Genomic DNA, 72,089 nt, shown 5'->3' with positions numbered 1-72,089 from the left:
TTGAGGTGAGGTGAACACATAACGCGAATAAAATCTTAAGGACACATCATATTTTCATATGTTCTAAACCAGAAATCTGTCCAAGTTAAAGATGACGCACATTGGTCCGTTCAGGTACTCATCGGACGTTTGTGCGTTTCAACAGGAGAAACAGATCGCTAGAGGTTGGTGATGAAAGTGTTATTAATTTTTCTGATCCACCTATTTAATTCTAACACAACAAAAAATTAGATTAAGCTTGTTTATCATGGTGGGAAAACGTAACTTAAATAGGCAAACCTTTGTTGTTTACAAAGAGCAAAAGCAATACAAATAGAAGGGGCTCTGTAGTACAGGTAATACAGCAGTTATATTGTAAACAGTAACATTTATTTTATGTGATAGTGACTGAATTTCTGTGATGAACTTCCTTTCTGCAGTCTGGAACCGCAAGACCGCTACGGTCGCAGGTTCGAATCCTGCCTCGGGCATGGATGTTTGTGATGTCCTTAGGTTAGTTAGGTTTAACTAGTTCTAAGTTCTAGGGGACTAATGACCTCAGCAGTTGAGTCCCATAGTGCTCAGAGTCAAAGCCTTCCTTTGGAATTAGTTGCTATTAAGATCATTCCATTAAAATTTCGAAACTCATGAAGATGTAATTGTGTTAAGTAGGTATTTACAGACGTAAACTAAGCACGCCAAACATGTAGCGGAATCTGTCTGTGGTCCATTTCTACGGGGATAGCGAAAAACTCCACTGATATCACTCTCGTCGCTATGACGTATTGTTGAAGTGTGTCTATCACTGCCACTGTCACTTTAGCTATTTCATGAAATTATCATCTCCTCTACTGAATTTTCCAAAAGCGTTTCATTCTGCCATGCTCTTTCCATCATGATCTGCGTATTTTTGACTACTTTCTTCCAATCTTCAGAGGTGACATTCCTGGCCGCTTCTCTTGTGAGTGCTTCGACTGCAGAGAGGGTAAATTTATTATTATTCCTGGCAACGTAACCTTTAATTTGGACCCATATTAATTGCATGGGGTTGAAACGGCAGTGGTAAGATGGTAGCCTAATGACTGTATGCACATTTTTTTTTTTTGTCAGTTCGTCGATTCCATATAGGGGGAACTATGGTTTATGGAAACATGTTTCGGCCGGCCAGAGTGGCCGAGTGGTTCTAGGCGCTACAGTCTGGAACTGCGCGACCGCTACGGTCGCAGGCTCGAATCCTGCCTCGGGCATGGAGGTGTGTGATGTCATTAGGTTAGTTAGGTTTAAGTAGTTCTAAGTCCTAGGAGACTGACAACCTCAGAAGTTAAGTCCCATAGTGCTCAAAGACATTTGAGCCATTTGAAACATGTTTTCCATAAGCTCCACTATTTTAAGGTCATCACTTACGTCAACTTCATGACGCTGAAGCCAATCAATCACATCATCCTTTCGGTTTGCCATGATGCCTTGTCAACAACTATTAAATATTAAGGAGCATTATCTAGAAAATTGATGAAGGTTTTTCAAGATCTGGTGTTAGTGAATCTTCGAACCACTTTGTAAATGTAACGTGGTTCATTTCTTCGTGATAATCTCCTGTTTTCTTTGATTTAAAAAGCAGAACTGGTTGGGAGAAACCCTTGCGAGATGCCTGCATGAAGAAGAATTAGTCGTTTCGTCAAGCCACACCACTTCGTCGATATTTTATGCTACGGATGTCCCTTAAAAATCGGTATCGTCTTGCTGTTATGTCAATCATTTCCATCAAAAGCTTACGGCCGCAGAAATGTCCATAGTAAAACCCTAGCTTCTGTTTAACTGTGGACAAGGTTTTGCGATGTCCTTGAAAAAGTTCTGATTCTTCAAGTGTGACCAGTAACTTCCTAAGTGTCGGATGTTCTTTTCTGCTATAGTAATGATAAACATGATGACGAGTTGCATCCTGCGCAAACGAATCGATGTTAGTAATCCCCTTATCCATACGACGTTTTTCCCAGGGGTGTTAAGTTTCGATAGTTCTTCAGCTTCCTTTTGTTTGTCGAACATTTCCTTCCCAATCTTGAAAAAAACTTTGTTAACGGAGAGCAGCGGACCACCATTAAGTTTTTCATTGTCAAAGTAGGCATGCAACACGCATACCATTTCTCTCGACTGCCCTCATACGGTAATTCTTTGGCCAAGTGGACGACGTCGAACTTTCCCACTTATAACTTTCGACGAAATTCCCAGTGACATCGTTGAGTACCACACAGTGAATAACAGTATCAATGCATAATGGTAACGGCGAATAACAGTAACAAGAAAATAAAAGAATAACGCCTACAACCGTAAAAACAAACACAGAGAAAGTCACAGGGCGCAACGATACACAGGACAGCAAGCTGATTGCAACTGCAGCAGACTGCAAGCAGCAAGTGTTGTGGTATGGTGTGAAGGTTTGGCAACTTCGGGAGATTGTTGTGGCTGAAGGTGGCATGGCATTGGCGGAAAGTGGCCTGGGCCTGCCGGATGGGCTTCGCCCCCTACTACTTCTGTCCTCGCTTTCAATCCTAAAGAAATTTTGGACGGGCTGTAATTTGTGGTATCTTGTCGTCGTGGTCCTCACGCGAAATGTATGCTGGCGGCAGCTGAATCGTGTTGCAGTCAGCTTCAGATGCCGGTTCTCTAAATTTTCTCAACAATGTTCCTCGAAAAGAACGTACCCTTCCCTGAAGGGATTCCCATCTAAATTGAAGCATCTCCGTAACACTTGCATGGTGATCGAAACTATCAGTAACGAATTTAGCAGCTCGTCTCTAAATTGCTTCGATGTCTTCCTTTAATGTGACCAGGTATAGATCCTAAACACTCGAGCAGTATTCAAGAATAGGTCGGACTTGCGTTCTATATGCGGTCTCCTCTACAGATGAACCACACTTTCCCAGAATTCTTTCAATAAACCCAAGTCAACCAATCGCCTTCCCTACCGCAGTCCTCACATATTCGTTCCCTTTTATATCGCTTTGCAACGTTACGTCCAGATACTTAAACGACCTAACTGTGTCAAGAAGAACACTACTAATACTCTATTCGAACATTACTGGTTTGTTTTTCCTACTCATCCGCATCAACTTTTTGTACATTTAGATCTAGCTGCCATTCATCTTGTATCCTCCTACAGTCACTCAACTTCGACACCTTACCCTGCAGCACAGCGTCATCAGCAAACAACGGCAGTTTGCTGCTCATCCTGTCAGTCAGATCATTTATGTACTGTATGCAGAAAAAATAGCGGTCCTATCACACTTCCATGGCGCACTCCTAACGATACCTTTTCTCTGATGAACACTCGCCGTCGAGTACGACATAATGGATTCAATTACTTAAGAAGTCTTCGAGCCACTCACATATCTGGGAACGTTTTCCTTGTGCTCGTACCTTTGTTAACAGTCTGCTGTAGGGAACCGTGTCATATGCCTTCCGGAAATATAGAAATATGGAATTTGCCTTTTGCCCTTCGTCCGTTGTTCGCAGTATATCGTGTGAGAAAAGGGCAAGCCGAGTTTCGCAAGAGCGATGCTTTCTAAAACAATGCTGATTCGTGGATGTAAGCTTCTCGGTCTCTAGACAATTTATTGTATTTAACGGAGAATATGTTCATTGGTTCTGCAGCAAATCGATGTTAGGGATATTAGTTTGCAATTTTGCGTGTCCATTCTTTTAGCCTTCTTTTATACAGGAGTCACCTGCGCTTGTTATGGAGGACTAATTGCAACAACTGCGGGCCAAGTTAGCTCAGGAGGGCGAAAAGCAGCTGTACGACGTTGTCACCAGCTGTATCAACGCGTACCTCTATGACCGACGGGGTGCAACTTCCTACTGACGAGGGATCAACAGTGTGTTGTACTGGCAATATCGCTATTCATTTCACTTCATTTCGTGATTAAAAAAATAAAATCACCTCTCATCACGTGAACTTTAGTTTCATTTTCCTCTCTCGTTCTAGTGATTTAAGCTTTTTTGGCAATTTGTGTGAAGTCAAAGACCAAATTTATCTCTTCTTCATTGATAGGCGAAACAGACGGCAGAATGCTATTCAATTACATCCCACTTCGCTAACAGCACATGAGGCAGAATATCAACTCAGATCGTCTTCGTGTAGGTAGTCGCTACGCTCGTAGATATGTGGAGCATGACGGACTAACAATACAGTACCGTTCCACCAGAAGATATGGAGTATAAGGGATGTCGTGGATACGAGTCTAACGGATGGAACCATATCTGGTTCCTGACAGGTCGTGATATGGAACTGAATCTGACACGCGATGTGTTTCGTAGGAACTTCCACGGCATCCAAAATGTTGCTACCTGGGTTGGAGTGCGTAGTGGCAAATTCTTACAACCTTCTATCACGTTCGATGATGATACGATTTTTAAATCTTCCGCTATTGAAGACTATGATATTTATCCCATCAAGTGTTCAGTTGGTGAGTCACATGATTGGCATATGTCACACGAGTGCCACGAACATTGCGTTTCCTGAAACTGCAGTTAGCTCAGCACATCACATAATTGTCTCAAAGGAGGAGATTTGTCTTGTTGTGACATGGAAAAATGACAATTATTTCGTAGGACGTGTGCCACGTATATGCGAATCGTTTTATAACACAACAATTCTGGCTGCTTCGCCTTTTTATTCCATAAGTGTCAAAATTGTGCTCGCCAATCTTGAGTCTCATACGCAACAACGAACCGAAACATTATTATAACAGCTGTTTTCCAGCAAGACTGAATGCCATCTGGTAGCGTGGCGGGCACAACACGTGACATGGAAACTGTATAAGCGCAGCAGAAACAAAATGAGAATCATTTACCAATGTTATGGGCTAGAAATGGGGAAGTCCACTAACATAAGCGACTTTGACAATGGCACATTTTTATTGCCTGGCGCCTGGGAACGAGCGCCTTGGAATTCACGAAGCCGGTCGGCTGTTCGCATGTTGCTGTAGGGAGCATCTGTAAAAGTGGTTGAAAGATGGTGAAACTATGAGTAGGTGACAAGATGTTGGACGTCCATGTCTCACCACAGAACGTGGAGATCGGAGACTTGCACGTTCAGTAAAGCAGAATAGATGAGAGATCTGATACTACAGTACTATGCTGGTGCAGGGGCACCTGTTTTGTTGACCTGGCTTGTTCTGTTCATCTGCACTGACTGTTTTTGCTAGCGCTGTTTTGTTCTTGTTTCGTTTTTTATGATGGCAAGTTTAAGTGAACAATGTGCAGCTATGAAGTTTTGTTTTCTCCTCGGTGAAAATGCTGCTGAAACTGTTTTAACGTTGAAAACAGCTTACCAAGGTGACACTATGGGAAAAACTCAAGTGTATGAATGGTAAGCTCAATTTAAAAATGGCGACATGTCGACTGATTACAAACCTCGTTCTCTAATGTTCAAATGTGCGTGAAATCCTAAGGGACCAAACTGCTGAGGTCACCGGCCCTAGACTTACACATTACTCAAACTAACTTATGTTAAGAACAACAAACACACACCTATGCCCGAGGCTGGAGGCGCCGCGCAATCCGTGACATGGTGCCTTACACCAAGCAGCACCTCGTTCTCGACGACCATCAACAGTTCGAATCGACGAAAACATTGAAGAAATTCGAGAGCATGTGATCACAGACCATCGACAGTCAACTGATCAATCATCACCGGTTAGCTCAGTTCAGCTAATTTTAACGGAAGATTTGGGAATAAAAATAGTTGCTGCCAAGTCAAGTTCTGATTGACAATCAAAAGGAACGCCAAATTGAAACATGTTGTGATTTGAAACAACAGCTTTAAACTGATCCAGATTTTCTGTCAAAGGTCATTACTGGTGACGAGTCATGGTGCAATAGTTACGACCCAGAGGCAAAGCAACAGTCAAGCCAATGGAAGACATCTTCGTTACCCCGTCCAAAGAAAAATGTCGTGAAGTCAAATCAAACATCAAAACAATGCTGATTTGCTTTTTCATGCCAGGGGTGTAGTTCATTCAGAGTTTGTTCCCTCAGGTCAGACCGTCAATCAAACCTTTTGTTTGGAAGTTTTAAGAAGATTGCACAACAGTGTTCGTCAAAAAAGACCCGATTTGCGGCAGACAGGAGACTGGTTCTTCTACCACGACAACGCACCTGCACACACAGCCATCTCTGTTAGACAGATTTTGGCTAAAAATGAGCTGGTTCCGCTGCCTCACGTACAGTCTTAGACATAAAAACTGACCGCCGGCCGGCCGCCACAAAGACTAAGTCCAAGTCGTTCACTTAAGGTGGCCAATAAAACTGACCGCCCCTGACAACTCTTAAGTCCGCCCATCTGCACAATCTGGCAACACTGTAATATGAGGAAGTGTTAGGGGGAAGTGTTGTTTACTTCCGAGATATTCTCGGCGTGTGTGAGCCCGTGGTCCAGTGGTAATCGTCGTGCATTCTGAACTTATAGTCGCGTGTTCGGGGCCAACTATATCTTTTCTTTTTTTTTACCACATTTCGGTCTAAAGTGATGTGTCTGATTGAACGTCGAAGATAATTCGCTTAACATTCTACCCACCAGCAATAACAAGTATTCCAGAAACAATTCCGCAGGGCAGCTCGTAGCTCCGTGGCGATCATAACAGCTCACGCTCGAGCATTTCCTCGCGCTGCAGCGGCTACCGCCCACCGGCCAGACGCCACCCGCCGCCTGAAATCCGGCGCCGCCCATGTGATCGCGGGGCCACGCTGTCAGTGCATGTATCAACTGTCATTTTCGAATTGGAAGTTCTAGTTATCATCCTGCAGTTAAGCATTGGATTTTACATACTTGAGAATCATGAACTACAGTTAAGCATTGTAGAATTGAGTCGCAAGTGGAAAAAGGTGTAACATCTGCAACACAACGTTTACTTTTGGTATTACAGAGGGTTGAATGCAGAGGAGGCAGCTAGAAAGATTTGAACTGTGTGTGGAGCGAATATTTTGGGAAAAATACGCCAGAAAAAGATATTCTTGTTTCAACAAAGATCGTTTTCGCATGAATGATTTTCCACATTAAGGAAGTCTCGACTACTGATATATGTGATAGATTACCATTTTATCATCATGCGACATTTGCTTTCAACAGGCAAAGTTCAGAAGTCTGGTGTAGGAGTACTGCATGCTCTAATTCGAAACAACAAAAATCAACGGAGTGACGATTATTGAACGTCATCAGGTCGCTCATTGAGCATTCCTATGCAGTGCTGTTACTGGTGACGTGTTATGATGCCTTTATCGTTAACTTGCTAAGAAGAAATGAAAGGCTGAGTCCCACCAAAAGACGTAAACTCGAGCAAAGAGTAGTGTGAACATAATATTTTACATCTGATAGCTCCAAAAGTGTGTTTTGTGCTACGATTTCTGCCCCAAGTGGTGTGTGCAACACAGCTGGAATTTGTTGCCAACAACTGAGACACCTTTCGGTCGCAGTGTAAGAAAATCGAGCAACAAAACTGCATCACCTATGCTGTTGCATGATAACGCACTCTGATGATTAGAGAAACAAAACTATCCAGGAGATTGATAGGAAAGTCGTCTCTCAGGCGCAGGTATTGATAGGGAAGTCCTCTCTCAAGCACTTGTCCCTCTCGCCATATATTCGTAAAAATTACCTTTCCCGCTCTTGATCGATCAACCGTCAAGGCAATTCATTTCTAGACGAAAATACTCTTAAAACTACTCTGGTTTAATGACATCATTAGAACCAGTAGGTTTGTACTGGCGTAGAATATGTAAACAACTTTAGCATTGTCAGATCGCTTTAGATATAGTGAAAGAAAATTCTGCTGCTGATTAATTTCTCTTTGATAATTACTGTTGCGTTTAGTAAATTAATGGAAAATGCAATTAAAATATTCACTGTACTAATACAAATTAAATTCAGCTTACTTCAGAACATCATGACGGCAGTCTATCTTAATGAAGCATTAAGAGTCTGAAGACGATTGAGCCTATTTTAACACGAATTAGTGGAATGCTTGTTACCTGGAAACTGGTTTTTTCCTAAAGTTGGAAGACATCCTTTTGTGGTTGAACTGTTGGCAAATGTCAGTCAGACGTGTGCCGTTGGTCTAAGCGTTTCGGTGTGATTTTTCTACAGGTTTTTTCTGTCCCAAATAGAGAGCTGAAGACTCCCATTAGTATTTTCACGTCATCTTGGTGAATTTTGCTCATAGTATTTTCGAGTGTGTTCCAAAATTTTTTGACATTATCGGTGTTTTTCTTATTTTCGACGTTGGTGGGTGTACGCGCATTGATGAGTTTATATTTTTTGCTGGGGCTCTGGATGAGCATAGTCATAAGTCGATTGTTGATGGGCGTGATTTCTTTGACAGAATTGATGATAGATCTGTGTTCGAGAAATGCAGTGCCGAAGATTGGTACGCCTTTCGCTACCTTTTGTTGTATTTTGCTATTAAAGGTGCAATGGTTTCCGTAATGCAAGGTTTAATTGCCAATTAGTCATGGTTCTTGAAGAGCAAGGATGAGAAATTTTTGTCGGCCGATTTCTTTAGTGAGGTTATTTAGTTTTCGTGTTTGGATCAATGTATCGATGTTTAGTTTTCAAATGCATGTTTTCTGCTTGTAGGGAAATTGACCAGAGATCTTCGATATTCTCTGCCGTGCTAACCTGGACTCACAAGAATCCGAAAATCCAACTGCCGCCTGTCGACAGGCGGGTTGTGTACCACCTGGGGTAAAGTTAACTTTGCTTGCACAGTTCATGTTTGTCTGTGTTTCATTGGTTTGGCCAGGGTGATTTCAGGACCGGACAGGACCAGAGGGTGTTGAAGCCTTTGGAAGCAAAGCCGAGCTCATTGAGCCAACAGACGGTGACCAGAGTGGCGATGGTTTTCACTCAGACGTGTCTGGATTTTAGGTTCAGAGGACTGAGTAGGCGTTCAGGATTCTGTTAGTATTTAGTTCACCCCAAGTATTTGATTTCCTCGGTACTACCCACATGGGGGAGGGTTTCCCCTATCGGCCACACGGGATTATTATTATTATTATTATTATTATTATTATTATTATTGTCATTATGTCATCAGCAAATCCGACATGGTGTATCTTCCCACCACTGAAATAGATGTGTATTGTTCGATTCAGTATTTCCATCACATAAATATGGGTTATAATTACGTTACATTGCTGCTAGTAGACATATTTCTCACTTTTTCTTAGACAGTTGCTACCTGTTACTCCATCATAGAAATTTATGTGCGCAGCATTGTTACAATACAGACGTTCAAATTATCCGATTTCTGTAATTTCATTTCGATACCAGATCGTTCTAATCGGATTCATCCAGTCAGTCTTAATGTGGATATCCGACCACGACTCTCATCTTATGATAGACTGGGTAAATCACATTCTTAATCGGACTGTTGAATCTAGGTCACTTATCTATGACAGGGCCTGAATTCTTAAACACTGTGGAAAATAATAATCCAATGTGCTTATTACAAATGCGTTATTCAAATATAAATATATGAACTAACGAGATAAAAGTTTATTTACAAGAGCAGAGCCCCATCCATCAAAGCAGAGCAGTGCGAGATTGGTTTCAGGGCCAAGAGAGGATAAAGCTGTTGCCGTTTGTTCCACGATCACCGAACATCAACCAGATAGAGAATATGTGGGCAGAGGTAACAAGGTCATTGCCATGTGGACCTACAAATGCAAGCGACCTTTGGACGAATATAGAAAACGTATGGTGGGAAGCAAACCATCACGCTCCACTGTCGACGACTTAATGAAATCAATGCCCCTACGCCTTCGAGAAATCTTACGTAATGATCGTGGGTGGGTTGATTATTAAAAGTATACTCGTCCACAAAACCCATGTGGACAATTATCTGATATTGGTCAAGCTTTGCTTTGTCGCAGCTCTTTAGCATACAAGTCCATTTACTTTCAGTCTCCTCCTTACAATTCTTGCAGTGCAAGGTAATTGAAAAATCTCATCCACTCGACGCCAACCGAGGAACTGACTGGTGCATGTGTTGTTCAACATACAGTAGTTGTCACCCTCACTGGAACCAATGAGTGAGTGAGTGAGTGAGTGTGTGTGTGTTTGTGTGTGTGTGTGCGCGTGTGTGTGTGTGTGTGTTTTCGTGTTCACCCACAATCTGAATCAATACTATTAACATTAGAGAGACAACCAACAATAAATATTGCATCAAATATGACTGTAAAGTATTTTAATGCGATGGGAAGTTACAAACTGAATTTTTACCCAACCCACGTCCTACATATTACGTTACGTAAGATGTATTAACTCCATAGTATCGTTAGCAGAGACAGTGCACTCTTGTCGAGGCTCGCGACAAGTGCAGCGCTTAGTAGTGCCCAATGCCGCCGCGATTTGTTTATGTTGGCTGAGCGTGGACACTGCAGCAGTCTTCGCCATAAACAGAAAGAAATAACCTTGGCTCTGACTGCAGTGAGCGGATATCACTGCCTGCGTGTTCTTATAGTAACCAACGTGAGACTCTGTTCACAGGCGCCATGGAGCAATTGCAACGGGTATCATGTCATTTGATGTGTCGACAGAAGTGCCGACACAGTGTGATTTGAGGGGACCGCAATGCACGCTATAAACACACGAAGGATGGCGTGAGGTCTGAAACAGGATACGTAATGAATGCTATAAAGAAAAGTACGTAGCTTTTGGAATACTTAACTTTAATCCATCCTTGTTGTATACATCGTTCTTGATGAGACATGCTTTATACTATAAGTATCAATTGCTATGTAAGGCTAATTGGCGCCTTGCTAGGTCGTAGCCATGGACTTAGCTGAAGGCTATTCTAACCATCTGCTCGGCAAAGGAGCGAGGTTTCGTCAGTGTAGTCGCTAGCAAAGTCGTCCGTACAACTGGGGCGAGTGCTATTCCGTATCTCGAGACCTGCCTTGGGGTGGCGCTCGGTCTGCGATCACACAGTGGCGACACGCGGGTCCGACATGTACTAATGGACCGCGGCCGATTTAAAACTACCACCTAGCAAGTGTGGTGTCTGGCGGTGACACCACATCATTAGTCATCAGAATATTAACCAGTGATGAAATGTGCACTCTATTTGAATCCCAAGAAAATATGAACCTTCTCACAAAGGAATGTGAGGTGATATCAAAATTTATCCAACATACAAAAATAAACTGCAGGGCTTTCATGTACGCAGTAGTAGCACACCAGGAAATATTATGTCTTGGAAGCGTATATTTCATTTCCTCTTCTCATATTAACGCCCTTGTTTTAGTATGAAGTGAGAAAATAAACACGAAAAACTAAAGTTCCTGAGAAGCATATAAGTCGTTTCCTCTTCTCATATCATAACTTTTGTTTTAGTATGAAGTAAATAAATAAACAGTTTAGGGTTGTGAAGCATAATATGACACCATATTTTTATCGTAGGCGCTATCGGAAACGCAAAAAGCAGGGAGCTGTCCATTCTTTTGTCCAACAGTCTGTTTCCTTTCATGCATTACTCCCGCTAGGAGATTCTTATTTAAGGACTTGTGGGCATCAAGTTCTTCAGCAGAACAAGCCTTATGTTATTGTGCTAATTGCGCTGTGGAAAAAATGCAACAAAGACGAGTTCCCCTAGAGCAGTGAGGATATTTGCACATGTCTGTATTCAGCAATACCTGCCAGCTGCCACAGCACTTCACAGAATCCTTGCGGCAGGCAACACAACTGAGCGTGCACTTCAGACTTCATTCAGTAAGACGTCAGGAGATGGATGGAGACGTCAAATTAACGTCGCTTTCCGAGTCATATTCAATCCGGAATGAGATGTTATTAAGGTAGTTGAGCGTTCTAGCAATTACACTTTTATAATTCCCATATGAGTATTCCGATAGCCAAAAGAACCCGTAAGTGTGAAACCATCGGGAACTGCATTAATATCAAACTGCAAGAACTTGAGACAATACGTGGACTCTTCTCTTCGCTGGGTGACCTATTACTGTTATTTAGGATTCTCTCCGTCCTAGTCGTGATGCAAATGGAACTTCAGAGGCGCTTTCCGCAATTCTTGACAAATATCAGCAATTTGCAATCACTGCGAGTCACAACTGCGTCATGATAATGGTTCAGGTTGTCAGTAGTTGTGGTGGTGTGTTATGCTGTCAAACTGTTTACAGTAACGTTAATGGTGGCGCACATAATTTAGCGCTGACTACCTACTTAAGTAAAGATAGTGTTGTGCCGTCGTCGCTTGTCTTTATTTGGCCTCATCTTGACTAATCCGATTTAACGAACTTAGTACTCCATTCGTGGGCTGCTAATGATACAGTATGACTACAGAGATCACCGTGCGGGTATTACATTAATGCTCAAATGAATTGCTTAACAAATATTACCCTCAGCTATGCTGCTGGTATGGCTCATTACAGAGGTACTCTATGTTGCACTTGGTTAAGTGATCAGTTCGCTGCAATCCTGCTTCTACTGTTCTTAAAGACTTGTATACTTCAAAAATGGTTCAAATGGCTCTGAGCACTATGGGACTTAACTTCTGAGGTCATCAGTCCGCTAGAACCTAGAACTACTTAAACCTAACTAACCTAAGGACGTCACACACATCCATGCCCGAGCCAGGATTCGAACCTGCGACCGTAGCGGTCGCGCGGTTCCAGACTGTAGCGCCTAGAACTGCTCGGCCACCCCGGCCGGCCTACTTGTATACTGACCATTCGTTATTTGACTAAATATGAACTACAGTCTAATTCGCATGTATATGACATGGGTTAGCGCCGGCACAAAGCAAGGACTAACGGTTGGATGCCGTTGAAGTCCCGTTACATTGATGGCAAGACAAGTGTTCGCAAATCACCTCTATTGCCTCAAAAACCAATTTCATTTTAAATATCGGAGGACCGACGTCCACACTGTGACAGCGCGTTGGAATACGGCAACGACGGCAGATGAAAATTTGTGACCGACTGGGCTTCGAACTTCGACCTTCTGCTGACTAGACAGACGTGTTGATCACTGCACTATTATTTTTTTTAAAGTCTGAGAAGACTTTCAGCACCAGGTAGGCGGAGGCAAAGAGGTCAGGGATCGAAGAATCCGAGGCCTGGCCACAATGCCTCCCCCATACCTGTCACTGAACAGCTGCATTAGTCCCATGTATTCCATGTTTGCACCCGTATATTCCTTTAAATTGCAGAACAAAATTGAAGTAGTAATTAAGGTAAAATGAATTACAGATTGCCCCCTCCAATGGCGTGCGTTTCTTGTAGAACATAACTTATAACAGTGAAAAGGATGACAGAAAAATACATAACAAACATTCTTTCAGAAATATATTCACAATTTAAGTTATTATGCACTGGATGCATATGAGGTGTGTAATGAAGCCATATATTTTTCAACAAATGAAAGAAATTTCGGAGCCGGAGGGGTTTTGCCAAATTAGAACAGTTCTGATTTTAGAACCAACGTAAAAGAATATTCCAGGAATAAAAAAGTTAAAGAATAGTATTCTGCTTCTAATCAATAAAATTGTCCACCTCTTTGTAGCCCACATAAAGCAATAGACAAAAAATTTTAAACCATTCCTTATATTTGTTATTCTTCTTCAGCTTAAAATGCTCTTCTGCAATATGACTTTCTGCGCTTCTGTTGATAGTGCTAATTTCTTCCTAGTCCAGTTCCAAATTCTGATTCTATTTTCACATAAGAAGATGTGCTCTACAGTTTCTACAAGCCGACATTTGTCGCAGTATGGAGATGGTCTCAATTTGATTTTCCATAATCGTTCCGCTGTGGGTATGGTTTCGTTTACAACATCGCACCATACTCTAGTTGGTATAATTTTATTGTTGATATTTTCCCAGACGTTCCTCCTGGTTTTTGTAGGTTAATTTAGCGGAATTGGTTTGTGAAGACGATGTCTGGTAATATAATCATAGACGGTTCTAGTGTTGATTTGTGCTGGTGGAAGTCTTATACAGCTCCAATGGCCATAGTACTTTCGGACGTAATCTAGGCTGGCGTGCTACATTAACAGGAGCGTTCCTATCCCCAGGATCTAACGAGAGGAACAGAAGTTTCGTGATGGCTGTCTTAGTGGCACGTATTAGTTTAAAAGCACGTCTTTAATTCCAAGTCCTCCGTTTTGCCTCTGCAAAGTCGCCGCGTGGAAGGATACTTTGAAGATATTTTGTTTCCACACGTACCAAGAAGCTACAGCTAATATTTTATGTGCAGTGACCTGCGGTGTCGGTAAGACTGCCGCGACATGATATATTTTGCTAAGTATGTATGTATTTATAAACTGAACTTTCTGCAGTCGGTCTAACGATCGTATGTCATGGTCATTCAACAAGGTTCCAATGACATTAAGTTTCCGCTCCCAATTGTTCGTGGTCTGGCGCTTGGGATTCGCCCTTAACCACAATCCGGGTTGGAGACTCTCTTCAGTTACATCTAACCAGTGCGCACCTATTGCACTATTGTAAGAAACGAGATGCAGTATTTTGGATTTAAAATTTTGTAAATTTGTGGTAAGATCTTATGAGACCAAGCCCCCCAGCCACTATTCCACTCGCTCGCGGCCACACTGTATTCCCGCGAGGGTTCGGACGATGTCGTGCGCCTAGCACTGAAAACTTTCGATGACCCGTCGAGACCCAAATATATATACAGGATTATTCAGGAGGAATAGTAAATATTGTAGGAGATGGTAGTATCGACAAAGTGCAGAAAAAATTACATATAACTTGCGTCCTATTTTTATTGAACATACATATTGCTGGGTTCAATGCATTTTCGTTTCGTATGTTGGCCCTTGCAGGACCCAGTTGTCTACACTTCATTGAAAATGAGCTTCCAGCGTTATTGGAAGAGGTTCAAAAATGGTTCAAATGGCTCTGAGCACTATGGGACTCAACTGCTGTGGTCATCAGTCCCCTGGATCTTAGAACTACTTAAACCTAACTAACCTAAGGACAACACACACAACCATGCCCGAGGCAGGATTCGAACCTGCGACCGCAGCAGCAGCGCGGCTCCGGACTGGGGTGCCTAGAACCGCACGGCCACCGCGGCCGGCGGAAGAGGTTCATTTGGCTACAAGAATGCGTATGTTTCTCCAGCATCACGGGGCTCCTGCACATTCTAGTCGTCAGGTGACGCATTACCCGGAAGTTGGATCATTAGATATGGGCACTTTTCTTGGCCTTCAAGGTCCGCAGACCTTATCTCTTTGGATTTTGGCCTGCGGGGATGGCTAAAGGTGACGTCTACAAAGAAAAAGTAAACCAAAGAGCCGATTTGATCGTTCGGATAATGAATAGTGCAGCCCTCATAAAAGAACGCAAAGACCACCTCAGAAGAGCTACACGTGGTGTTATTAAGAGAAGTCAAATGGGCATTGAAGTTGGTAGGGGAATTTTTGAAAATCAACTTTGAACGTCCTCATTTGCACTTGCTTTGAATTTTTAGGGTTACTTACTAACAGCTGTATCTCTGTACTCAATAAAAAATGGACGCATTTGTATGGAATTTTTTTGTGCAATTCGTCTGTACTACCACTTGCTAAAACATCTACTATTCCTCCTTAAACACCCTCTACAAGAATATATGTGTGGTGTCTGTTCTTTCGGACATGTCCGAAATAAAAGACAATACGAATCTGGGTTCGAACCTGGTCAGGCACAAATTTTCATCTGACGCCGTTGTTCTATTTTAATGCCCATGACAGCCTGGACATCTGTCTTTCAATCTTTAATTGATTAACGAGGCTGTTTATTTCGAGTCGTAGTGTCTTTTCTTTCGGAAATGTCATAAGGAACACATACATACATACACACACACACACACACACACACACACACACACACACACACACACACACACACATTTTTATCTTAAGTGTTATTCTGAAAATGTTTGGCAACGCACTGATAGTGCCGGACCTGAGTTACATCAGCCTATTCATTTCACTTGATATAGTTGTAATTTTCTGAACAATTCCTGTTTAATAAGTGACAGCGACAGTGTCTTCCATCGTTTACTTTGTCGGAAACCTGCTTCTTTCTGCCCTAGGCTGTACTATAGCAATGAATGAATGCTCACATTCTTGATACCTCACTGGACGTGCTACTGCAACTGTAGCAAAAGAATCAAATCCCGCTGGAAAAGTATGTTTCAAGTCAGATGGTTTTGCTCCTGCCCTACAGTCATTGAAAACGATCACAACGAAATTGAGTATAGGTATCTTATGAAACCCTTGAGTTCATACTGCGGTGCTGTGAAGATGAAAAACTTAGTTTTTCACAATTATCAGATTACAGGTGGAATTTGTCAGATTCCACTAATTATGATTTCATAATTAACTGTTGGTTTACAGGCGCTTTTCTGCCGCTTATTGTAACTGTTATTTGAATGTTAGAGCTTGAAGAATAGAAACATCAAATTTTCGCCATATGGAATGTTCGATTTCACCTTAAGTCTTCACCTTTCGAGCAACGGCAGAATATCCGTCAGGAAAGCTGACAACAATAAGCCAGGCCATGCCTGTCTTTTGGCGGATGTGCCAATGTCAGTGATCTCAATAACAATATTCTACAGCAAAGATGCATTGTCAACACAACCACTGGAGAATCTCCAAAATTGTAAATCGCGTCTGGTGAATACGCTTTCAAGGTTTCGGTCCGATTCAGACAGTAAAACACAAATAATTGTCACAGTTATTAATTTATGACATTTAGTTTTCATTCAGTGCATCGATGTATTACAAGTAATTGCACTCTGCCCCTAAACCTAGTTACAGAAATGCGAATAAGACTCATTGACATATAATGTGGATCTTGAGGCCCTTGCCACCCGCAACTTTGAGACGAAGCTATAGTCACTTCTGAGGTCACTCACACAACACATCAGCTGGTATCCCTCCTGGCAGTATAACTGAAACTTGGCAACAGCGCAGAATATGTTTAGTAACTCTGTGACCGACGAGTTACTTCCTTGATGGCACAGAACTATCCTGCTAAATTCACTTGATATTATCGTGTCATTTCAATTGAATACTGTGAGTGATTTTCTCTTGAGATGTGACATAAGGATATCAGTTAATGCTTTTGAGTCAACGAAAGTGGTTCCACACGGGAAATACAACTACTGTAGTCTCTTATGTTGCGATTTATCTGCCATAGCGGCTACTCAGCCAATAAGTACGTCAAAGACCCGCACCTGTTCGCTAGCTCCTAGGTAACGTGCTTGCCTGTCTGGTGCATGCTGCCTTTGTCGCCTTTCGAGACTCGCTGAAAGCCAGATTTTTAATTATTTGTAGCTGAAATACAAGCAGGCAGATACAAATTCAATGAGGGAATCGTAAGACAACGCTCTAGCAAAATTCGTCTTGCTACTTTTAGTAACCCTTAGTGTCAAAGCGAAAACTTTACGGTACTGCGAAATTCATAATGCCACTTTTGTTTTCTATCGACATATTTTTTGTTGTTGTGGATACGTAATTTTATCTATGAACTGCCACATTTTCATAGTACTTGCGAAGCAAATCATGTGAAGTAACACTTCACCAACTTGTTGGGAAGGTGGAAAAAGCACTACCCTTTCTCTTTCTGGATGCTCCCTGTGTCTTCCTGGATGTCGACGGGGTGCTAGTAATACGACCTTCGAGTAAATGGTTAGAGATGAAGAACCTAGTAGTGAATGAACTCATAGATGAGCTCAATGCGAGAGACTAGTCCTGAAAAGAATAAGTAGACGATTTATTCACAGTAAGACTTAGAAAATTTGCTATTACTGTTAAACCTATGTGCACTGAACATCGTGAAAAAGTATTTAAAGACGACCCCCACGAAAATTGGTGTAGTATTATTTATGAGGAAGCATGTCCAGCACACATACTGAAAAATTATGTTTCTCGATGAAACATTAGAGAGGGTTGTAGTGTATCTAGAAGTAGCCCTGGATGGAAAACTATTATGAACACCTCACAAAAAGAATATGTTCCACTGCGAAAGATAATCTTGTAAGCACTAGAAGCTGCTGCAGGGTAAACTGGGGTCTAAACCCAGTACATACTGGATATACACCTCTGCAAAAAGACCAATGATAATTTATTGGCCTATAATATGAACAAAGTCGAACAGAAGGTGGCTGCCACGGAGTCTGGCAAAGTGCAGAGACTGGCATGCTTTCACAAAGAGATGAAATCAGCAGGACATCCACTCTGGGGATGGATGTTATGCTAGACATGCCCGCCTTACACCTGTGGCTTAAAATGGAGGCAGCGGCAGGGACACAAAGGCTAACAATTGGAAATAACTGGATATAGTTAGAATATACGGAATCCCAAATCAGTATGACGATGGCTGGGGAAATGACGACTAACCATAAAATAACTTCCAGCTGTTTCAATAAACCTTGCCATGTAACAGTTGGAAGCAGGAAGCAGTGGAAGAACGAAACACTACACCATGCAGGAGACATAATATAGTCGTTAACTGACAGGTCGGAAACAGATTAAAGTACCGGGTCTCGTGTACTGCCTAGAATTTCTTTAGGGAAGATGGCCACAGTATTACATGGTATCTTCTATCAGCATGTGCATGGAGGAGAATTAGAGTAGACCCAAAAAAAATCATAGCATCTACTTAATAGCACCACGTGTAGCTCTTCTGAGGTGGTCTTTGCGTTCTTTTATGAGGGCTGCACTATTCATTATCCGAACGATCAAATCGGCTCTTTGGTTTACTTTTTCTTTGTAGACGTCACCTTTAGCCATCCCCGCAGGCCAAAATCCAAAGAGATAGGGTCTGGGGACCTTGAAGGCCAAGAAAAGTGCCCATATCTAATGATCCATCTTCCGGGTAATGTGTCACCTGACGACTAGAATGTGCAGGAGCCCCGTGATGCTGGAGAAACATACGCATTCTTGTAGCCAAATGAACCTCTTCCGCCGGCCGCGATGGCCGTGCGGTTCTAGGCACTCCAGTCCGGAGCCGCGCTGCTGCTGCGGTCGCAGGTTCGAATCCTGCCTCGGGCATGGTTGTGTGTGTTGTCCTTAGGTTAGTTAGGTTTAAGTAGTTCTAAGATCCAGGGGACTGATGACCACAGCAGTTGAGTCCCATAGTGCTCAGAGCCATTTGAATCATTTTTGAACCTCTTCCAATAACGCTGGAAGCTCATTTTCAAGGAAGTGTAGACAACTGGGTCCTGCAAGGGCCAACATACGAAACGAAAATGCATTGAACCCAGCAATATGTATGTTCAATAAAAATAGGACGCAAGTTATATGTAATTTTTTCTGCACTTTGTCGATACTACCATCTCCTACAATATTTACTATTCCTCCTGAATAATCCTGTATATATATTTGGGTCTCGACGGGTCATCGAAAGTTTTCAGTGCTAGGCGCACGACATCGTCCGAACCCTCGCGGGAATACAGTGTGGCCGCGAGCGAGTGGAATAGTGGCTGGGGGGCTTGGTCTCATAAGATCTTACCACAAATTTACAAAATTTTAAATCCAAAATACTGCATCTCGTTTCTTACAATAGTGCAATAGGTGCGCACTGGTTAGATGTAACTGAAGAGAGTCTCCAACCCGGATTGTGGTTAAGGGCGAATCCCAAGCGCCAGACCACGAACAATTGGGAGCGGAAACTTAATGTCATTGGAACCTTGTTGAATGACCATGACATACGATCGTTAGACCGACTGCAGAAAGTTCAGTTTATAAATACATACATACTTAGCAAAATATATCATGTCGCGGCAGTCTTACCGACACCGCAGGTCACTGCACATAAAATATTAGCTGTAGCTTCTTGGTACGTGTGGAAACAAAATATCTTGAAAGTATCCTTCCACGCGGCGACTTTGCAGAGGCAAAACGGAGGACTTGGAATTAAAGACGTGCTTTTAAACTAATACGTGCCACTAAGACAGCCATCACGAAACTTCTGTTCCTCTCGTTAGATCCTGGGGATAGGAACGCTCCTGTTAATGTAGCACGCCAGCCTAGATTACGTCCGAAAGTACTATGGCCATTGGAGCTGTATAAGACTTCCACCAGCACAAATCAACACTAGAACCGTCTATGATTATATTACCAGACATCGTCTTCACAAACCAATTCCGCTAAATTAACCTACAAAAACCAGGAGGAACGTCTGGGAAAATATCAACAATAAAATTATACCAACTAGAGTATGGTGCGATGTTGTAAACGAAACCATACCCACAGCGGAACGATTATGGAAAATCAAATTGAGACCATCTCCATACTGCGACAAATGTCGGCTTGTAGAAACTGTAGAGCACATCTTCTTATGTGAAAATAGAATCAGAATTTGGAACTGGACTAGGAAGAAATTAGCACTATCAACAGAAGCGCAGAAAGTCATATTGCAGAAGAGCATTTTAAGCTGAAGAAGAATAACAAATATAAGGAATGGTTTAAAATTTTTTGTCTATTGCTTTATGTGGGCTACAAAGAGGTGGACAATTTTATTGATTAGAAGCAGAATACTATTCTTTAACTTTTTTATTCCTGGAATATTCTTTTACGTTGGTTCTAAAATCAGAACTGTTCTAATTTGGCAAAACCCCTCCGGCTCCGAAATTTCTTTCATTTGTTGAAAAATATATGGCTTCATTACACACCTCATATGCATCCAGTGCATAATAACTTAAATTGTGAATATATTTCTGAAAGAATGTTTGTTATGTATTTTTCTGTCATCCTTTTCACTGTTATAAGTTATGTTCTACAAGGAACGCACGCCATTGGAGGGGGCAATCTGTAATTCATTTTACCTTAATTACTACTTCAATTTTGTTCTGCAATTTAAAGGAATATACGGGTGCAAACATGGAATACATGGGACTAATGCAGCTGTTCAGTGACAGGTATGGGGGAGGCATTGTGGCCAGGCCTCGGATTCTTCGATCCCTGACCTCTTTGCCTCCGCCTACCTGGTGCTGAAAGTCTTCTCAGACTTTAAAAAAAATAATAGTGCAGTGATCAACACGTCTGTCTAGTCAGCAGAAGGTCGAAGTTCGAAGCCCAGTCGGTCACAAATTTTCATCTGCCGTCGTTGCCGTATTCCAACGCGCTGTCACAGTGTGGACGTCGGTCCTCCGATATTTAAAATGAAATTGGTTTTTGAGGCAATAGAGGTGATTTGCGAACACTTGTCTTGCCATCAATGTAACGGGACTTCAACGGCATCCAACCGTTAGTCCTTGCTTTGTGCCGGCGCTAACCCATGTCATATACATGCGAATTAGACTGTAGTTCATATTTAGTCAAATAACGAATGGTCAGTATACAAGTAGGCCGGCCGGGGTGGCCGAGCAGTTCTAGGCGCTACAGTCTGGAACCGCGCGACCGCTACGGTCGCAGGTTCGAATCCTGGCTCGGGCATGGATGTGTGTGACGTCCTTAGGTTAGTTAGGTTTAAGTAGTTCTAGGTTCTAGCGGACTGATGACCTCAGAAGTTAAGTCCCATAGTGCTCAGAGCCATTTGAACCATTTTTGAAGTATACAAGTCTTTAAGAACAGTAGAAGCAGGATTGCAGCGAACTGATCACTTAACCAAGTGCAACATAGAGTACCTCTGTAATGAGCCATACCAGCAGCATAGCTGAGGGTAATATTTGTTAAGCAATTCATTTGAGCATTAATGTAATACCCGCACGGTGATCTCTGTAGTCATACTGTATCATTAGCAGCCCACGAATGGAGTACTAAGTTCGTTAAATCGGATTAGTCAAGATGAGGCCAAATAAAGACAAGCGACGACGGCACAACACTATCTTTACTTAAGTAGGTAGTCAGCGCTAAATTATGTGCGCCACCATTAACGTTACTGTAAACAGTTTGACAGCATAACACACCACCACAACTACTGACAACCTGAACCATTATCATGACGCAGTTGTGACTCGCAGTGATTGCAAATTGCTGATATTTGTCAAGAATTGCGGAAAGCGCCTCTGAAGTTCCATTTGCATCACGACTAGGACGGAGAGAATCCTAAATAACAGTAATAGGTCACCCAGCGAAGAGAAGAGTCCACGTATTGTCTCAAGTTCTTGCAGTTTGATATTAATGCAGTTCCCGATGGTTTCACACTTACGGGTTCTTTTGGCTATCGGAATACTCATATGGGAATTATAAAAGTGTAATTGCTAGAACGCTCAACTACCTTAATAACATCTCATTCCGGATTGAATATGACTCGGAAAGCGACGTTAATTTGACGTCTCCATCCATCTCCTGACGTCTTACTGAATGAAGTCTGAAGTGCACGCTCAGTTGTGTTGCCTGCCGCAAGGATTCTGTGAAGTGCTGTGGCAGCTGGCAGGTATTGCTGAATACAGACATGTGCAAATATCCTCACTGCTCTAGGGGAACTCGTCTTTGTTGCATTTTTTCCACAGCGCAATTAGCACAATAACATAAGGCTTGTTCTGCTGAAGAACTTGATGCCCACAAGTCCTTAAATAAGAATCTCCTAGCGGGAGTAATGCATGAAAGGAAACAGACTGTTGGACAAAAGAATGGACAGCTCCCTGCTTTTTGCGTTTCCGATAGCGCCTACGATAAAAATATGGTGTCATATTATGCTTCACAACCCTAAACTGTTTATTTATTTACTTCATACTAAAACAAAAGTTATGATATGAGAAGAGGAAACGACTTATATGCTTCTCAGGAACTTTAGTTTTTCGTGTTTATTTTCTCACTTCATACTAAAACAAGGGCGTTAATATGAGAAGAGGAAATGAAATATACGCTTCCAAGACATAATATTTCCTGGTGTGCTACTACTGCGTACATGAAAGCCCTGCAGTTTATTTTTGTATGTTGGATAAATTTTGATATCACCTCACATTCCTTTGTGAGAAGGTTCATATTTTCTTGGGATTCAAATAGAGTGCACATTTCATCACTGGTTAATATTCTGATGACTAATGATGTGGTGTCACCGCCAGACACCACACTTGCTAGGTGGTAGTTTTAAATCGGCCGCGGTCCATTAGTACATGTCGGACCCGCGTGTCGCCACTGTGTGATCGCAGACCGAGCGCCACCACAAGGCAGGTCTCGAGATACGGAATAGCACTCGCCCCAGTTGTACGGACGACTTTGCTAGCGACTACACTGACGAAGCCTCGCTCCTTTGCCGAGCAGATGGTTAGAATAGCCTTCAGCTAAGTCCATGGCTACGACCTAGCAAGGCGCCAATTAGCCTTACATAGCAATTGATACTTATAGTATAAAGCATGTCTCATCAAGAACGATGTATACAACAAGGATGGATTAAAGTTAAGTATTCCAAAAGCTACGTACTTTTCTTTATAGCATTCATTACGTATCCTGTTTCAGACCTCACGCCATCCTTCGTGTGTTTATAGCGTGCATTGCGGTCCCCTCAAATCACACTGTGTCGGCACTTCTGTCGACACATCAAATGACATGATACCCGTTGCAATTGCTCCATGGCGCCTGTGAACAGAGTCTCACGTTGGTTACTATAAGAACACGCAGGCAGTGATATCCGCTCACTGCAGTCAGAGCCAAGGTTATTTCTTTCTGTTTATGGCGAAGACTGCTGCAGTGTCCACGCTCAGCCAACATAAACAAATCGCGGCGGCATTGGGCACTACTAAGCGCTGCACTTGTCGCGAGCCTCGACAAGAGTGCACTGTCTCTGCTAACGATACTATGGAGTTAATACATCTTACGTAACGTAATATGTAGGACGTGGGTTGGGTAAAAATTCAGTTTGTAACTTCCCATCGCATTAAAATACTTTACAGTCATATTTGATGCAATATTTATTGTTGGTTGTCTCTCTAATGTTAATAGTATTGATTCAGATTGTGGGTGAACACGAAAACACACACACACACGCGCGCACACACACACACACACACACACACACACACACACACTCACTCACTCACTCACTCATTGGTTCCAGTGAGGGTGACAACTGCTGTATGTTGAACAACACATGCACCAGTCAGTTCCTCGGTTGGCGTCGAGTGGATGAGATTTTTCAATTACCTTGCACTGCAAGAATTGTAAGGAGGAGACTGAAAGTAAATGGACTTGTATGCTAAAGAGCTGCGACAAAGCAAAGCTTGACCAATATCAGATAATTGTCCACATGGGTTTTGTGGACGAGTATACTTTTAATAATCAACCCACCCACGATCATTACGTAAGATTTCTCGAAGGCGTAGGGGCATTGATTTCATTAAGTCGTCGACAGTGGAGCGTGATGGTTTGCTTCCCACCATACGTTTTCTATATTCGTCCAAAGGTCGCTTGCATTTGTAGGTCCACATGGCAATGACCTTGTTACCTCTGCCCACATATTCTCTATCTGGTTGATGTTCGGTGATCGTGGAACAAACGGCAACAGCTTTATCCTCTCTTGGCCCTGAAACCAATCTCGCACTGCTCTGCTATGATGGATGGGGCTCTGCTCTTGTAAATAAACTTTTATCTCGTTAGTTCATATATTTATATTTGAATAACGCATTTGTAATAAGCACATTGGATTATTATTTTCCACAGTGTTTAAGAATTCAGGCCCTGTCATAGATAAGTGACCTAGATTCAACAGTCCGATTAAGAATGTGGTTTACCCAGTCTATCAAAAGATGAGAATCGTGGTCGGATATCCACATTAAGACTGACTGGATGAATCCGATTAGAACGATCTCGTATCGAAATGAAATTACAGGAATCGGATAATTTGAACGTCTGTATTGCAACAATGCTGCGCACATAAATTTCTATGATGGAGTAACAGGTAGCAACTGTCTAAGAAAAAGTGAGAAATATGTCTACTAGCAGCAATGTAACGTAATTATAACCCATATTTATGTGATGGAAATACTGAATCGAACAATACACATCTATTTCAGTGGTGGGAAGATACACCATGTCGGATTTGCTGATGACATAATGACAATAATAATAATAATAATAATAATAATAATCCCGTGTGGCCGATAGGGGAAACCCTCCACCATATGGGTAGTACCGAGGAAATCAAATACTTGGGGTGAACTAAATACTAACAGAATCCTGAACGCCTACTCAGTCCTCTGAACCTAAAATCCAGACACGTCTGAGTGAAAACCATCGCCACTCTGGTCACCGTCTGTTGGCTCAATGAGCTCGGCTTTGCTTCCAAAGGCTTCAACACCCTCTGGTCCTGTCCGGTCCTGAAATCACCCTGGCCAAACCAATGAAACACAGACAAACATGAACTGTGCAAGCAAAGTTAACTTTACCCCAGGTGGTACACAACCCGCCTGTCGACAGGCGGCAGTTGGATTTTCGGATTCTTGTGAGTCCAGGTTAGCACGGCAGAGAATATCGAAGATCTCTGGTCAATTTCCCTACAAGCAGAAAACATGCATTTGAAAACTAAACATCGATACATTGATCCAAACACGAAAACTAAATAACCTCACTAAAGAAATCGGCCGACAAAAATTTCTCATCCTTGCTCTTCAAGAACCATGACTAATTGGCAATTAAACCTTGCATTACGGAAACCATTGCACCTTTAATAGCAAAATACAACAAAAGGTAGCGAAAGGCGTACCAATCTTCGGCACTGCATTTCTCGAACACAGATCTATCATCAATTCTGTCAAAGAAATCACGCCCATCAACAATCGACTTATGACTATGCTCATCCAGAGCCCCAGCAAAAAATATAAACTCATCAATGCGCGTACACCCACCAACGTCGAAAATAAGAAAAACACCGATAATGTCAAAAAATTTTGGAACACACTCGAAAATACTATGAGCAAAATTCACCAAGATGACGTGAAAATACTAATGGGAGTCTTCAGCTCTCTATTTGGGACAGAAAAAACCTGTAGAAAAATCACACCGAAACGCTTAGACCAACGGCACACGTCTGACTGACATTTGCCAACAGTTCAACCACAAAAGGATGTCTTCCAACTTTAGGAAAAAACCAGTTTCCAGGTAACAAGCATTCCACTAATTCGTGTTAAAATAGGCTCAATCGTCTTCAGACTCTTAATGCTTCATTAAGATAGACTGCCGTCATGATGTTCTGAAGTAAGCTGAATTTAATTTGTATTAGTACAGTGAATATTTTAATTGCATTTTCCATTAATTTACTAAACGCAACAGTAATTATCAAAGAGAAATTAATCAGCAGCAGAATTTTCTTTCACTATATCTAAAGCGATCTGACAATGCTAAAGTTGTTTACATATTCTACGCCAGTACAAACCTACTGGTTCTAATGATGTCATTAAACCAGAGTAGTTTTAAGAGTATTTTCGTCTAGAAATGAATTGCCTTGACGGTTGATCGATCAAGAGCGGGAAAGGTAATTTTTACGAATATATGGCGAGAGGGACAAGTGCTTGAGAGAGGACTTCCCTATCAATACCTGCGCCTGAGAGACGACTTTCCTATCAATCTCCTGGATAGTTTTGTTTCTCTAATCATCAGAGTGCGTTATCATGCAACAGCATAGGTGATGCAGTTTTGTTGCTCGATTTTCTTACACTGCGACCGAAAGGTGTCTCAGTTGTTGGCAACAAATTCCAGCTGTGTTGCACACACCACTTGGGGCAGAAATCGTAGCACAAAACACACTTTTGGAGCTATCAGATGTAAAATATTATGTTCACACTACTCTTTGCTCGAGTTTACGTCTTTTGGTGGGACTCAGCCTTTCATTTCTTCTTAGCAAGTTAACGATAAAGGCATCATAACACGTCACCAGTAACAGCACTGCATAGGAATGCTCAATGAGCGACCTGATGACGTTCAATAATCGTCACTCCGTTGATTTTTGTTGTTTCGAATTAGAGCATGCAGTACTCCTACACCAGACTTCTGAACTTTGCCTGTTGAAAGCAAATGTCGCATGATGATAAAATGGTAATCTATCACATATATCAGTAGTCGAGACTTCCTTAATGTGGAAAATCATTCATGCGAAAACGATCTTTGTTGAAACAAGAATATCTTTTTCTGGCGTATTTTTCCCAAAATATTCGCTCTACACACAGTTCAAATCTTTCTAGCTGCCTCCTCTGCATTCAACCCTCTGTAATACCAAAAGTAAACGTTGTGTTGCAGATGTTACACCTTTTTCCACTTGCGACTCAATTCTACAATGCTTAACTGTAGTTCATGATTCTCAAGTATGTAAAATCCAATGCTTAACTGCAGGATGATAACTAGAACTTCCAATTCGAAAATGACAGTTGATACATGCACTGACAGCGTGGCCCCGCGATCACATGGGCGGCGCCGGATTTCAGGCGGCGGGTGGCGTCTGGCCGGTGGCCGGTAGCCGCTGCAGCGCGAGGAAATCCTCGAGCGTGAGCTGTTATGATCGCCACGGAGCTACGAGCTGCCCTGCGGAATTGTTTCTGGAATACTTGTTATTGCTGGTGGGTAGAATGTTAAGCGAATTATCTTCGACGTTCAATCAGACTCATAACTTTAGACCGAAATGTGGTAAAAAAAAAAAAGAAAAAATATTGTTGGCCCTGAGCACGCGACTATAAGTTCAGAATGCACGACGATTACCACTAGCCCACGGGCTCACACACGCCGAGAATATCTCGGAAGTAAACAACACTTCCCCCTAACACTTCCTCATATTACAGTGTTGCCAGATTGTGCAGATGGGCGGACTTAAGAGTTGTCAGGGGCGGTCAGTTTTATTGGCCACCTTAAGTGAACGACTCGGACTTAGTCTTTGTGGCGGCCGGCCGGCAGTCAGTTTTTATGTCTAAGACTGTACGTGAGGCAGCGGAACCAGCTCATTTTTAGCCAAAATCTGTCTAACAGAGATGGCTGTGTGTGCAGGTGCGTTGTTGTGGTAGAAGAACCAGTCTCCTGTCTGCCGCAAATCGGGTCTTTTTTGACGAACACTGTTGTGCAATCTTCTTAAAACTTCCAAACAAAAGGTTTGATTGACGGTCTGACCTGAGGGAACAAACTCTGAATGAACTACACCCCTGGCATGAAAAAGCAAATCAGCATTGTTTTGATGTTTGATTTGACTTCACGACATTTTTCTTTGGACGGGGTAACGAAGATGTCTTCCATTGGCTTGACTATTGCTTTGCCTCTGGGTCGTAACTATTGCACCATGACTCGTCACCAGTAATGACCTTTGACAGAAAATCTGGATCAGTTTAAAGCTGTTGTTTCAAATCACAACATGTTTCAATTTGGCGTTCCTTTTGATTGTCTGTCAGAACTTGACTTGGCAGCAACTATTTTTATTCCCAAATCTTCCGTTAAAATTAGCTGAACTGAGCTAACCTGTGACGATTGATCAGTTGATTGTCGATGGTCTGTGATCACATGCTCTCGAATTTCTTCAATGTTTTCGTCGATTCGAACTGTTGATGGTCGTCGAGAACGAGGTACTGCTTGGTGTAAGGCACCATGTCACGGATTGTGCGGCGCCTCCAGCCTCGGGCATAGGTGTGTGTATGTTGTTCTTAACATAAGTTAGTTTGAGTACTGTGTAAGTCTAGGGCCGGTGACCTCAGCAGTTTGGTCCCTTAGGATTTCACGCACATTTGAACATTAGAGAACGAGGTTTGTAATCAGTCGACATGTCGCCATTTTTAAATTGAGCTTACCATTCATACACTTGAGTTTTTCCCATAGCGTCACCTTGGTAAGCTGTTTTCAACGTTAAAACAGTTTCAGCATCATTTTCACCGAGGAGAAAACAAAACTTCATAGCTGCACATTGTTCACTTAAACTTGCCATCATAAAAAACGAAACAAGAACAAAACAGCGCTAGCAAAAACAGTCAGTGCAGATGAACAGAACAAGCCAGGTCAACAAAACAGGTGGCACTGAACTAGCAATGAGTTACGTTATATACGCCTAGCGGCAGAAGTGCATACTACATAAGCTCCGCCTGCGGAAATGTTATTCCGGTTTTTTTTTTTTTTTTTTGGGTTTCCCCTCGAGCTAGTCTTTCTCCCGGATGACGGCGTATCCGGACGCTGTCACAGACCTGGTGTAACAAGGAACATGAGTCCTCTGACCAGGCGACACGTTTCCATGATGTGCTCACCGCAGTCGTAATTGACCCTGTCATTGGGTCAACATGGGAACATACAGCGGTCATCTACTGCAGAACCCCATGTTGAACAATGTGCGCTGAACGGCATGCAGATACACTTGCCCCTGCACCAGCATAGTACTGTAGTATCAGATCTCTCACCTATTCTGCTTTACTGAACGTGCAAGTCTCCGATCTCCACGTTCTGTGGTGAGACATGGACGTCCAACATCTTGTCACCTACTCATAGTTTCACCATCTTTCAACCACTTTTACAGATGCTCCCTACAGCAACATGCGAACAGCCGACCGGCTTCGTGAATTCCAAGGCGCTCGTTCCCAGGCGCCAGGCAATAAAAATGTGCCCTTGTCAAAGTCGCTTATGTTAGTGGACTTCCCCATTTCTGGCCCATAACATTGGTAAATGATTCTCATTTTGTTTCTGCTGCGCTTATACAGTTTCCATGTCACGTGTTGTGCCCGCCACGCTACCAGATGGCATTCAGTCTTGCTGGAAAACAGCTGTTATAATAATGTTTCGGTTCGTTGTTGCGTATGAGACTCAAGATTGGCGAGCACAATTTTGACACGTATGGAATAAAAAGGCGAAGCAGCCAGAATTGTTGTGTTATAAAACGATTCGCATATACGTGGCACACGTCCTACAAAATAATTGTCATTTTTCCATGTCACAACAAGACAAATCTCCTCCTTTGAGACAATTATGTGATGTGCTGAGCTAACTGCAGTTTCAGGAAACGCAATGTTCGTGGCACTCGTGTGACATATGCCAATCATGTGACACACCAACTGAACACTTGATGGGATAAATATCATAGTCTTCAATAGCGGAAGATTTAAAAATCGTATCATCATCGAACGTGATAGAAGGTTGTAAGAATTTGCCACTACGCATTCCAACCCAGATAGCAACATTTCAGATGCCGTGGAAGTTCCTACGAAACACATCGCGTGTCAGATTCAGTTCCATATCACGACCTGTCAGGAACCAGATATGGTTCCATCCGTTAGACTCGTATCCACGACATCCCTTATACTCCATATCTTCTGGTGGAACGGTACTGAATTGTTAGTCCGTCATGCTCCACATATCTACGAGCGTAGCGACTACCTACACGAAGACGATCTGAGTTGATATTCTGCCTCATGTGCTGTTAGCGAAGCGTGAAGTAATTGAATAGCATTCTGCCGTCTGTTTCGCCTATCAATGAAGAAGAGATAAATTTGGTCTTTGACTTCACACAAATTGCCAAAAAAGCTTAAATCACTAGAACGAGAGAGGAAAATGAAACTAAAGTTCACGTGATGAGAGGTGATTTTATTTTATTAATCACGAAATGAAGTGAAATGAACAGCGATATTGCCAGTACAACACACTGTTGATCCCTCGTCAGCAGGAAGTTGTATCCCGTCGGTCATAGAGGTACACGTTGATACAGCTGGTGACAACGTCGTACAGCTGCTTTTCGCCCTCCTGAGCTAACTTGGCCCGCAGTTGTTGCAATTAGTCCTCCATAACAAGCGCAGGTGACTCCTGTATAAAAGAAGGCTAAAAGAATGGACACGCAAAATTGCAAACTAATATCCCTAACATCGATTTGCTGCAGAACCAATGAACATATTCTCCGTTAAATACAATAAATTTTCTAGAGACCGAGAAGCTTACATCCACGAATCAGCATTGTTTTAGAAAGCATCGCTCTTGCGAAACTCGGCTTGCCCTTTTCTCACACGATATACTGCGAACAACGGATGAAGGGCAAAAGGCAAATTCCATATTTCTATATTTCCGGAAGGCATATGACACGGTTCCCTACAGCAGACTGTTAACAAAGGTACGAGCACAAGGCAAACGTTCCCAGATATGTGAGTGGCTCGAAGACTTCTTAAGTAATTGAATCCATTATGTCGTACTCGACGGCGAGTGTTCATCAGAGAAAAGGTATCGTTAGGAGTGCGCCATGGAAGTGTGATAGGACCGCTATTTTTTCTGCATACAGTACATAAATGATCTGACTGACAGAATGAGCAGCAAACTGCCGTTGTTTGCTGATGACGCTGTGCTGCAGGGTAAGGTGTCGAAGTTGAGTGACTGTAGGAGGTTACAAGATGAATGGCAGCTAGATCTAAATGTACAAAAAGTTGATGCGGATGAGTAGGAAAAACAAACCAGTAATGTTCGAATAGAGCATTAGTAGTGTTCTTCTTGACACTGTTAGGTCGTTTAAGTATCTGGACGTAACGTTGCAAAGCGATGTAAAAGGGAACGAATATGTGAGGATTGCGGTAGGGAAGGCGATTGGTTGACTTGGGTTTATTGAAAGAATTCTGGGAAAGTGTGGTTCATCTGTAGAGGAGACCGCATATAGGACGCAAGTCCGACCTATTCTTGAATACTGCTCGAGTGTTTAGGATCTATACCTGGTCACATTAAAGGAAGACATCGAAGCAATTCAGAGACGAGCTGCTAAATTCGTTACTGGTAGTTTCGATCACCATGCAAGTGTTACGGAGATGCTTCAGTTCAGATGGGAATCCCTTCAGGGAAGGGTACGTTCTTTTCGAGGAACATTGTTGAGAAAATTTAGAGAACCGGCATCTGAAGCTGACTGCAACACGATTCAGCTGCCGCCAGCATACATTTCGCGTGAGGACCACGACGACAAGATACCACAAATTACAGCCCGTCCAAAATTTCTTTAGGATTGAAAGCGAGGACAGAAGTAGTAGGGGGCGAAGCCGATCCGGCAGGCCCAGGCCACTTTCCGCCAATGCCATGCCACCTTCAGCCACAACAATCTCCCGAAGTTGCCAAACCTTCACACCATACCACAACACTTGCTGCTTGCAGTCTGCTTGCTGTCCTGTGTATCGTTGCGCCCTGTGACTTTCTCTGTGTTTGTTTTTACGGTTGTAGGCGTTATTCTTTTATTTTCTTGTTACTGTTATTCGCTGTTACCATTATGCATTGATACTGTTATTCACTGTGTGGTACTCAACGATGTCACTGGGAATTTCGTCGAAAGTTATAAGTGGGAAAGTTCGACGTCGTCCACTTGGCCAAAGAATTACTGTATGAGGGCAGTCGAGAGAAATGGTATACGTGTTGCATGCCTACTTTGACAATGAAAAACTTAATGGTGGTCCGCTGCTCTCCGTTAACAAAGTTTTTGTCAAGATTGGGAAGGAAATGTTCGACAAACAAAAGGAAGCTGAAGAACTATCGAAACTGAACACCCCTGGGAAAAGCGTGGCCCCGCGATCACATGGGCGGCGCCGGATTTCAGGCGGTGGGTGGCGTCTGGCCGGTGGCCGGTAGCCGCTGCAGCGCGAGGAAACGCTCGAGCGTGAGCTGTTATGATCGCCACGGAGCTACGAGCTGCCCTGCGGAATTGTTTCTGGAATACTTGTTATTGCTGGTGGGTAGAATGTTAAGCGAATTATCTTCGATGTTCAATCAGACTCATAACTTTAGACCGAAATGTGGTAAAAAAGAAAATGCAGTTGGCCGCGAACACGCGACTATAAGTTCAGAATGCACGACGATTACCACTAGACCAGGGGCTCACACACGTCGAGTATATCTCGGAAGTAGACAACACTTCCCCCTAACACTTCCTCATATGACAGTGTTGACAGATTGTGCAGATAGCCGGACTTGTTGTTGTCAGGGGCGGTCAGTTTTATTGGCCACCTTAAGTGAACGACTCGGACTTAGTCTTTGTGGCGGCCGGCCGGCGGTCAGTTTTTATGTCTAAGACTGCACATTACTCGCCTGGCCTGGTTCTGTTGGGCTTTTTCTTACTTTCAGAAGTGAAAAGGGGCATAAAACTACCCCGATTTGACAACATTGAACAAATCAAGAAAAAAGCGTGGGAGGAGCTGTCAGCCATTTCTAAAGATGATTGCAAAAAATGTTTGGAACAGTGGAAGCACAGTTGGGACAAATGTATTAGTTGTAATGGAGAGTATTTTGAAGCGGATAATGGTTGTTTGGCAAACAATTTGAAAATTGAACATAGCTTTTAAAAATAATTCATTTTTATTGGTACCCCCTCTGTGCCACGGCCGGAGTCTGTATTTTGCTATGGGGGAAATTCACCTGGGCATACACGGAACCTGTGGTAGTAAACATAGGTACCATGACAAATGTCGAATGCGTGAGCATTTTTGGGAATCACCTAGACTCTATTGCTTCCCTGATGGCGATGGCATCTTGCAGCAGTCTAACTGTCGGTGCCACAATGGCAGAATCTGGCTACATTGTTTGAGGAGCATAACAGTGATCTCATGTTGATGTTTTGACGTCCAAAATCGCCTGGTCTGACCCTGATGGAACACATCTGGGACAGTATCAGGCCTCAGCTCCGCACACACAAACCACCGACCCATAATTTAGGGGAATTGCGTGACCTGTACCTAGACATTTCGTTCCACATACCTCTGGGAACCTACTAAGAACTTGTCGGATCCATGAAACGCATAATCACTGCTGTATTACGTTCCAGATATGTACTAACACATTTTTAAGCTTTTGGCTCATCACTGTATTATACCACAATGTACGCCTACTGTAAAATATAATGGCATCAGAAAGAATTAAAAACTTATATTTAATTAATATCCAATGTTTCGTCTACTCAGTTCACTACTTTGGCTGGTGTATGTTCACCTAAGTCCATCTATGAACTCTTATCTTTCATCGGATACCGCATGGTGGTGAGCACTTCGTACTGTTATTAGCAGCCCTTTTTCCATTCAAGAAATGACTTAGTGAGAAATGACTGTTTCTATGCCATCATACATGCCTTAAGCCCCCTTATATTATGTGTATGATACCTTAACAAAATAAGCAATAAGGTCAGTATAATGGTTTTACATTGTATGTCAAATACTTTTTCTGTACATTTAGCAAACAGCCTATCATAAGAAGAATTTTGGTTTTCTTCCACTGAATCAAATTTATGTTCCATACACCGGGCAATCGTTTGTAATCTTCAGTGTAATACTCTCACCTACATGTAAACTCCGAAAGCCAAAGTACAGGGTCAATAAAAAACGCCTAACTTGGAGGCCAGCAAGCGATTCTTCAACCAGACTCAACACAAAAAAGTTCATCTAGCAAAATCAGATCGGGTGCATTTTGAATATATGAATATGAAAACGAGGAGTTGTCAACACTGTCACAGTGTGCAGCCCATCTAAATATACAGAGGAACATGTATAGCCCCCCACCTCCTCCACCAGTGCGGTACCAGCTGTCGTAGCTTCCTCAGTAGAAGGCTGGGATATCAAACCCTAATCCACTGTGGAGCTATGGTTCGAGGCCTTGCGGAGTTCCTTTTTTATTCTTTAGACTTCTGTTCCTTCGTACTCGTCATTTATTAGCAGGATATCACGTGGCAATAGCCTTTCACATGATACAGGGATCCATCAAACTGCATGCACGTGTTTACTATACTAACCGCACAGTGCACAACAATAGCTGCTCCTGTCAAGTTCATGCACGGCGGCTTCCTGATGGAAGGTCGACATCCTTTTGGTGCTGAGTGAGTCTGTTAATCAAGCTGCTGCTGCTGCTTGTGCTTATGCTGCGTGGTACCCTCAAATGCGCCATTGTGTTTTCCTCACCTGGAGCAACGACTTTGGGAAACAGGTCATCTTCGTCCACGATTGGAAAGGTGTCGTCCAACGACTAGACGTACTCCACAAACAGAGGACGCGACTCTTAAAACTGTCCACCAATCACATCCGCGAAGTACGTGTGAGACTGCAATGCTGTTCCAGATATCTCAAACACTGGTTTTTGAAGTGCTGCACTACAAAGAACTGCATTCATATCATTCATTATACGTTAACTCAACACCAGCGGTCAGAAGTAAAGCTTTGTGAATTGCCTTTGCACTAATTGCAATATAACGAACATTTTATAAATAGCGTGATATGGACTGATGGATCTAGCTTAACTCCTGAAGGTATTTTCAACCTCCACAACAGCCATTGTTATTCGGAACACGATCCACACATTACCCATGACCGTGACTTTCAGGAACGCTTTGGGTTTAAAGCTGTAGGCTGGAATAGGGGGAGGAGTGCTTTTTGGCCCTTACCTTTTGTCGGACAAATTGAATGCGACCCTGCATAGCAAGTTCCTTTGCAATATTTTGCCTGACGCATTAGAAAGCGTTCCACTTGGTGTTTAGTGACAGTTACTCAAACTATATTGATTGACAGGAATTTCTATAATTTTCCTTATCACAATACAGTTTTTTTTCGATATAATATTTGAAATTAAAGAAGTTAATAAAAACTAACTAGTGAAACGTTTTATAAGTTTCTCTTATTGCAACAGTTAATCTTTTTTAACAACAGATGAATCATCACTCAAGTGAAATAATTTAGTCATTTATATTAATAAAATATATGCAAATAAGTGGAAACAGGATTGCAAACCAAAATTGAGAATTCCAAAGAAATTTAAAAATAAACATGGCAAACTTTCATCAAATTCTATTTAATGTTCAATAATAGCACCAAGTGACTTGGAAAAACATTGACAATGATTGATAACTACATTCTGACTCCAGAGTGGTTAAACTGTAATGAAATTAATCATTTGTACATTTATTTTAAAAGCTTATATCAAACAAAATATCAACAATTTATTAAAAAGTGTGAAGAAATTAAAGATAAAATTAATGAAAAAATTACTGTTTTATTGAAAATAGTGAAGACATTATTCTATTAGGTGAATGTGAAGATAATTCAGTTGTTGTATTTGACAATTTCTTTACTGAAAATCAGGATGTAGTTAGAGAATATTTTACCAAAGGTAGACATAAAGGAATAGGTTTTTTACTTCACACAAAGATATTCAAAAATACTTAAACAATTGGTTAGAGATAACCTTAATTTTTAAACATTTTCAGATAAGACGAGCTGAAATTTAATCCATATTTTCCATGAGTTCGTCAGAGGTAATTTTAAATTTGACGATTTAAAAGAAACCTGTCGTAAATATTGAAGTAATGAATTTGGTTTTATTATGGTAGATACGACAAGAAAAATTAATAGAAGTAAATACAGAGAAAAGATAAAGACTTTTTAAACATTGAATATAAGCATTGAATGTAAGTGATGAATATAAACAATGAACATTAATGGTGAATGTAAATGATGATGATAAATGATGAACATAAACATTGAACTTTGGAATAACGTAAAAACGTAATTAAGTCTTTTTATTATTAATAAATATTTACAAAATACTACCCAGATATTGGTAAAAAAGCTAAACGAAATAGAAAATTAAAACAATAGTTTAGAAAATGGAAAAACAACCAAGAAAGGAATATGAAAAATTTAAAAAAGAAGATCAAACAGTTATCAATGCATTTAAACAAGCTAAACAACGAATCGAAGGATTTGGTGATAATGTGTTAAAAGCAATTGAAGAAAGCAGTGAAGTTGAGAAACAAATGGTTTCTAGTAATCTATATTATTTAGAAGAAATTAACGATACTGCAATAATTAAACAACTGCCTTCATAGGCAGGTGCTCTACCAACTGAGCTACAAAAGCATTACTCACAACCTGCCCTCACAGCTTCAATTCTGCCAGTACCTCGGCTCTTACCTTCCAAACTTCACAGAACCTCTTGTGTGAACCTTGCAGAACCAGATGTATGTATGTGTTTGAAAGGTACCTTTGATTTTTTAAACGAAAATTTCAAGACTTGGAAAACTATTGTGTAGATAAATGCAATCTGGGTGAACTTATTTATAAAGAAAATTTTTATTAAATCTTTTGGTCTCTAAATAAAATGAAAATTGCTGTCATGGTTATAGGCAAATAAGGTTTGGTAGAACTTATCCACAAAGCAAAAAATTATTAGATTTTTTATTTTTAAAATAAAATGAAAATACCTTTCATGGGTATAGATAGACGAGGCTTGGTAGAACTTATTTATGAAGAAAAACTCATTAGATTTCTTATTTTTAAAGTAAAATGGAAATATATTTGTTTTGTATCGATAAATTTTTGAATGGGGCATACAGCAAAACAAAATTCTCGGTTTTAAAACAGAGATTTTAAAAAATATACTCCTTGGTTCAGAACTTTCATACATATACTACTGGCACTGTAGTTTCTGGTGAATCCTTGGTCATGTATCTCAGTTTGACCAGGAAATCTCGGTTGTGGGCGAGAGATGATCAGTCAAAGATCTCGGTGGGCGACGATCTGAAGCAGCGTCCCCATCAAGCTGTTGCTGGTCGCAGTTTATGCGAGTCGTTTCGTCCATGGATTGCGAATACATAGAAAGAAGGATCCTTTATTGTATGATTATATGATAGCGGAACAAACACTGGTAGCAGTTACTTCTGTAAAATATCTGAGAGTATGCATGCGGAACGATTTGAAGTGGAATGATCATATAAAATTAATTGTTGGTAAGGTGGGTATCAGGTTGAGATCCATTGGGAGAGTCCTTAGAAAATGTAGTCCATCAACAAAGGAGGTGGCTTACAAAACACTCGTTCGACCTATACTTGAGTATTGCTCATCAGTGTGGGATCCGTACCAGATTGAGTTGACGGAGGAGATAGAGAAGATCCAAAGAAGAGCGGCGCGTTTCGTCACAGGGTTATTTGGTAACCGTGATAGCGTTACAGAGATGTTTAGCAAACTCAAGTGGCAGACGCTGCGAGAGAGGCGCTCTGCATCACGGTGTAGCTTGCTCACCAGGTTTCTAGAGAGTGCGTTTCTGGATGAGGTATCGAATATATTGCTTCCCCCTACTTATACCTCCCGAAGAGATCACGAATGTAAAATTAGAGAGATTAGAGCGCGCACGGAGGCTTTCAGACAGTCGTTCTTCCCGCGAACCATACGCGACTGGAACAGGAGAGGGAGGTTATGACAGTAGCATGTAAAATGCCCTCCGCCACACACTGTTGGGTGGCTTGTATGTATAAATGTAGATGTAGACGTAGATGTAGATGGATGTAGTGCCCACACCCAGTTCTGAACATGAATGTACCCCAGACCTCCCGCCAGTGGTGGCCTCCTTAAAGCAGTGCAGCGGACTTTGAATATTTTATTTGCACTCACAAAATGTCTATCCACCACCTGGAAGCTATGGTCTATGATGACCACTAACGGAAGAATGTGTGCAAAATAATTAAGTTTGGAAGCTAGGTAAGAGTTGACGTAATGCATCCAGAAGATCATATCCATGTGGCGGAATTTGATGTCATGGAGTAGAGCAAGTGTACATTGCAGTAGCTGGCGATTTGTGGACATCGCAGTTTAGCGAGCTCTACTGGAGAAACGCGCTCCCAGTGCGTTCAATGTGGTAACCTTCTGGAAGGGGATCGTTGTAGGACAGAGAAGGCCTCTTCTGACATCCATATAAGTCGCCTTGTGCATGTCGACAACACTGCCCAACACCACTGAAGGATCGCTTGGATTTCGTCGCCTGTCTATGCCAAGAGCACCACGTCGTCAGTGAAGGCACTGCATCAGAAGGTCACTCTCGAATGCAGATGTCTTCCAGTAGTTGGCGAAGGCTGTGTAGCGCGGGTTCGAGAGCCGCCGATAATAAGACTCCTGATAAAGGACATCCCTGTCGCACCGACCTTCCAAGAGTGATGTATTCGTTTTGGTGGCCTTGACCATTACCTGGGAGCGCGGCCCATGGATTAAAATGTAGGATCACCCTTTCTGACGCCTGCGAGAGGTGCATGTGTTCAAGCGCAGTGCCAAGGAAACCGTCGTCGCTAGGATCAAAGTCACGATCAAAACTGATGGGAACAAGGGCGCCACAGCGATGGCAGGCTGCCGCCAGCTCCGTGACGTCGCGATAGGCGCCAAGTGCCCTGTGGATGTTGTTGTTGCTGCCTAAACAAGTCTGGTTAGGATGGATCATGTGTCCGATTGTGGTTTGCGACATGTGCAAAGGATACAGGCGAAAAGTTTATTCAGGAGCGTAAGAGGGCGACAGTGGTGACAATGGTGTGAACTGCTCGGTTTTGGAACCAGTATCATAATGCCTTCAAGGAACTCCATAGGGATGGTAAAGTCGCTCTGAGGACGTCTTGAAACATCTGAAGTTACTGAGTGCCTATCAGGCAATGGAAGGCGCAGTAGAATTCATTCAGTAAGCCATCCGGTCATGTTGATTTCTTCGGGGCGCCACGTACCAAGGCTGCTCTTAAGCATTCAGCAGTTATGGGGGCCACCAGGGCGTCGTCTAGGGCCGTTATTCCCGAGACGGACAAATCTCACAGGGTGTCTTCACACTCGTGGACGGTCTATGGGTACTCAGCATAAAATGTCCTGTAATGTTGGATGAACGGTGCAGTGATGGCACATTGTGTATGGCTGCATCCACCTGCAGCTGTCTCTACTGATGTTACGAGGTGGCGTCTCTCTCCGATGATACGATATGCGGGCGCCATTTCGGTGGGGATGGTATCCTTGGCTCTCGCCCGGATTTGGGCTCTGCCAAAGCTGTTCCACAGTGAGAGAGGATTAGGCGAGCTTCGAGATGATTAACCGTTGTTTGCCGGTCTCATGACAGAGGCTGTGCCTGCCATTAGTTCCCTCAGTGCCGTGTAGTAAAATTCCGGCGTCGTCCGACGCCAGCATGCTCTGTCATGGCCATATCTCGTAAAGGTCCGTTGGAGAGCCAAATTGGGGCGGTCCAGACCCCAATGTAAGGTGGAGGAAAGGGTATGCAGACTCTGGAGGCAGCGGTTCCGTGTAGCAGCGATTTCCCGTTGACGTGCATCCTTGTACATATAGGAAATTTTCAGCAGCCATGGACTGGATATCCAGTCGAGGCGGCTGGCAGAGTGTTTTGTGAAGTACGTATAGCCACGGTGGTCCCCATAAAGGAGAAGCCACGTGTCTTGGAACGCCAGATCTGGCACAAGTGCCTGTAGTCCCAGGCAGATAGAGTAACGTGGCGTTTCGTCCATGAGATCCAGGACGCTATTAAAATCGTCGCCTATGACGCAGTGGTCCATATTCCCAGGCAGGAGGGGAGTAATTTCATCGGAATAGAAGGCGATCCATTCACCGCATCCAGTTGTGCCAGATGGTACACAAACATTGACAATACAGACTGCCCCCACTGTAAGAGCCAGGTCTTGTGCTAATGTCAGATACATAATGTCTGATGCCTCGATACCATCGCGTAAGAGGATGGCAGTACTGCGGCACCATCGCTAGATTAAATGCTGTTGGCCGTGTACCCATAAATGTCCAATTGCGGTTCCTGGTGTAATTCTTGACGGACGGTGATATCCAGGAATGCCACCCGGAGCATGTCATGGAACATGCGCGTTTTGATGACAGAGGGTACCCCATTGACATTGCCTATACCCACACAGTAGGGTTGGGACATCTTAAGGCGAAGTATGTAGATGCAAATGGCGGCACCTCGATGGTAAGACCGAGCAAGGTGGCGCAGTGGTTAAACACTGGACTCGCATTCGGGAGGACGACGGTTCAATCCCACGTCCAGCCATCCTGATTTAGGTTTTCCGTTCAAATGGTTCAAATGGCTCTGAGCACTATGGGACTTAACTTCTATGGTCATCAGTCCCCTAGAACTTAGAACTACTTAAACCTAACTAACCTAAGGACATCACACAACACCCAGTCATCACGAGGCAGAGAAAGGGTTTTCCGTAATTTCCCTAAATCACTCCAGGCAAATGACGAGATGGTTCCTTTGAATGGGCACGGCCGACTTCCTTCCCCTTCCTTGACTAATCCAATGAGACCGATGACCTTGCTGTCTGGTCTCCTTCCCCAAAACAACCCAACCCTCGGTGGTAATGGGGACGCTTGGCCACCCAGTCTTGTCGCAGGCCTGTTTAATGCGTCCCTTCTGCGGGTGTCAGACTCGCCTCACGTTGGCCGCCTGCCTCGTGCGTCTTCTGCCTCCATTTCAGCAACCCAGTCACCAAGCGGGGATATCCTGAGGAGCATCTGTCAGGGGGTCGTCTGGGGTGGGAGAGGGCGCCGTCTGTCCCGCGGCATCGGATGTCTGCCTTGGGGCGGTAACGGTAAAGTCCGTTGGCAACGTCGAGTCATCTGTCGAGAGGCGGCGTTTCTTATGACGCTTCGGTGACCATGGTTTCCTGGACCGCATAGCCATCCCTATCGAAAGGCTGGGGTCGGCACCTTCGGTCGTGAGGCGGACGTCTGGAACCGATGCCTCTGGTACGACAGTTGTGGTGGTGGCGGGCGTCGTGTCCTTCAAAGACGTCTCTTCGTGCGGCGCCGCCATCAGAGAGTCATTGGCGGCTGAGCTGGTGTTCGCGTGAGGTTGTGTCATGGGCGCGGCGTCCGTGCACACCGGCCGCACCGCTTCTACCTACGTAAAGGCCGGTTCCCACTAGGGCTGCCGCGCGTCAAAACCGCGCGTCAGCGGCGTGGTTGCCATGGAAATGGCGTCAGCGGCAAGGCGCGGCGGGCTCTGCGTCGCGGTTTGACCATGTCGAACCGCTTCCGCTGCCGCGTGCCGCGCTCCAGGTGCGCGCCGCCAATCACAGAACGCGCTGAGCGTGACCCCCGGGCCACACGAACTTTCGCCGAACCGCTGGCGCGGACGCGGCGGCAGCTATGAAATACTTATCATCCGATTCCAAGGAAACTATTCGGTAGAAAAATTTGATTCTTGGGCATGTTACAGCCTGATATCATCTCTCGATAAAGGACCGAATTTCTTTTCGTTATTCGTCGTGGTTACTTGCTGTATCGCATTTACGTAAACCTTTACACGAAATTTTAATGAGTGTGCAGAGGTAAAAACGCATTGCGTGGAATTTGCGTACAGTTCATTTTAGGTAATACATTATTGCGTATGAAATTTAGTCAACATATCGAAATTGTTTTTAAAGCTGAGAGCAGAACGATAGCTATCACCGTTCTCGAGATATTGGATGATTTGTCGGCGGACGGGCTGTGCGGTGACCGCGCGCGGGTCGCTCGCTACGCGACCGATACTTTCGTCCTGCTCGTCGTAAACCATGTGGTTGTATCGACTGCAAATTTCGTAAACGGTTCAGAAATCGAAAAGGTTTTTTTTTTGCAAACGATAACTTGTAAAAACTCATGTATTTCGTCGCATGATAAATATCCAAAATCTGTTTAACTACTAAGATATGAAAGAAACTACAGTTTTTTCGGAAGGGATAGATGAATTTTTTTAAATAGCATTTAATAGTATGTGTAATGAGAACTTAAACCGAGACTAATTTGCTGGTATGTCATAAGATGTAATTTGCTAATTATCTACAGCTATTGATTATTTCCTTTGGAAGTAACAAACGTTTTTTTCTTTATCCAGTGTACTTTATTGGTTCAAGACGCGTTTCGCCTTTTACTTTAAGGCATCTTCGGTGGAATCTAGAATGATTCAGTTTTGTTTTGATATGTGATACTTGCAGATCATAAAACAGTTCACATCTTTTTTTACGTGAATAACTGATTACTTACAGTGAATCGAGTTTTTGGCGGACATCTGCGTTTCCCCTCACCTGGTCACATGCTGGAGGTTGAACTAAAACTTAGATTATGGAACATAAGCACATTTTCATGTTCGCTCTTTTTTCTTCTTCTGTGACTAGCTGTAGACATTTTACCGAAAACACTGATTTGAAGTCGTAACTACAGTGTGTTCACCTCATGTCCCTTCCTGTTTGGTTTGTTTATGTACATGTTGCCAACCTAAAGAATTATATGCTGAAAACTAATGTGTGTTTATTTCTGTTCTCCTTATATCTGTATGTGTGTGTGGCTAGCCAGTGATAGTTATAGAAAGTTGAAAGTGAATGCAGTAGTTGTCAGACAGTGGTTGAAAGATTTGGTGTTCAGCTGATTTCAGTTTTGGTTTAAATGTTTTGTGGAGTAGTGCATGAAAGAGTAAATTCACTGCTTACATTAATAGATAAAATAGTAGAATAGCATTTCAACAGATGATTATTATCAGAATACTATCACCCAACCCCTTTTGTCCTCAATCTTTGATGCCTCATAATATGTCCTGTCAACTTACCCCTCTTCCTCCTCTATTTAATTCCGTACTTCTTCTTTAGTCACACGATCCTCATATCTAATCTTCAGCATTCTTATTGATCACCACGTTTTGAAAGCGTCCATTGTCTTCTTGACAGAACTGTTCATCGCCCACGTTTCACTTACATTCAAGGCTGCACTCCACACAAATACCGCACTCCACACAAATACCTTTGTAAAATAGTACCCAGTCATTAGAATTTATATTCGAAGTGAACAAATTTTCTTTTTCAGAACGCTTTTGTTGCTATTCACAGTCTGCCTTCTCAATTACTGCTTCCCTTTCAAGTCACTCAAGTTTTAGGAATGCAATTTGGTTTCTGTACAAGTTGTAGATAATCTTGTGGCCCTGTGTTTTATCGATGACATATCCAGAAGTTCAAGGAATGTTTTAATTAAGATTGTCAAAACCGTTCTCTTAACATGCAAATGCTATAAACACAGTTTCGCAGTTCTTCAGTGTGTCTACTTAGCTAAGTGGTAGGATCAGTATTGCCTTGCGTGTCCAGAGAATCTAACATCGTGCTTATGTTAGTTTGTACAACCCCTCCCCCTCTCCTCTCTACATATTCCTTCCACTTTCGAGCCTTCTCTTATTTGCTTAGTTCTGACTTGCCAAATGAGTTCTTGACAGTTGCTTCTCCTTTGAGCAAAGTTTACTTTGTTCTTTCTCATTTTCATTCCATTATGTTTTCCAAGTGCAAAATCGCGTTGCAATTTTGGACTTTCTGTCAACGTCATGTTTAGACATTTCTATTTCCTATGGCCTACTTTATTTGCTGCATTTTTATATTTTTCCCTCGTATCAAATTTAATATATGACGTTTCATCTAACGATTTCTACTGTACCTTTTTCCCGTTCACATACTCTGCTGCACTGACCACTTCTTCTCTCAAAGATATCCATTCGTATTCTAGCGGATTCCTTCCTCTGTTTCAGTCAGTCGTTGCATTACGGTAACTTTAAGATTATCGAATAACTGTGGGTCTTGACTTATTCAAGTTCCATTTCCTTAATTTGCCACCGTTTACTGTTTCTTTAGTTGTAAACCGCAGCTCGTAACCAATAAATTATTGTAGGTTTGCGTCTGCACCAGGAAATGTCTTATAATTTAAAATCTGGTTTCGAAAACTTTGTTCCAAATATGTATTATTCTTTCATGATTCTTAAGCAAGGTGCTGGCGATGATTACATTATGCTCTGTGCGAAATTCTATCTGGTGGCTTCCACTTTCATCCCTTCCACCCAAGCCTTTGTGTTCTTACTGTTTTCCTGTACCAGCTACCGTATCACATTTTAAATTTTTGTCTCGCTTAACTTTCTGAATAATCTCTTTTGTCATACATTGTTTCAACGTGTCAGGAGATAGTGAACAATCATGAACGGTAGTCATCAAATTTGTTTATGGTGAAATGAGAAAACATGAATAATGAAATATGTGAAAGAGTACATTGTACAGAAAGTGAAAACATGGTATGTCTTCACCCAACTTCGTCTTTCCTTCATGTAGGTGTAAGATATAGTTAATCAAACGCACCGGGCGTTTCGGTGGGTCTCGCCCCGTACCTCAGTGGCTGTCCGTCATTGGCTACCGCTAGCATCTGCCGCTTCCAGATGGGAACACCAATTCCGCGAGACGCCGCGTCAAAGCGGAAAACGCAGGCCGCTGCCATTGCCGCACGACGCGCTGTTCCCACTAGAACGCGGCAGAGCGTTGTGCGGCAATGGCAGCGGCAGCGGCAAGCGTTTTCCGCTTTGACGCGGCGGCTCGCGGAATCGGCGTTCCCACCTGGAAGCGGCAGACGCTAGCGGTAGCCAATGACGGACAGCCACTGAGGTATGGGGCAGGACCCACTGAAACGCGCGGTGCTTTTGATTAACTATATCTTACACCTACATGAAGGAAAGACGAAGTTGGGTGAAGACATACCAATTTTTCATTTTCTGTACAATGTGCTCTTTCACATATTTCATTATTCATGTTTTCTCATTTCACCATAAACAGATTTCATGACTACCGTTCACGATTGTTCACTATCTCCTAACACAGTGAAACAATGTACAACAAGGGAGATTATTCAGGTAGTTAAGCGAGACAAAAATTTAAAATGTGGTACGGTAGCAAGTACACGAAAACAGTAAGAACACAAAGGCTAGGTGGAAGGGATGAAAGTGGAAGCCACCTGATAGAATTATCCACAGAGCATAATGTAATCATCGCCAGCACCTTGCTTAAGAATCACGAAAGAATAATATATATTTGGAACAGTTTTCGAAACCAGATTTTAAATTGTAAGGCATTTCCTGGTGCAGACGCAAACCTGACTGAAGACTGTCAATAGCAAGAAAAGCGTTCTGAAAAAGAAAATTTGTTCACACCGAATATAAATGTTAATGGTTGGATACTATTTTACAAAGGTATTTGTGTGGAGTGCAGCCGTGTATGTAAGTGAAACGTGCACGAGGAACAGTTCTGTCAAGAAGACAATGGACGCTTTCAAAACGTGGTGATTCATAAGAATGCTGAACATTAGATACGAGGATCGTGTGACTAAAGAAGAGGTACAGAATTAAATAGAAGAGGAAGAGGAAATTACGGCACAACTTTGACAACAATAGGGGTTAGTTGACAGGACGTATTATGGGGCGTCAAAGAGTGAGGACAAAGGGGTTGGGTGATAGTATTCTGATAATAATCATCTGTTGAAATGCTATTCTACTATTTTATCTATTACTGTAAGCAGTGAATTTACTCTTCCATGCACTCCTCCACAAAACATTTAAACCAAAACTGAAATCAGCTGAACACCAAATCTTTCAACCACTGTCTGACAACTACTGGATTGACTTTCAACTTTCTATAATTATCACTGGCTAGCCACACATACATACAGATATAAAGAGAACAAAAATAAACAAACATTAGTTTTCAGCATATAATTCTGCAGATTGGCAACATGTACATAAACAAACCAGACAGGAAGGGACATGAGGTGAACACACTGTAGTTACGACTTCAAATCAGAGTTTTCGGTAAAACGTCTACAGCTAGTGACAGAAGAAAAAAGAGCGAACATGAAAATGTGCTTATGTTCCATAATCTAAGTTTTAGTTCAACCTCCAGCATGTGACCAGGTGAGGCGAAACGTATATGTCCGCCAAAAACTCGATTCACTGTAAGTAATCAGTCATTCACGTAAAAAAAGATGTGAACTGTTTTATAATCTGCAAGTATCACATATCAAAACAAAACTGAATCATTCTAGATTCCACCGAAGATGCCTTAAAGTAAAAGACGAAACGCGCGTTGAATCAGTAAAGTTCACTGGATAAAGAAAAAAAAGTTTGTTACTTACCAAAGGAAATAATCAATAGCTGTAGATATTTAGTAAATTACATTTTATGACATACCAGCAAATTAGTTTCGGTTTAACTTCTCATTCCACATGCTATTAAATGCTGTTTAAAACAATTCATCTATCCCTTCTGGAAAACTGTAGTTACTTTCATATCTCGGTAGATAAACAGATTTAGGATATTTATCATGCGACGAAATACATGACTTTTCACAAGTTATCGTTTGCAAAAAAAAAAAAAACACGTTTCGATTTCTTGAACCGTTTACGAAATTTGCGGTTGATACAACCACACGGTTTACGACGAGCAGGACGAAGTACCGGTCGCGCCACGAGCAACCCGCACGCGGTCACGACACAGCCCGTCCGCCGACATATCATTCAATATCTCGAGAACGGTGATAGCTATCGATCTGATCTCACCTTTAAAAACAATTTCGATATGTTGACTAAATTTCATACGCAATAATGTATTACCTAAAATGAACTGTACGCAAAGTCCACACAATGCGTTTTTACCTCTGCACACTCATTAAAATTTCGTGTAAAGGTTTGCGTAAATGCGATACAGTTAGTAACCACGACGAATAACGAAAAGAAATTCGGTCCTTTATCGAGAGAAGATATCAGGCTGTAACATGACCAAGAATCAAATTTTTCTACCGAATAGTTAGTTTCCTTGGAATCGGATGATAAGTATTTCATAGCTGCCGCCGCGGCCACGCCAGCGGTTCGGCGAAAGTTCGTGTGGCCCGGGGTTCCGTACCTGACGTCACGCTCAGCGCGTTCTGTGATTGGCGGCGCGCACCTGGAGCTCGTCACGCGGCAGCGGAAGCGGTTCGACATGGTCAAACCGCGACGCAGAGCCCGCCGCGCCTTGCCGCTGACGCCATTTCCATGGCAACCACGCCGCTGACGCGCGGTTTTGACGCGCGGCAGCCCTAGTGGGAACCGGCCTTTAAGTGGTAACGCGGTCAGCACCGCTGTCTGCACTGGTTCCGCACGTGGCACCTGGACGAGGCGGCGTTGTAGGCTGTTTGATCGGACGTGGCCTTCCTGTCCACAGCCGGGACATTCCCGCAAGGTCCGTCTTAAATAATCATGGCTCGTCAACCGCCGATGAGCACTTACGATGGCACGTATTTGACAGAGTTGTTGCGTACCTGTCGTAGGCCATTGAGAACGTGATGCTTTTCAAAGGTATTCCACTTATCTTCCAAGTAGCTTAAGATTGTGCCATACGGTCGTAACGCGTCAGTGACGAGCGCGTCGTAACTACAGTTGAATTCTTTTATCTTGGCGGCTCGCGCATGCCCTCCCACACGCGGGAGATTGCTGCGTTACCAGTTGCACACGACGCACACGCCAAGAGAAGCAGCGCCATAGTATAGCATAGTTCGCAAGTTTAGGTTTAGGGGGTAAGCGCGCAGTTCATGAAGTAAAGCCTCCACAGCCGCATTAACCCTATCGCTGCTACAAAGACGTGCACCCTGCATTCCGCGCTGTGCGCGATTTTGTCACTGCACTGCTCGCCTGTGTAGACACATGGTGTTCTGGCTGCTTTGACACTCTTATCATTCGATTTCACAAAAACTATTTGGCCCAAAAATTTGATTTTTACACATCTTCTTGACGGATCTTCCCCCGATAAATGACTTAATTTTGTTTCGATGTTCAACGCAGTTATTATGCAGCATTAAATATAGTAAACCTTTGCACGAAATTTTGAAGACTTTGCAGAGGTAAAAGTCCATAGAGTATACTTTCCGTATTGTCGATTTTAGTTGCCACAATGTTGAGAATGAAATGTGGACAAGACACCTAAATTTCATATAAAATTTACTGTATAACAATATCTCATTTAATTACCACATAGGTGTCATATGTAATATTAAGAAATATTCCGTCTTTCGCGACTGTAACAAAAGTTTTATTTACACTGAGCACATTTGGCTTTATTTTAAGGCACTTCAATCAATCAAAAGGAAGTAGACAAAGTAAATTAAACAAAACTGTGGACTTACAAAACATTGGGACTTGAATATACCGCCTATCAGTGAAGTGGTCTGAGCTCTGTCAAATATAATTTTTGTGTGTGGCACACACAAACAACATTTATTTGCTAAAACACTGATCAGCCGACACAAACGTTGAATATTGTGTTACCGCAATACAAAACTACGAAAGGTGACTTGGCAATGGAGGAGACAAAATATTGTCAACTGAAGATGCTTCAAAAGAGACACATGCATCTGGTCTAAATAAGTCGCTTTATTACAGTTGCAGAAGAGGAATATATTTCAGTACCATTGGTAAAACTGCGACTGTGGAACAAAAACAAGAAAGAGAATATGAGTACCATTGTGTATGTGCCATACCTTTCATTGACTGAAGTGCTATAAAATAAAGCCAAACGCGCCCGGTGTAAATAAAACTTTTATTACTGTCGCTAAAGACGGAATATTTCTTAACATTATATACGACACCTATGTGGTACTTAAATTAAATGAGATATTGTTGTACAGTAAATTTTATATGAAATTTAGGTATCTTGTCTACATTTCATTCTCAACATTGTGGCAACTAAAATCGACCATACGGAAAGTATACGCTATGGACTTTTACCTCTGCAAACTCTTCAAAATTTGGTGCAATGGTTTACTACTTTTAATGCTGCACAATAACTGCGTTGACCATCGAAACAAAATTAAGTCATTTATGGGGGGAAGGTATCAGTCACGAAGATGTGTAAAAATCAGATTTTTGTGAAATCGAATGATAAAGTGTGTCAAAGCAGTCGAAACACCATGTGTCTGCACAGGCGAGCAGTGCAGTGATGACAAATGCGGGGAGCACATGTCTGCAGCAGCGAAAGGGTTAATGAAGAGACAAAGCACTAGAAATTTAAAAAAATTGCATTCAAACGAATAAAATTCGTGAAGTAAGACACTTCGATATTATTTTTAAATAAAGAAAATATTAAGCACTGTACAAGGCTTGAACTCTTAACCTTTTGCTTACTTGCCCAACGCCTTAACCGTTACGCTTTTTTTAAATCTCATTTTGTTCGCTTTTGTTCGTTGCATCTGCTCGGGGCAGACGTCGTAAGACATCCGTTTAGATTCGTTGTTGATCGATTAACTCAGTTTTTTTCGTTACAGAGGGTAGCTAACCCTCTTACCGAACATGCTGAGCTACCGTGCCGGCGCTAAAGCAGCTCGTACCGTAATATAACTCCATGAGGACTCTAACAGGTCATGCAAAATACTGACAAACACTGTTGGTATGACTATGAATTACTCACATTTCGTCGAAGTACAATAGGAAATAAACAATTACCGCTGTTCTTTATTGCGGATAAGCAGTTCGTGAGATTGATACAAACACCTTTCCTTGCTATCGCCTGAATTAGGAGTCTTATTGCTTGTTTTGTTTAATTAATTAACAGAATATGAAGCAATTGGTACAAAGAATGCTTTTTCCAAAGTTTCTATAAAAGGAAGTCTGCTACCAAGACATTGCTTTTGTTCTATTAGTTTATTTATGACTGAACGTTTCTAAAACTGAAGACACTCGTCTGTACTCTGCTCTGCAGTCGAGATCCGGCAACGTCGTTCTCTGTTCATTGGCTGACTGTGTTTTGTGACGTCAGATGCGCAGAACGAACCTAAACTCGGCCGCCAACATAAATGACGCGCACTTTAGTCACAGCTCTAAATCATAACTACGATCGTGGTACTTCGCGCAAGTGAATAAACACACGGGCGGAGCGCTGCTCGGTGCGCCGCGCGTCCGAGCCGAGTACTGAGCTAAGGGGACAGAGCACCACCAGAGTGCTACCTGTTCTTCATCACTCAGTTACAGTGTTGCAACAGCCTCGCTTTCTAAATCGCAATTCTGTTGAACCTATTGGCACGACTAGGCTTTGCAGCATACACTTTTGTCTTGAACTGGGATAAGGAATCGCATGCCGATCGCCAAGAGTGGCATTTTTTCTTCACTCTGTATAGTGTGTGGCGGAGTCTATAGTGCTGCTCTCTGTGCTAGCGAAAACAGACTGTATCTCTTTGTATGCACCTGAATCTTTCTCATTACGTTCACATGATACCTATGGGTAACATTCAACGTGGATGCCCAAATTATTGCACAATCAACATCGAACATAGTTTCTCCAAATTTAACAAATATGGTTTCACGAAAAAAGTGTTGCGTTTCATCCACGCGATTTTCGTGCATGTTTTCTGTAAAATTCTGCTACACTTTCTTGTTGACTATAATTGTTTCTTATGATTCTAGCGACAACTATTTGATTTCTTCAACATCTGCTAGTAGGCTTACCTGTCAGGGATCCCAAACATCGGAACAGTACTCTAGAATAAGTAGCATTAGCGTGTTGTATGCAGTTCCTTAGCCAGTTCACTGCACTCTTCGAAAATCCTTCCATCGAAAGTAAGTCTTCCATTTCTCTTCCAAAATGCTGATTTTATATGTTTGTTCGATGTCATATAAGCTGGCAGTATTTCATTCACGATTACACAAGAAATACACTGTTTATCTATGTTTCTCGGCTGTTTATTTTCCCATTACCTATGTTACAAGTTACAAGCCCCCATTTATTATTGCTAGAGCTTCAAAGACGTTATTCATATCTTCTGGTGTACTAAGATACAAAGAATCTACAGCCACAGAATACAATAAGTTGTAAATCTGAATATACCAAGATCTTACAATATGTTGTTATTGTGTTCTTCAGTCCGAAGACTGATTTGATGCTGTGCTTCACGCTAATCTGTCTTGTGTAAGCCGGCCGGAGTGGCCGAGCGGTTCTAGGCGCTATAGTCTGGAACCGCGCGACCCCTACGGTCGCAGGTTCGAATCCTGCCTCGGGCATGGATGTGTGTGATGTCCTTATGTTAGTTAGGTTTAAGTAGTTCTAAGTTCTAGGGGACTGATGACCACTACAGTTAAGTCCCATAGTGCTCAGAGCCATTTGAACCATTTTGTCTTGTGTAAACCTCTTCATCTCTGAATAGCTACTACAACCTACAGCCATTTCAACCTGCTTATTGCATTCGATCCTTGGTCTCTCTCTACTGTTTTTACCCCCTACACGTCCCTCTATTAATAAATTTACGACAACTTAATTCCACAGAATGTGTCCTATCAGTCGATCCCTGTTTTTAGTCAATCTGTGCCACAAATTTCTTTTCTCCTCAGTTCGATTTAGTACGTGCTCATTAACTATCCGATCTACCCAGCTATTCTTCAGAAATCTTCCGCAGCACTACGTGTCAAGAGCTTCTATTCTTTTCTTGTCTTTCTTTTTTTCGTACCAGCCTGCATTTTATTTCCTTTCTGCTTCCGTCATCATAAGTTATTTTACTACCTGTATAGCAAACATTATCTACGATGTCATTTTCTCAGCATATCTTAATTTCATGCGACTACATCCTATTACCATTGTGTTAATTTTGCTGCTATTCATCTTACAACCTCTTCAATAGCTCTTCCAAGTCCTTCATAGTCAGAATAACAGTGACATCGCAAAACATTAAAATTTTTATTTCTTCTCCCAGGAATTTAATTCCATTTTCAAATTTCTCCTTGGGTTCCTTCACTGCTTGCATAATGTACAAAGTGAATAACATCGGGAATAGCCTACAACCCTGTCTCAATCCCTTCTCAACTACCGCTTTCCTTTCACGTCCTTCGACTCTTACAGCTGCAGTCTGGTATCTGTATAAGTTTTAAGTAAGTCATGTTTCCTGTATTTTATCGCTGCTACCGTTAGAATTTCGAAGATGATGATGATGATGTTTGTTTTGTGGTGCGCACAACTGGGCGGTCATCAGCGCCCGTACATAGTCCCAAATTTTACACTGTCCAATTTGTTCACAATCCAATTTAGCCACTGTCACGAATGATGATGATGATGATGATGATGATGATGATGATGAGAACAACCCAAACATCCAGTACCTGGGCAGAGAAAATTCCCAACCCAGTAGGGAATCGAAGCCGCGACTCCGTGATCCAGAGGCAGCAACGCTAGCCACTAGACCACGGGCTGTGGACTAGAATTTCGAAGAGTTTATTCTAGTCAATATTATCAAAAGCTTTCTCTAAATCTACAAACGCTAGAAACCTAGGTTTACCTTTCTTCAGACTGTCTGTTTAGATAAGTCATAAGACCAATATTCCCATGTGTGTTCCTACAATTCTCTGAAACACTAATTTATCTTGGCCGAGATTGACTACCAGTTTTTCTGTTCTTCTGAAAATAATTGTGGTCCATATTTTGTTACCTAACGAACTAAACTGATGATTCAGTAATATTCACACCTTTCAGCACTTACCTTCTTTTGGATTTGGAGCTATGGCATTTTTGTTAAGTCTCAGGGTATATCACCCATCTCATAAATTTGCATACCAGGTCGTAGAATTTTGCCATGGTTCGCTCTTCCAAAGATATCAACATTTCTGAGGCGACGTCTCCTACTTCAGGCATCTTGTTTAATCCTAGATGTTTCAGTGCTCTGTCAAATTCTTATCGCAGTGTCGTATCTCCCGCCTTATCTTCGTCCACTACCTTTTGCATAATATTGTCTACAGTTCGGTTCCCACAAACTAAAAGGTTGTAGATTCAACCAAAAACCTAGGGACCACAATTACGATCAAATTAAATTGCAAACTACCACACAGATTGTGTTGTGCGGAAGGCGAATCAAATACAGTGCCGCGCAGGATAGTCACGCGGTCTTGGGCGCTCGTCACGGTTCGCACGGCTTCCCCCGTCGGAGGTTTGAGTCCTCCTTCGGGCATAGGTGTGTGTGTCGTCCTCAGCGCAAGTACCACATTTTATTGGTAGCCAAGACCGCATAAAATATTTCTTTATTTGAGACAACATGTTTCAACGGTCTATGCTGTCATCTTCAGGTATTAAAATCTTTTTGTTGTAAATCATGTTCTTTGGTGATAATACTCAGTAAATGTCTGAAGATGGCCTTTTAAGCCGAAAACCGGTTAACAATAAAAGTAATGTTGTAGAACAAAAGCAAACTGTTGCTTTTCAAATGGTTCAAATGGCTCTAAGCACTATGGGACCTAACATCTGAGGTCATCAGCCCCTAGACTTAGAACTACTTAAACCTAACTAATCTAAGGAAATCACACACATCCATTCCCGAGGCAGGATTCGAACCTGCGACCGTAGCAGCCGCGTGGTTCTAGACTGAAGCGCCTAGAACTGCTCGACCACAGCGGCCGGTTGTGCTTTTCATTTATTATAATGTTGTTCTACCAAGAACCGACGGAAGATGCTGATAACATACAAATATCCCTAGCATCGGTTTGCTGCAGTTTGCTCAGTTCGAATAAAATAAATTTTCCTGAGACCGAGAGACTTATGTCCACGAATCAGCATGGTTTTAGTATCGCTCGTGCGAAACTCAGCTTGTCCTTTTCTCACGTGATATACTGCGAAAATAGATGAAAGGCAACAGGCAGATTCCATATTCATAGGTTTCCGGAATGCATTTGACACGGTGCTCCATTGCAGACTGTTAACGAAGGTGGGAGTGTATGGAATGAATTCTGAGATATGTGAATGGCTCGAAGACTTCTTAAGTAATAGAAACTAGTATGTTGTTCTCGGTGGGGAATGTTCATCAGAGACAAGGGTATCGACAGGAGTGCGGCAGGGAAGTCTGATAGGACCGCTGTTATTTTCTGTATACGTAAATGATCTACTGGGCAGGGTGGGCAGCAATATGCGGCTGTTTGCTGGTGATGCAGTGGTGTACGGGAAGATGTCAAAGATGAGTGACTGTAAGAGGATACAAGATTACTTAGATAAAGTTTCTAGTTGGTGTTATGAATGCCAGCTAGCTCTAAATGTAGAAAAATTTAAGTAATTGCGGATGATTGGGAAAAACAAACATGTAATGTTCGGATACAAATTTGTAGTGTCCTGAAACTTCCTGGCAGATTAAAACTGTGTGCCCGACAGAGACTCGAACTCGGGACCTTTGCCTTTCGCGGGCAAGTGCTCTACCAACTGAGCTACCGAAGCACAACTCACGCCCGGTACTCACAGCTTTACTTCTGCCACTATCTCGTCTCCTACCTTCCAAACTTTACAGAAGCTCTCCTGCGAACCTTGCAGAACTAGCACTCCTGAAAGAAAGGATATAGCGGAGACATGGCTTAGCCACAGCCTGGGGGATGTTTCCAGAATGAGATTTTCACTCTGCAGCAGAGTGTGCGCTGATATGAAACTTCCTGGCAGATTAAAACTGTGTGCCCGACCGAGACTCGAACTCGGGGCCTTTGCCTTTCGCGGGCAAGTGCTCTACCATCTGAGCTACCCAAGCACGACTCACGCCCGGTACTCACAGCTTTACTTCTGCCAGTATCTCGTCTCCTACCTTCCAAACTTTACAGAAGCTCTCCTGCGAACCTTGCAGAACTTTGTAGTGGTACAAGAAAAATTAACTTTACATCCAACAAAAGTAATTGGCCCTCCAAGTAGTTGTTGCTGGGCTGTTGGCTTTGGTGTCATATCGAATGTATCTACATTCTTGTAAACTGGTAGTCGATTCCTCCTTGAATATCTTCTGCGACGATAAGTCATGGCTGTGTGATAGTTCTGCAAGGTTCCCAGGAGAGCTTCTGTAAAGTTTGGAAGGTAGGAGACGAGATACTGGCAGAAGTAAAGCTGCGAGTACCGGGCGTGAGTCGCGCTTCGGTAGCTCAGATGGTAGAGCACTTGCCCGCGAAAGGCAAAGGTCCCGAGTTCGAGTCTCGGTCGGGTACACAGTTTTAATCTGCCAGGAAGTTTCATATCAGCGCACACTCCGCTGCAGAGTGAAAATCTCATTCTTGTAGTGTCCTGCTTAACACAAAATGGCTCTGAGCACTATGCGACTTAACTTCTGAGGTCGCCTAGAACTTAGAACTAATTAAATCTAACAAACCTAAGGACATCACACACATCCAAGCCGTAGGCAGGATTCGAACCTGTGACCGTAGTGGTCGCTCGGCTCCAGACTGTAGCGCCTAGAACCGCACGGTCACTCCGACAGGCCTGCTTGACACAGTCAAGTCGTTTAAATATCTGGGCGTGACGTTGTAAAGCGATATGAAATGGAACGAGAATGTGAGGATTGTGGTAGGGAAGGCGAATAGTCGATTTCGGCTTATTGGGAGAATTCTGGGAAAGTGTGGTTCGGTTATAGGACGTTAGTGCGACCTATTCTTGAGTACTGCTCGAGTGTTTGGGATCCGCACCAGATCGGAATAAAGGAAGACATTAAAATAATTCAGAAGCGGACCGCCATATTTGTTTCCGGTAGGTTCGAACAACACACAAGTGTTATGGAGATGTTTCCATTCAAATGCGAATCCGTGGAGGGAGGGCGACGTTCTGTACGACGAATACAACTGAGAAAATTTGGAGAACCGGAATTTGAAGCTGACTGAAGGACGATTCTATTACCACCAAAACACATTTCGCGTAAGAACCACGAAGATACGATATGAGAAATTAGGGCCCATAAAGAGGCGTGTAGGCAGTCATCAATCCCTCGCTGTTTTTGCGAGTGGAACGGGAAAGGTAATGACTAGTAGATTGCAGGGTACCCTCCGACAGGCACCGTCCAGTGGCTAGTGAAGCGTGTATGTAGATATAAATGTAGATGTAGATGTAATACGACACAGGCTCGTTACCATAGTGCGCGCAGGTTTATTCCGCTCTGGAGACGACGGGATCACTCCAAGTGAAGTGACACGGGGAGGAGTGCGTGTTTCCGACCCGTGGCGAGGTGCTCGCCGCCTGTTATGCGTACGTACGGCAGCGAGTAAATAATCTCGCTCTCTAAGTAGCTGGCTACAGTAGTGGCGGTCCAGTCTTTTATGTGGCGCAGCAATCGCCAGCCATATTTACTTCCGAGACTTGTATACCCATTTAAACTTTGCAGCCTAGGTGTTAAGAGCTGAGTTAGCCCATAATTCTGTGTATGGGACTGGCCGCTCCGTCCTCCTTTAGCCGGAGCGCGCCAGTGTTCTGCTGGCTGCTACTGCAGCGCCGGGCGTATCTTGCCCACACAGACACGCAGTGGCGACCTTCCGCCTCTCGAAACCTTCTGACTGATTCTGTTATAAAGGAGATCTCGTACCTCGTCCAGACAGCGACGCCGATTCCACTACAGAAGATATCGACGTTATCGAGTCAAAGAAATTGCAGGGTCCGGCGATTCTGGGTTGTCGGTGCTCATGGCGAATCACCTGGTCTCACCACCAAGAGGCTAGAATCCACACATGTTATAAAAATTTGTGAAAATGATAATGTATGTATGAATGTTCCACATCTTCTCCTAAATCACTGGACCGATTTCAACAAAACTTGGTACATATATCATTTACTGTCTGGAAAGAATAGCTGTGGGGATACGCATGTCCTACCTGTCAAAGGGGTGAAAGTTGGGATGAAAGAGCAGTTTAGCTAACGACTCGTGAGTGCCCATTTTTAGTCATCCAGTATTTGAGAATGAGAGCACTTAGAGACTTGCAACCAAATTTATACGTAATTTCAAACATTTGGAAAACTTTTCTCACTGACGATCTCAAAACCGATGAAAGGAAAAAGTTTATCGCTTACTACATTTTCGCTGTTTATACAGTACAACTTCCACAAGAGGCACGACGTTTTAATTTATTACGTCTTTACTAATGACTGTATTCGGGACATAATTTGCACACAAAAAATGGCTCTGAGCACTATGGGACTTAACAACTGAGGTCATCAGTCCCATAGAACTACTTAAATCTAACTAACCTAAGGACATCACACACATCCATGCCCGAGGCAGTATTCGAACCTGCGACCGCAGCAGTCGCGTGGCTCCGGATTGAAGCGCTACCGCGGCCGGCCAATTTGCACACAATATTCCCATATACCACTGAGTGTACCTGCCAAATTATATCATTGTACAACACATATTTCAGCAGATATGCCGTCACTAAAACTGAGATGCGTGAAAAACTGCCGCTTCACGTAAGACGTTTAAATTTATTACTTCGTTGCTGCTAACTCTATTTTCAACACTTTTCGCATGCTGTATCCGCATATGCTGCTGAATGTGCCTAAAAAATACACTGTGATCAAAAGTATCCGGACACCTGGCTGAAAATGACTTACAAGTTCGTGGCGCCCTCCATCGGTAATGCTGGAATTCAGTATGGTGTTGGCCCACCCTTAGCTTTGATGACAGCTTCCACTGTCACAGGCATACTTTCAATCAGGTGAGTGGCAGTCCATTCTTCACAGAGTACTCGATCGCGTTGAAAGATGCAATCGCCATCGCCTAACTGCTCTTCAACAGTGAGAAGGAAGAAGGTGCTTAAAGCATCAATGTAGACCTGTTCTGTGATAGTGCCATACAAAACAACAAGGGGTGCAAGCCCCCTCCATGAAAAACACGACCACGCCATAACACCACCGCCTCCGAATTTTACTGTTGGCACTACACACGTTGGCAGATGACGTTCACCGGGCATTCGCCTTACCCACACCCTGCCATCGGATCGCCACATTGTGTACCGTGAGTCGTCACTCCATAGAATGTTTTTCTACTGTTCAATCGTGCAACGTTTACGCTCCTTACAGCAAGCGAGGCGTCGTTTAGCATTTACCGGCGTGATGTGTGGCTTATGAGCAGCTGCTCGACCATGAAATCCAAGTTTTCACACCTCCCGCCTAACTGTCATAGTACTTGCAGTGGATTCTGATGCAGTGTGGAATTCCTGTGAGATGGTCTGGATAGATGTCTGCCTATTACACATTACGAGCCTCTTCAACTGTCGGTGGTCTCCGTCAGTCAACAGACGAGGTCGGCCTGTATGCTTTTGTGCTGTACGTGTCCCTTCACGTTTCCACTTCACTATCAGACCGGAAACAGTGGATCTAGGGATGTTTAGGAGTGTGGAAATCTCGCGTACATACGTATGACACAAGTGACACCCAATCACCTGGCCACGTTCGAAGTCCGTGAGTTCCGCGGACGGCTCAGTTCTACTCTCTCACCATGTCTAATGACTACTGAGGTCACTGATATGGAGTACCTGACTGCACAATGCACCTAATATGATAAACGTATGTTTTTTGGTGTGTTCGGATACTTTCGATCACATAGTATATTATTGTACAACGTATAATTCAGGAGATATGACATCGTAAAGATGCATATGTGCGAAAACGAAACTGCAGATGAAATTCGCTAGAATAATTAGGTGAACTACGAGTACAAATATGTGTGAATATGTTAAATATACGTGCAATGTCCCAACGGCCTTTTCAGTGATTGCCCTAAATAGCTTCAGACAAATGCCGGGACGGTGTCTTTGAAAGTGCACGGCCGACGTCCGTCCACATACTTCCCTAATCCGATGTGACGGAGGACCTTGCTGTTTGGTCTCCTCCCCCGAATTAACCAACCAACCAACACAACGGCCTTGCCGCGGTGGTAACACCGGTTCGCGTCCGATCACCGAAGTTAAGCGCTGTCGGGCTTGGATGGACGACCGGTCCGGGTCTGCCGAGTGCTGTTGGCAAATGCGGTGCTCTCAGCCCTTGTGAGGCCAATGGAGGGGCAGCGGCACCGGTCACGAAAACTGACAACGGCCGGGAGAGCGGTTTGCTCACCACATGGCCCTTCGTATCTGTATCCAGTGACTGCTGTCGGCTGAGGATGACACGGCAGTCGGTCAGTATCATTGAATCTTTTGAGGCGGAGTTAAATTTTATTGCTGGGAGCAAACTGAAACGCTCATAGCGCGTGTGGCGCGATGCAGGGCAGAGCGTTCATTTTTATAACTTAACATGTACAAGTCAACCCGCGCAAATTAGGACGCGACGCGATGGTCACTGCGTCATGAGCCTGCGCCAGGCCGCGTGGCATTGTAGTTTTCCCATAGTTCCTCTCGCCACGCGTCACGCTAGCACTATTATACACCCAGCGCATGGAAGCAGTGGTAGTGCTGGCCGTCTGAAAAATGTTGCCTTACTACTGAACTTTACTGTCGTAGAGTACTGTTTCGTTGTTCCCCTTTTAAGCTCTATGTCTGTTTCATTACTACATTACGCATTTCGGGTTCCGCTGAATAGGTCAGTCCACCACACACAGGCGGCGGCTATACGGGTAGCAGAGGCTGTGTAGCGTGCACTGGTCGGTTTTGTTGCCTGAAACGTACGTTCGTCATTATTTTCATGTTGCTCAGACTAAGAATAGGAAGAAAATCGTTTGATGAGTTACCGTTCCAGTCATTCGCTATTAAAAATACGATGGGTTACGGGGATTCTGCCAAAACTGCAACAGATTTGCCTATTCATTTTTGTGTGAATTGTTAACCTTTTCTTATTCACAAAAGCAATATCATTTATGAGTAATGGCTACATTTCTCTTGTCTAAAGAATTTAATTGTGCTTCTTTTGCCAAAATACAGTATAATTTGCACACACTCACCTTGTAGCAGCTATTGCGACAGAATTCTGGAACAAGCAACTGGCGACCAGAGAGGTCAACAGCGTACAGAAATCCTCACTGTCAGTTTGCAGTAACATAAAAAATAAATTTCATTTTTATTTTCATACTAGGAAATTCTCTTTCTACTAGTTGTCGATGAGTCTTAAAAAATTACAGTACTGTATTGAAGAAATAAAAAAAAATTATATCTTCTGCTATATCGCTGGAGATAAGAAAGTTCTGTGTTTTAACGATTTGGCAAAATACTCTCCCAGAACTGCGTGCTATCATTTGCCAAAATCTCGTTTCCATACCTCTACCGGTTTAAGAGGTATAAGGAAAGTTACGAATATTTCACTCACGAACATGTGCGATCAGGAGTGAACACATTACATTGTTGTTGTTGTTGTTGTGGTCTTCAGTCCTGAGACTGGTTTGATGCAGCCCTCCATGCTACTCTATCCTGTGCAAGCTTCTTCATCTCCCAGTACTTACTGCAACCTACATCCTTCTGAATCTGCTTGGTGTATTCATTTCTTGGTCTCCCTCTACGATTTTTATCCTCTACGCTGCCCTCCAATACTAAATTGCTGATCCCTTAATGCCTCAGAACATGTCCTACCAACCGATCCCTTCTTCTAGTCAAGTTGTGCCACAAACTTCTCTTCTCCCCAGTCCTATTCAACACCTCCTCATTAGTTATGTGATCTACCCATCTAATCTTCGGCATTCTTCTGTAGCACCACATTTCGAAATCTTCTATTCTCTTCTTGTCTAAACTACTTATCGTCCATGTTTCACTTCCATACATGGCTACACTCCATACAAATACTTTCAGAAACGACTTCCTGACACTTAAATCTATACTCGATGTTAACAAATTTCTCTTCTTCAGAAACGCTTTCCTTGCTATTGCCAGTCTGCATTTTATATCCTCTCTACTTCGACCATCATCAGTTATTTTGCTCCCTAAATAGCAAAACTCCTTTACTACTTTAAGTGTCTCATTTCCTAATCTAATACCCTCAGCATCACCCGACTTAATTCGACTACATTCCATTATCCTCGTTTTGCTTTTGTTGATGTTCATCTTATATCCTCCTTTCAAGACACTATCCATTCCGTTCAACTGCTCTTCCAAGTCCTTTGCTGTATCTGACAGAATTACAATGTCATCGGCGAACCTCAAAATTTTTATTTCTTCTCCATGGATTTTAATACCTACTCCGAATTTTTCTTTTGTTTCCTTCACTGCTTGCTCAATATACAGATTGAATAACATCGGGGAGAGGCTACAACCCTGTCTCACTGCCTTCCCAACCACTGCTCCCCTTTCATGCCCCTCAACTCTTATAACTGCCATTTGGTTTCTATACAAATTGTAAATAGCCTTTCGCTCCCTGTATTTTACCCCTGCCACCTTCAGAATTTGAAAGAGAGTATTCCAGTCAACATTGTCAAAAGCTTTCTCTAAGTCTACAAATGTTAGAAACGTAGGTTTGTCTTTCCTTAATCTAGCTTCTAAGATAAGTCGTAGGGTCAGTATTGCCTCACGTGTTCCAACATTTCTACGGAATCCAAACTGGTCTTCACCGAGGTCGTCTTCTACCAATTTTTCCATTCATCTGTAAAGAATTCGCATTAGTATTTTGCAGCCGTAACTTATTAAACTGATAGTTCGGTAATTTTCGCATCTGTCAACACGTGGTTTCTTTGGGATTGGAATTATTATATTCTTCTTGAAGTCTGAGGATATTTCGCCTGTCTGATACATCTTGCTCACCACAGGGTAGAGTTTTGTCAAGGCTGGCTCTCCAAAGGCTATCAGTAGTTCTAATGGAATGTTGTCTACTCCCGGGGCCTTGTTTCGACTTAGGTCTTTCAGTGCTCTGTCAAACTCTTCACGCATATCGTGTCTCCCATTTCATCTTCATCTACGTCCTCTTCCATTTCCATAATATTGTCCTCAAGTACATCGCCCTTGAGTAGACCCTCTATATACTCCTTCCACCTTTCTGCTTTCTCTTCTTTGCTTAGAACTGGGTTTCCATCTGAGCTCTTAATATTCATACAAGTGGTTCTCTTTTCTCCAAAGATCTCTTTAATTTTCCTGTAGGTAGTATCTATCTTACCCCTAGTGAGATAAGCCTCTACATCCTTACATTTATCCTCTAGCCATCCCTGCTTAGCCATTTTGCACTTCCTGTCGATCTCATTTTTGAGACGTTTGTATTCCTTTTTGCCTGCTTCATTTACTGCATTTTTATATTTTCTCCTTTCATCAATTAAATTCAATATTTCTTCTGTTACCCAAGGATTACATATCATCTATTTTCTTGAAATCATAGACAGAAAGAGAGCTCCTACCAAGTCTGATGAAAGATTCAGTATTTTAGCTAAATTTCATACGCAGCAAAATATTGTGTAATATGCAAGAAACGCAAAATAACAGTAACCCCTATTTTTCATTGCAAACTTGTGTCTTACTTAAACGCGTTTATCACAATAAGTATGACCATTGGCGAGATGATGAGTGTTTCATCATGAAGCTGAGATATAAAGCTACAAGTAATGTAAAAATCAAATATTCTTACCGAATGGTTTCTATAAAATCTTTCGTGAAAGATTACAGGATGCGCGCTTCGATTCTGTCAGCGCAGCGCGTCGCCAACCGGACCTGTGCGGCACGTGCGCAATGAGCATGTCGTTCTTTGATGTATCACCACACACGTGCTAAGTGCATCTCAATTAGCACTTTACCTAAATGTCATGTCATTTCACACGTGCTATACACGTCTCAATTTGCGCTTAGCTTCATATATGACATTCGTGTACACTGGCAAAGCCACAGGTAAAAAACCCCTTAAGCCCTGGATCGATTTCACCTAAGCTTGGTACTACTTATTACGTGGAAAAAAAAAATACTGTAGGGCTAAGAGCCAGTAACATACTATTGGGGTAGGGGTGATAATGTGGACATAGAAGCGTGTAGTAGGAGACTGACAGACAGGGAGGGGGAAGGAGGTGACAAACACATATAGGCAGGAGCGGGAGATGGATAGAGAGGGGAGGGGGAAGTACATAGAGGAAGGGGAGGGGTGGACATGGACAGAAAGGAAAAAGAAGGATATGGGCAAAGAGAGGGAGGAGGAAGAGATTGGACAGAGAAAGGGAGGTGGATGAAATGGACAAAGAGGTGGGGAGAGGTAAATGGACAGGGAGAGGGGGAAGGAAGAGATGGACAGAGAGGGAGAGGAGGAAATGGACAGAGAGAGGGGGAAGGAAGAGATGGAGAAAGAGAGGGAGGGGAGGAGATGGACAAAGTGTAGGGAGGAGAAGATGGACAAAGACTGAGGGCAGAAGGAGATGGACAGAGAGAGAGGTGGGAGAAGGAGATGGACGGAGAGAGGAGATGGACATAGGGGTGGGGGTGGGGGGCGGGAGATAAATAATGAGAGGGGGAGGAGACGATGGATAGAGAACCATGGAAGAAGAGATGGATAGAGAGAGCGAGGAGAAGATGGATACAGAGTGGAGGAGAAGGAGATGGGCTATTAGAAGGCTGGAAGAAGTACATACCTGGGTAACTCTGGTCACTCAGCTAGTGTCTTTATAAGCAGGGGTTGGGAACTTCGTAGACAAATTCGTGCTGAGTAAACACTCTGTACATCATCCTTGTGGCACGCTACTGGAACATGGATGTCTACTACTGGTTTACACCACAGATTGCTGTACAGATTATTTATTGCTGCGCTGATAACGAGTCACGGACTATCAAATACACGTCTTCTACCATCAAGATTGATCGCTCATGGCGACCTAGCTGGTTCAGATTTTTGTGAAATGTGATTAGGTCCGTGGTAGTTTAATTGTATATTAGTAATAGCTGTGTACGTTGGCACACAGGAACCGTACAAGCGTGTACAAAGGCACTTCTTCTCGTGTCTGTTCTACCACTCAGCAGGGTCTGACAGTGTTCCAGGGAAAAGCTTACGTCATCGCAGCCCTGTGGAGAGGGCGTGACCCATTACTGGACAGAAATTGTATAGTTTAGTGTTTGAACTTAGTTTATTATTTTTTGTTAATCACGGAAAAAAAATCGCAGTAGCAAGGAGTTGTGCGACATAAACGAAAGTTGGAAGGCGTGTTTCGACATCTGAATGATAACGTCTATTCACATTTCATGCCAATCGCATAATAATGTCACTAGCAGCGCCCTATGAGAATGTAGGTCAAATTTACTTTAAATACACGCCGTAGCGATCGTGAGCGTTAGTTACTTTTGAGGCTGCACGTGTGCCTTAAGGCGTCAAAGACGTCATTATCAACACATCACTGACTTTCAGCGAGGTCATGTAATAGGGCTACAAGAAGCTGGATGTTCCTTCTGCGACATTGCAGAAAGAGTTGATAGGAACTTGATTACTGGCAGCGGTGGTCACAAGAATTGACGGCCACGGGGCATCACCGAGGGGAAAGACCATTGTGTTCCGCATATGCGCCGGCCGAAGTGGCCGTGCGGTTAAAGGCGCTGCAGTCTGGAACCGCAAGACCGCTACGGTCGCAGGTTCGAATCCTGCCTCGGGTATGGATGTTTGTGATGTCATTAGGTTAGTTAGGTTTAACTAGTTCTAAGTTCTAGGGGACTAATGACCTCAGCAGTTGAGTCCCATAGTGCTCAGAGCCATTTGAACCATTTTTTCCGCATATGGCTCTTGCGCATCGTACTGCATTTGCAGCAGCGATTTGAGTAGCAGTTGTCACCACAATGACACAAAGAACTGTTAAAAAACGGTTATTTCGGGATCAACTCCGAACCAGACGCCCTGTATCGCGCAGTCAACTGACCCCAAACCACCACCATTTGCGACTTCAATGGCCACAAGGGAGAGCTCATTGAAGGGCAGGGTGGAGGTCCGTTGTGTTTTCTGATGAAAGCTGGCTCTGCCTCTATGCCAGTGATGGCCGTGTGTTAGTTACAAGAAGGGCTGATGACGGCTTCCACCCAACTTGTGTGCATGCTAGACACACTGATCCTTCACCTTTAGTTATGTGCGAGGGTGCAATTTCGTGTGACAGCAGGATCACTGTCGTGGTTATCCCCCACACCCTGACTGCAAATTTGCAAGTCGGTCTGGTGATTTGACTTGTTGTGCCGCCATTCATGAACAGCATCCCAGGGGACATTTTCCAACAGGATAACGCTCGTCCCCATATTGCTGTTGTAACCAGACATGCTCTACAGAGTGTCGAGATGTTGCCTTGGCCTGCTAAATCACCAGATCTGTCTCCAGTCGAGCGCATGTGGGACATCATCAGACGACAACTCCAGCGTCATTTACAAAGAGTATTAACCGTCCCCGTACTGTCCGACCAAGTGCAACAAGCATGGAACTCCATCCCACAAACTGACACCCGGCACCTGTACTACACAAGGCATGCACATTTGCATGCTTACATTCAACATTCTGGCGGTAGCACCGGTTATTAATGTACCAGCATTTCACATTTAACCTGTGATCTTGCAATGTTAATCACTTAAAGACGTTACTAGACAATGTAGTACCCAATTCCATTACTCTACATTAATTATTTTTTGGTATTACGATCTTTTTACGTCAGTGTTGATTACTGTTTGCGATGCTTCTATTATGGTTAACAATAATACGATTTGAGTAAGTTAAACATGAAAATATGGGTACCGCACCTCACACGAATATACTGATAACGGGATCCATCAGACTACGAGAGGAAACTAAAGGCGAGTATAACTCTGAAGCTCTGAAGGACTGAATTATATTGACACATGTTCTTAATGTTTTAAATATCTCTTAGAATCTTTCCATATGGGCCAAAGTTTCGGTCGCATTAATTGTATGAGTGTCCTCTAAATGTAAACGTGTCGTGTGGTTACGTTTCTTTCATTCTGAAAGCCAAGTGCAAAATCTTAATAATCTCATAAATTTTTTATGTCCTATATACTAATCCGAAAACAGTTTAATGGTGTTAATACTGTTTATAGCTTGGAGTTTATTATTTATGAAATCCTACAAAAAGGAAGAAACAAAATCTGCATCTTTTTTTGTTACATCTTCTAGGGACCAACAAAATTTACTTTATCGGTCATTGTGACAGGGAAGGAAACTGGTCCCTGTGAGATAGGACCATTTCCTATACTTCAGTTGCTATTTTATGTAGTCTGTTGCAGTGTTTCCCTCTACCATCTCCTACTATAAGAACCAGCATTCAACGTCTTTAAAATTCGATAATGATATAATCTGAAGAAATAAAATTTGTGCCAAGGCCAGGACTTGAAATCAGGTTTCGTTCTTTCTACGCAGATGTACTAACCATTACACAGCGTAGTAGTATGGCTAACACAGCTGCAGGGACTACTCTACTACAATGCCCTCCGTAACACAAACTTCAATTCATGCCTTCAGCCCATTTTGTTTTTAAACGACTCTCGGTAACTTGCAAACTGTCTAGAACAGGGATTTACAGACTACAGTACTAGTATTGTTCTATTTGGGATGATAAATAAATGAAGAGCTAAGGCTCCAACAAGACTTAGTGTCATTAGATGTTCTAGATCAGGGCTGAGCGCTGTATCACCGTGCAGGCACGATGCGCGCGCAACTCGCGGTCCCTTACGCCTATTCGTGAACGGGGCTGCAGGCTGCCGATACAACACGATCGATAGCTGACGCTCTAGTTTGTAGTCACGTTAGGTTTCTTCGCATTGTCGTAATTATTACAGTATGACAACGCAGTAAATACTTGCGGTAGAGTATAACATGGGCGTGCGGAAATGTAGCCTTAAAGACCGATACTGTGTTACACAAAAGCGTCATTGAAGGAAAAAGTAATGACAGTCCGCTTACACCAATTCCGTCGTGAAGAAAAGCAGATGAAGTTACGCTGGTGTGCATAATTTTTGCGTCATCTCGTCACATAAGGCTTCGCATGTCAGTTATAGGTTGTAAAATAGTCTTGTCGTTTTCATATTTTTTTCAATGAGTGAAATTTTATTTTTTACTTTTTCCGTGGGCGATCCGCTTTCTTCGGAATTTGGATGTACCCTTTCAGCGTCGTTCGAAAACTAAATGCAGGTAAACACGTTCAGATTTTACCAGCAGACGGTAGAAAAGCGTTTCACCGCCTGCAGTTAGACAGAGGCACAACACAGCGCCAAAGAAAAAAATCAAGAGTAATCTTTTCATCGCGTAATGCCGTAACGAGTAACGCAGCGCCGCAAAGTAATGCATTGTACACGTTGTTAGCAATCACGCACAAAACGAAATGTTCCAAAGTCAGTCGTTCAGTTCAGCTCTACTACTTATGAAAAAGATAGAAACGTCTGTTTTCATCAGTCTGCTATTGCCTTTAAATGTTTTTTCACTAGCATGTAGATGTTTGGACTTGGATTACTGGTCATCCTACATATTACTCCAGTCAGATGAACATCAGTAAGGCTAATCCTAAGCTTCGATTTTGTTAATTTCACTGTTGAAAAAAATTTTCACATAAATATGTAGTCCTGAGCATACTCCAGACGCGAGCAGCTATTCGCAACGAGTGAGAGAAGTTCTTGTATCATCCCGGAGGTTCGAGTCCTCCATTGGGAATGGGTGTATGTGTTGTTCTTAGCATAAGTTACTTTAAGCTAGTCTAAGTAGTGTGTAAGTCTAGGGTTTGGTCCCTTAGGAATTCACACACATTAAGTTCCTATAAAACATTTCAATATTTTCTGCAGTGTGAAACATCTCCCTGAGCACACGACTGCACTGAAAGTCAAAGAGCTCCAACTGAATTTCAGGAGGCACACTTCCAACGTTCACTGCAAAAGGAGTTGCAAAAGCATTACAATCAAGTTCAAATGGAGTGAATCACTTAATATACTGTCAAAGTTTCGTAACAAAGCCTAATGCAGCGTAACAAATACATTAAAATGTTCGCTCGATGTCTCTTTGCGCAAATGACCTTTATGAAAGTTGCTTTATCCGCAACAGCAAATTTTCTTTTAAAATCCAAAGCATAGGTAATTAGTTTATGTCTACCCTTCAAAATTGTACTCAAGACATTCAGATGCCTTGCAACTTCAGTTAGAAGTGCAAAATCTGATATCCATTGGAGGTCATCAAACACGCATCCTGCGTTTCTTCTTGATGCATGAACAGTACTATGTCTTCAAGAAAGTTGGAAAAAAACGTTCTAAAACAAAACCTCGACACAGTCAGCGTACTTTTCAAATACAAGGCACATCACCATAGTCACATCCCAGCTCTGTCGGGATGGATTTAAACTGCCGATGTCCCAAACCGTGCGATCTCAGTTTATTAACTGTTTTCATAACAACGCCCACGACGCCACTTCTTTGACCATATTTTGCCAGCAGATTAACGCTATCTTAACGTATCGCTTGTATTTCGTGCTGGATACGAACTTCTTTCACCTAGTACCTTATCAAAGCAAAATCACCAGATTTTTGACCAATCATTGCAGGAGCTCCATCTGCTGTAATCAAACGAAATCTTTCCCAACAATAGTCATATTCATCACTAATGATTCCCAAGCAAGAAAATATGTTATCGGTCGTAGCTGTATCGTGCATGAGCTCTAAATGAATGACTACAGCGTCCGCCCCGATAGCTGAATGGTCAGCGTGACGGACTGCCGTCCTAAGGGGTCTGGGTTCGATTCCCGGCTGGGTCGGTGATTTTTCTCTGCACAGCGACTGGGTGTTGTGTTGTCTTCATCATGATTTCATCCCCATCCGGCGCGCAGGTCGCCCAATGAGGCGTGGAATGTAATAAGACCTGCACCAAGGCGGCCGGACCTGCTCCGTAAGGGGCCTCCCGGCCAATGACGCCAAACGCTCATTTCCATTTCAATGAGTACAGCCGTGCTTTCATACAGATCCAAAGAGAAAAAACCCAAATCTTTAGGCTTATATTTCAGTTGCGTTTCCACGTCGTTTGACATTTCTTTGATGCGTCTACAAACTGATCTCCGTCAAAGTGGATCTGTTTCGAAAACCAGAAGAGTCGCTGGACACAAGTTTGTTGCGGTATCAACAAAACATTCTTCACCATCAATGAAGGAACGCCCTATTTTGGGTGTTTTAAGAGCTATGTGATAGCTCACTCTCGATGCACCACCATTGTGGATGGATTGGTTCTCCTCCTGTAACTACATTACAAGGAAGAGGTAAAATCGAGGGCAAAATCGCGTAATGCTTTATAAATAATGGTAATATTTTTACTAAATGACATATATCTGTATGAAATTTAAACCGGGCGAGGTGGCGCAGTGGTTAGCACATTGGACTCGCTTTCGTGAGGACGCCGGCTCAAACTCGCGTCCGGCCATCTTGATTTAGGTTTTCCCTGATTTCCATAGATCGGTTCACGCAAATGCTGGAATGGTTTCTTTGAAAGATCATGGCTATTTCCTTCTCTAATACGAGCTCCTGCTCCGTCTCTAATGGCTTCGTTGTCGATGGGACGTTAAAAACTAATCTCCTCCATCCCTCCTCGTATATGAGCTTTTTTATTTCTCTGTTTCTCGCTCTAGCTGAAAAAGTTGGGCCTTCCTTTCCTCAGCGTCGAAAGATCACGAGTTTCTCCTGCAGGAGTTGAAAATATCACTTCACAGTGTACCAAATTAAGTGCAGTTACTCAAGGAGGTCCATTGTGGGCTATAATTGTCGGACGGCAGCGAAACATGGTAGATTTGGTGTTCATATTAAAGAAACTGTGGAAGCGGCCATTTATTAATAAAGCCAACGTTATGCCTTTCTCGTTTATTTGACCTATGTGCACACGTCCCGTACCTAAGCCATTGTTGATGGAAATATTTCTAAACGTGTTTCTTGCATTCACAGTTCCAGTTTTGCACCTGGTTATCAAAATTGGAACTAATTTCCTTCCAGAGTAAATCGGCTCCGCATTATCGCATTAGAATACCTACCACCGGCCGCTGTGGCCGAGCGGTTCTAGGTGCTTTAGTCCGGAACCACGCTGCAGCTACGGTCGCAGGATCAAATCCTGCCTCGGGCATGGATGTGTGTGATATTAAAAAATGGTTCAAATGGCTCTAAGCACTATGGGACCTAACATCTGAGGTCATCAGTCCCCTAGACATAGAACTACTTAAATCTAACTAACCTAATGACATCACACACATCCATGCCCGAGGCAGGATTCGAACCTGCGACCGTAGCAGCAGCACAGTTCCGGACTTAAGCGCCTAGAACCGCTCGGCCACAGAGGCCGGCGTGTGTGATGTCCTTAGGTTAGTTAGGTTTAAGTAGTTCTAAGTCTAGGGGACTGATGAACTCAGATGTTAAGTCTCATAGTGCTTAGAGCCATTTGAACCATTTTTAGAATACCTGCCAAATTTCGCTGCCGTACGATAACTACACTGGAACTCTGTGGGTAGCTACACTTTAATTATAACCACCCCGTATCAAAAATGTTCAAATGTGTGTGAAATCTTATGGGAGTTAACTGCTAAGGTCATCAGTCCCTAAGCTTACACACTACTTAACCTAAATTATCCTAAGGACAAACACACACGCCCATGCCCGAGGGGGACTCGAACCTCCACCGGGACCGGCCTCACTGTCCATGATTGCAGCGCCATAGACCGCTCGGCTAATCCCGTGCGGTACCCGGTATCCTTTCCACGCCGATAAAATAACATTACAAAACAGACACTGAGGGCCTGTTTGTACTTCAACAAAAAAATTAATCTTCTGCCCAATGTGAGTTGAAACGTAGCAATGACTCGTGCAATTTTCGTTTTGAGGCTCTTAACTCCTGCTCAGCCATTTTCCTCCCACCAATTTCATCCCATTATGAGCGCGAAAGTGATTGCAGTTTCGACAACACTAACGACATGAAGTAAACAGGCCGTTTTCTCGGCGTACGTGCATTTTCTCACCCCCGCTCTAGATATTTTTTGTCTTTAATTAAATTTAAAATTAATAGATCTTGAGTGTTCTTTTCACCTTTAGTCTAAAATCTTTCATGGGTCTCTTCTTGACCTTTTGGGTTTATTTTTGTACAACATTCCTTAGGGCAACATTGTTTACGGATTTCTAATTTCATAGAATTTACTTTCACACCATTTTTCGGTGAATTAGGACATTGTCCAGAATTTATCTTTTTTTTCACAACGTCTTTCTTCCACTTCACTCTGAATTTTGCGTTTCGTTCCAATAGGGTGATGTCATATTTACTCTCTGTACTGAGTGTATAATATGAATCACTTCCCATATTTTTTACAGTCTCTGTTAGCTTCCAATGTGATGTTCATCGTTAAATACATCCTATCACTAATAAATAAGTCTCAGCACGCGGCACACCAAACACACGTTCGAGCGACGTGGAAGTTGTTTGTCTACTTGTACAGCGGTTTGTGAAAATACTTGGCGCAACACGGCAGTCAGATGATTCTAGAAGATGCTTTGACTGTCGATGAGTAATGAAATTTTGTCAACTGAAAGACTTGTTAGTACAGATTCAATAGCTAGAGGAAAGGGAGAAACGACTTACTGGAGTTTAAGTTGTTATTCCCTGGAACGACTCAATTACAAGCACTCTCTAGTTCGTAGTTACACCTGTAGTGCGCCCTGACGCAGTGGCTAGTGTTGCCAATGAGCAATGAGATTATATTGTTTTCACTGATGACAAAAAAATTTTAGAGATAGCGATTTCTGCCAACATTAGAACAGGTATGCCGGTGTAAATAACAATTATGATATCTTTCTCGTATTACACACGTATTAAGAGTTATGTTCCAGTATTAATATTGTGATGTACAGATTTCTCGAGAAAATTCTCCTAAAGAGAAGGACCCCCCTAATAGATGCAGCAATAACCATGGAGCAAGCTGGTTTCAGGTCGAAGAGGAGCTGATGCGATCAAGTCCTGGGACTAACCACGCATATTGAACGTGGTTTTCAG

Source organism: Schistocerca serialis, chromosome 3 (genome assembly GCF_023864345.2).
Source record: "Schistocerca serialis cubense isolate TAMUIC-IGC-003099 chromosome 3, iqSchSeri2.2, whole genome shotgun sequence".
Classification (NCBI taxonomy): Eukaryota; Metazoa; Arthropoda; class Insecta; order Orthoptera; family Acrididae; genus Schistocerca; species Schistocerca serialis.
Note: the sequence above shows the minus strand (reverse complement) of the source record.